The sequence below is a fragment of the Bos grunniens genome, chromosome 2, assembly GCF_055505025.1.
Source record: "Bos grunniens cultivar Pamir isolate PY7600 chromosome 2, Bosgru_T2T1.0, whole genome shotgun sequence".
Lineage (NCBI taxonomy): Eukaryota > Metazoa > Chordata > Mammalia > Artiodactyla > Bovidae > Bos > Bos grunniens.
The window spans coordinates 9886957-9940622 of NC_141166.1; the positions used below are offsets into that span (position 1 = coordinate 9886957).

General features: G+C 45.9%; 1 protein-coding gene and 1 non-coding gene across 3 annotated transcripts; one reads left to right on the plus strand and one right to left on the minus strand.

Annotated features, from left to right (window-relative positions):
- Positions 1–6801: 6801 nt before the first annotated feature.
- PAFAH2 (platelet activating factor acetylhydrolase 2) lies at positions 6802–42204 on the minus strand. Of its 2 annotated transcripts, XM_086328992.1 has the most exons (12): positions 42168–42204; positions 36019–36160; positions 34937–35090; positions 34014–34110; positions 33571–33736; positions 26369–26437; positions 25861–26002; positions 24833–24946; positions 20664–20755; positions 18166–18336; positions 16241–16395; positions 6802–8006 (listed from the first exon to the last, which is right to left on the minus strand). In XM_086328992.1, the coding sequence occupies exons 6-12, from the start codon at positions 26413–26415 to the stop codon at positions 7912–7914; spliced, it is 816 nt and encodes a 271-aa protein (XP_086185118.1). In that variant the 5' UTR covers positions 26416–26437; positions 33571–33736; positions 34014–34110; positions 34937–35090; positions 36019–36160; positions 42168–42204; the 3' UTR covers positions 6802–7911. The 2 variants fall into 2 exon arrangements, with proteins under 2 accessions (XP_086185118.1, XP_086185107.1); XM_086328981.1 differs by lacking the exon at positions 33571–33736.
- TRNAE-UUC (transfer RNA glutamic acid (anticodon UUC)) lies at positions 21111–21182 on the plus strand. Its single transcript has one exon. It is a non-coding gene; the product is annotated as a tRNA-Glu (tRNA).
- Positions 42205–53666: the final 11462 nt, after the last annotated feature.

Sequence of the window (53666 nt, forward strand, 5' to 3'; positions counted from 1 at the left end):
TGTTAAACCATAGCCAGGGTTTTCAAAACTCTTGTGTATCAGAAATAACCCTGAAGTTACTTTCTCTAACATACACACACACACACCCCCCGGTTCCCACCTTAGACCTTCTGAATCAGCTTCTCTGGGTCTCTGGACCAGGGCATCTGTATTTTTATATAGTTCCAAGTGATGCTGATGTGCACCTACAGCTGAAAAATGAAGCTACAAAGTGAGGGTGAGAGACTTAAAAAAAAAATTTTTTTCTGCCAGCTGGTTGGCTCCATTGTTTACAGAGCACAGTACTAATAAATTTGTTCCCTGAGCTGTGAACTTTATATGAGGTGGATGGATGGATGGATGGATGGATAGAACCCAGCTACTGCTACTGCTAGAAAAGCAATTCAAGATGTATTGTTAGGACTCAGCTAGGTCTTCAACAGAAATGACTCTTGGTATGACCCAACTGCTTAAAGACATTTACTGGAGATCAAATTTTGGGGTATTTTAGCTTCCATAGGGTAAAGAACTGCTTTCTTTTTGTTAGATAGGAATGAACAGATATTAAGAGCACAGACTTTGGAAGCCAAGGCTTTAGGTTCCTGGCTCTTGCACTTAACTTACAGGCTGGGTGGGTTGGGTTTGTGGCTGGGTTAGCAAATTTTTCTGAACTTCATTTTCCTGATCTGTTGCATGGGATGACATGCACTTCATTATAGGAATCCTGTTAGGATTAAATGATACAATGTATGGAAAACACTTAGCACAATATCCGGCACAAAACAAGTGCTCCTTAAAAAGTAGCACACTTCGGCAAAAACGAAATATGGCCCTTTTATTATTAATGGCAACATATACTTGTCTAGTGCTTTATAAGTTACAGAGTGCTCTTACGCCAAAACCCTCTCACCCCCCAAATCCTGAGGTGGGCAAGGCAGACACTAGTGACCCCATTTTACAGAAAAAGAAAGGCTCTGAAGGGTTCCCTGGCTCTAGATCATATGGCAAAAAAACGTGTCAGTGTCTGAATTCAGACTTGGGTGTGATTCCATGAAAATGAATAATTATACATGCACACTTGGCAGGCTGAGCATCTAGGGACCATCTGGCTCCGCACGCTGAGGAGGGCTGCATTTCTGAGCAGCTTCTTTTTTTAGATGAAAGCAAGATGGAAAAATAAGCTGTCAAACTACTTTCCCTCATTTTCCACATCAGTGAGATGAGTGCTCAGTTTTGCCCTCTTTTCTAACTCTCAAATGCTACATGTCCGTGTATCTCAGTTCACTCCACCTGTCTTTGGCTACTCTGTCACTGACTCTGCCCTGGGCCCCACAGCTGGGACCTGGGAAACCCCTCTCCTCCTCAAAAAAGGAAGCAGGGGCAGCTGGAGACATCTGAGGGTGGGCGCGCACCAGCTGTTCCCGTCTGGATGGGGAACAAGAAGCCTGCTGATGGGGGGATTCTGAGGGGAGACAGTGATTCCTGCTCCCCGTGTCAATCAACAGGCAGATGCTTTTCCATCCAACAGATGGGTCCTGCTCCGGGAATAATGTAGTAAAGTGTAATACTAACTGTGGCCCAGAATCTGTGTCTTCTGGGGAGCAGGAGGCCAAGAGATCAGATGTTAACCGAATCTAATCAAGAAGGCTCTTGCAGGCAAAGTGGACTCGAAATGAGCCTCAAGGAAGAGCGGGCGTTTGGATATACAGATGGGAGACTGGGAAGGCCCTGCAAGCAAGAAGACATTGTGAGAAAGGGCACACGTGTTTGTTTGGGGGATGGGTAGGCATATTAAGGGAACTGAGGAAAAAGAAGGCACAGCAAGAGGCAGAGAACCGAAGAGGTGGGGCAAGAATAGTGAGGGGAGGAGACGCAATGCTACAGAGAAAAAGGAGTCCCAAAGATTCTTGGCAACTCAAGTGATGGAGACTCGACCACCAGCCCATATTCCAACTGACAGGGAAACTGAAGTCATGAAAGGAAAGCATGCACAGCGGTCAGAGTGAGGGAGAGAGGGGGACAAGAACCTGGGGTGCTGAGCAATCAGTTTCGTCATCTTTCTGTCAGACCACCCCAGGCTGGTGTTGTTACACAAGTGGGGTTTCAGGCAGATCTGGCCGCAGAATGCAAAGGGAGAGAGAGGTTTGAGTCCGGGAGACTGTAAAAGTGATTCCAGGGTGAGTTGATGGAAGGACTAGACTCAAGTGAAGTGGGGAAGATGTGCTGGGTGTGAGGATCATGGCAAAGGGAGGAACAAGAGGCCCTGGCAGGAACCAGACCTGGCGGTAAGGGTGAGAGCTGTGGACAGGTCATTCGCAGGACATCCTCAGGCCTGGGAGTTTCTCCTGAGGAGGTCACAGGACACTTTAACTCCCTGACCTCAGTCTCAAAGCCAGCAGACAAAAATTCACCAACTAGCCTCTACAACCAGCTCCCTATCCCCAGGTCCTTTTCCCTTTCCCACCCTTTACACAGACCTTCTTTCTGAGTCTCCCAGACCTTCGGTTTTCACCTGCTGCTTAGGTGTCTGTGCTTGGATGATCAGGTATGAAACTAAAACTCAAACCAGAACCTAAGAGTGTAAACTCTCCCTAGTGGTAAAGAAAACTGCAAAACTAGAACTGTGGTATGAATTTTTATTTTTGAGGTGAGGAGCAGGGAGATCAGAGCGGAGAGAATGGAAAAACTCTCTTCTAGCTCCACCCTCCCATGACTGTGGGGCTGTTAGCAGGGAGCTCACTGAAACTGAAGAAGCTGGAATGAGAATTAGACCAAGACCATCTTGGGCCATTCAGCACAAGGACAGATTCTCCCTAAACTTACAGGTATGTAAGAAGGACCAAATAAATAATAGTTATGATAGCTAACTTAAAAAAATCATTTCTTTGGCTGTGCAGGGTCTTAGCTGTGCCATGCACTCTTAGTGTGGCATGTGGGATCTAGTTCCCTGACCAGGGATCAAACCTGGGGCCCCTGCACTGGGAGCGTGGAGTCTTAGCCACTGGACCATCAGGGAAGTCCTCATGGCTAATGTTATTAAGCCCTTAATACAGACATTGTGCTAAGCACTTAACATACATTATTTAACTATCACGACAACCCTAAGATATAAATACTATTGGAATTCTCATTTTACAAATGAGGAAGTTGAAGCTCGTAAAAGTTAACAAATTAGCATAAAGTCACAGGACTAATAGTGTTGGTGCCATCTGATTTCAAACCATGTTCTTCGACCCTGAACTGCTTTCCTCATCTGTCAGATCAACAGAGCACCTGGCCCACAGTTCTTGGCAAAGCTCAGTTCTCTCCCAAATCTGCTTCTCAGTAACACTAAAGATGTCATTAAATCTCAATGCAAGTCACATAGAAATTGCTGGGGAGTTTCACCTTCTTGATTCAATCTCATTAAATTACATTCCTTATAACCTGAGAGTTTAAGGAGAAGGTGGGTGTGTGTGTCTGTGCTGAGTTATGTCTGACTCTATTCGGCCCCACAGACTGTAGCCTGCCAAGCTCCTCTGTCCATGGAATTTTCCGGGCATGAATATTGGAATGGATTGCCATTTCCTACTCCAGAGGATCTTCCTGACCCAGGGAATCAAATCTGTGTCTCCTGCATTGGCAGGCAGATTCTTTACCACTGCCCTATCTGGGAAGTCCTTTTAAAGAGAAGGGTTATTTATGAGGCAAAACCAAGGTTACCTATTAGGCCATAGGGCCTGGTGATTAAAAGTTTGGATTCTGATGCCTGAATTCCAGTTTTGTCAAATTCTTTCTGTGAGAGCTGGATCAAATAATTTCTCTAAGACCCTGTTTCCTCATACATAAACTGATGCTAACACCATCTGACCTCATGGGCTTACTGTGAACAGCAGATGAGATGCTGCATGGAAAGCCCTGGTCACAGTCTGGGACACACAGTAAGGGCCCAGTGAGTGCTGGCTATCATGATGGTGATCGTCAGCATCGGTGCCATCAGTTTCCATGCAGCTACGGCCAGCGACACTTGGCTTTTGCATCCTGCTGTGATGGGACAGAAAGCGAGCTTCCTACGAGGCTAGGTCCCAAGTACAGAGTAGGGCCTTTCCTGTCCCTCTGTCACTTTGCAGGCCCAGGGATAAGTGGTGACCCAGAAGGAAAAGGGGACAAAGGTTCCCACAAGGCCAAGACACAGAGTTGGAGTCCATCAATTGATGTTACAAGAGCCCAGTGGTCTTCTTGAAGGAGGGCAAGCAGGACACACACTGGAAAAGGGCTTGGGGACCGTTGAGAGCGTAACAAGAACCTGGCCAATCTTAGTCTGACACGTCCAGGAATTGGGAGGGATGGGGCATCTCGTTCCATCCAGTATTTACTTACTGTCCTTCTAGATACACCCCTCTGCACACGGCAATGTCACGATATACCTTACCACTAGGATGCCTCCACAGGTGCGGTCCAACGACGGGATGGGGAACAAGAGTATGCAGAAGAAACCCAGGACATCTTTGCTTTTGGAAAGGATTCACTAGAATGGGATTTATGAGCACATACCAGTTACTTTGCAGGATTTCTTTACCTTATCTAAAACGCCATTTAACTGGTGCCCTTCAATTTGCTGGAAGCTAACAAAAAACCGGGACAAAAGACCAAAGACCTGTGGTACCCACTCCGAGCAGTTAAAGGAATGATTACAAAGTCGAAGCACTAACGGCCGTGCATTCTAGTTGCAGGGGTGTCCCTAAAGCACTCTCTCAGTGACTACTTGGTTTTACTTTGTTGTTATTGCTGTCCAGTCGCTAAATCATGTCTGACTTTGGGACCCCAGGGACGGTAGCACGCCAGGCTCCTCTGTCCTCCACTCTTTCAGGGAGCTTGCTCAAACTCATGTCCATGGAATCATGCCACTCAACCACCTCATCCTCTGTCACCCCTTCTCCTCCTGCCTTCAATCTTTCCCAACATCAGGATCTTTTCCAATGAGTCGGCTCTTCACATCAGGCGGCCAAAGTATTAGAGCTTCAGCAACAGTCATTCCAATGAATAGTCAGGGTTGATTTCCTTTGACTGACTGGTTTGATCTTCCTGCAGTCCAAGGGACTCTCAAGTCTTCCCCACCACCACAGTTCAAAAGCATCAATTCTTCAGCACGCAGCCTTCTTTATGCACCGACTCACACTTACTTTAGATGGTTGACAAGCAATGAAAAGAACTAAGAGGTTGGCAGCTGGAAAGGTGCAAACAGCTCTCCACACCCTCACAGACCAGAGGGCGCCATTGCGCTGATAATAGGTCTGGACACAGGTGGTTTGTTCTCTGGGGACTGAGTGGAATGTTAGCCACAGCCGGATGACTAGCTTTGACCCATGAACTGTGAATGGAAATGCTGATGGTCACTCGTGGGCAGCTTTAAGGACGTAGTGCTTCTCCACTCTCTTCCGCTCCACCACAGCCAATGGGGACACCTCCAGAGACAGGCAGCTCGGCCGGCCTGGGTCCCCAGGTGAGGATAAAAATGATAAAAAGGACACCAAGGAGAGCCTTGAGCCAATACACAGGACGAGTAGCGTGGGCAAGAAGTAAACTTTTATCCCTTTGGGGTCTGTTTGTTCCTACGAAACCATCTAGTCTATCCTGATGGAAACATCCTAAGAGGTCAGATCACAGTAAGAAGTATGTGCGTTATCTTTTTGGCAAATTACTGTTCAAAATAGTCAATACGACATTTTGTGACTTAAAGGATCATTTTCAGTGGGGAAGATTCCTCTAGTCCAGTGACACTGGATCAATGAGTCATTGTCAGAACACAAACTGAATGGAGGAGATGGGGCCAGGTTCTAAACAACTTCCTTCTTTAGGAAGTTTCAGGTCTTCACAAGATATACCCATCGTTATTATGGGTCTAAGGTGGACGCTGGGTCTCACACTGACTTCTCAGCATCTGCGCCGCCATCCCCTGGCACAGGGATGACTTCTGCTGGTTCTGTGAGTGCGGATGGGCTCTGGCCCCTGTCTAGGGCTTGGAAGGCACTTGCATTCGCTCTCACAGAAGGAAATCCACAATGTATGCCTGAGTAACACAGCAAGCCAAAAACCTCAGAATGTACAGTGTTACTAAGCAGACATGGAACATTTACAAAATGGACCTCACACTGGGTCAACACGCAAGTCTCAGGATAAAAAAACCATGTGGGTCATTTTCTCTGGCCAAAAGCAGTTCAGGTAGAAAACAGCTATAGGGTAACGACAAAAATCTCCCAAGTTTGGAAAGTAGGAAACATACTTTAAATAACACATGGGTTACACACCCTTTCACTTAATCCTAAGTATGCATAATGCAGATCCTCATTTTAGAAATGCAGGAACTGAGACTAAAAAGACACTGTAATTTGCTCAAATGTATGCAGAGAGCAGTGGTGGAGCCTGGCGATAGGAAACCAGGTTATAGAAATCTAGAGCCTGGGGCTTTCACGACGTCCTCCTTACGCTACATCTCACTGGAATCCAGAGGCTTCCCAGGTAGGTCCACAGCCTCCCTGGACGTGGTGCTTCACCTCTGAGAAAGAACAGCTACTGACAGACGGGAGACACTGTCCCAGCTCGCTCTGGTGACGCTGACCTTGGACCTGTCGTAGAGAGTTGCACTTCCCTCTTTCTCTTGCCTCCTCTGGGGTCTCCCACTTGGACTGAAGTGAGAGGTCTAGAGTAGCAGAGAGGGGTGTCTGAGGTTGATACTCCCAGAGAGCTTTGAACTAGATCCCTAGGAAGACTTCCTTTCCTTTTAAAGATCGTTTTCCACACTGGCATACGCGGTAAGCAATCAAAGAAAGACAGAAGGAAAAGTTACTTCCAGATGGCTCCCCATCTTGCTGTAATGAAGATTAAATATAGAAAATACTCCAACAGATCATTAGGCAAACATGAGTATTAATATCATTCACATTACAAATGGGACAAAACGGAAATTCAGTCTACAGCTTGACTTCACTCTGAGGCGAGGACTTCAGAGCCAGAAGACAGACCACTAGAGCACCCTGATTCTGAGCAAGTTGGAGGCTCACAGTACCTGAGGTAAGAGGCGAAACCGAAATGTTTCTAGACTTCTCTCTAGAGATGGCTTCCTGCATTAGAACTGACCAAACTCTCTCCCTTTCATGGTGAGGGCCTGCTCAAATGGCTACTTAGCACTGTTATTCTACTTTCTCCATCTACCTACTTATGTTGTTTCCTGTCAAGCGAGATTTTCAGCAAAACTCTAAGACATCCAGAGCTTATGGGGTACCCCTTGTCCCTCAGCCTCTCTCCCCGTGCTCTCATGACAATGCTATCTGCCCCTTCTATAGGCTAACAAGTATACCTTCTCCTGACAAAATGCCCCAGGACTATGCTTCATGCGATGAGAAGGCTTGAAAATAAACAGAAAAATCTGATGGTGGTCCAGATCCTAGAAAGCCACCCAAAGTGCTCAGAACTCACCAAGCAGCCCTGGGGAGGAGGGAAAGGCAGAGAAGGAGGAAGAGAGTGCTAAGTTGGGCTAGAGGCCTGGATGGTGGGAATTTTCCCTCCATCCTTTGGCTTCATTTCTTCCACTGCAGAAGCCATACTGGCCCAAGGTGAGGGTGTTGGCTGGCTGGGTTTATAGGGCTCATAGTGCCCAGCTTAGGGCTTAGGTCTTCCCCAGCCCCATCCCACTGCTTGTTCCCCATACCATTAAGGCTCAGTCCTCAGAATGCCCGTTTGCCCATCAGTAAGTGACCCAAGTTCCAACATGAGTTTAAGATCGACAAGTCTGAGATTCAAGTACCCCGTTACCAATCAGCAGTGTGATTATATCCTCTCAATCAACACAGAAGGGTCATGGCAATCACTTCCTGATAGGAGGCCAAGGGTATCCCTGGGCAGGCCCCACACGGGAACTCAGCTCAGGGACCTTCCACAGATGACCAGTTGTGCCTACAGGCTGGACAGATGGTGTGGGGCCCCTGGGGTTAGTGATGGGCCAATGCCTTCAATGAAGTTGTTCCACTGGTCATAGTCCTCTTTCAGGTCTGAATGGGGAAAAAAAAACACAGAAAGGTTAGGTAAACTTGTAAAGGTAGATCAAAGAGTAGCTACCATGGATTTAGTGGGTCATCCCAGAGACAGGAGCATCTGGGATACTACAGTGACTGGTTATAGTGGTTGCGATGGTGGAAGCCATAATGATAACTACTGTTCTTTCGGCGCTTTTTTACACGTGCTTCTTAAACAACTTGCTTAACCCATAACAACTCAGTAACGACAATAATAACAGAAGGGAGCATTGACTGAAGGGCAATTCATTCCAGGAACTTTGCTAAACATGCATTGTTTCATTTAATTTTCATAATATCACTATGTGTCAAGTACTGCATACATGCTAAGTTGCTTCAGTCATGTCCAACTCTTTGCGACCCCATGGACTGTAGCCTACAGGCTCCTCTGTCCATGGGATTCTCCAGGCAAGAATACTAGAGTGGGCTGCCATGCCCTCCTCCACGGGATCTTCCCAACCCAGGAAAGGAACTTGCGTCTCTTAAGTCTCCTGCATTGTAGGCAGGTCCTTTACCACTAGCGCCACCTGGGGAGCCCTGTGTCTTGACCCAATTTTACAGCTGAGGAAACAGGCTCAGCAAAGCCACCAGATTCATCCTATGTCAATAAAACTGGTTAAGTGGCAGAGACAGAATTCAAACCCGGGTGAGAACAGGTGAGAAAGGGGAAAAACCACTTGCAGCCTCATGGATGTTGTTGAGCAAGAGACCCTCCACAAGCCAGCCAGTGAATATGAAGCCATGGCCACCTCAGCGAAGGGCAGAAAGAACAGGACAGGAACATCATGAAGCAGCATAAAGTAGGTATGACTCCAGAGAGGGCCCTGGGACCATAGGCAGACGGAGCTAATGACACGGTGAGAACAGTCAGGCAGGGCCCAAGGCCCAGGCTGAGGGAGCAGGACACAGCTGAGCAGGCAAATGGTGTTTCTGTTCAAAACAAACAAAAACCTGGGACATGGGCAGCAACCACTCTCCTTCATCTTCAGATCCCCAAGGCCCTGCCAAGGCCCTGGCAGGGAATAGGTCCTCGATGAACAGTGCGCCATATCATCACTTAACAAAATGCAGAGCACACTGCTGTGTGCCACAGTTTGTTCCTGATGCCAGAAATACAGCCACAGACAAATAGAAACCCTCATCCTCACAGAGTTCACATTCTAGGAGGCAGAGACAACAATAAACAAAAGAACCTACATAGGATATGAAAAGGTGAGCAGTGCTGTGGCAAAAAAGCGAGCCAGACAGAGGCAGTGCTGGTGGCTGGGGACCAGGGCTGAGGGGAGGAAGGGATGGTACAATGTTTTTAAAGAGGGTTGTCAACGTAAGCCTCCCTGGGAAGGTGAGATATGAGCGAAAAAGCGAAGGAGGTGAGAGTGAGCCACGAGATTACGCAGGAAGAACATTCGAGGCAGCAGGAACAGCAGGGTAAAGGCCTGAAGCGGGACTGTGCCTGGGATGTGGAGGCTTGTGGAGCGAGAGGGAAGCAGGCCCAGGGAAGAGCCGCAGGAGGGACGCTGGGCATTGACTTTGCCTCTCAGAGAAATAGAAGCCACTGTAGGATCCTGAGCAGTGGAGTGACAAGATATGGCTTCCTTTCTAAAAGGGGGCTTTCCTGGTGGCTCAGCTGGTAAAGAATCCGCCTATAACGCGGGTTCGTTCCCTGGGTGGGGAAGATCCCCTGGAGAAGGAAATGGCTACCCACTCCAGTGTTCTGGCCTGGAGAATTCCATGGCCTGTATAGTCCAGGGATTGCAAAGTGTTGGACACGACCAAGCGACTTTCGCTTTCTTTCTAAAAGGATCACTCTGAAGGCTTGATAAAGAAAGGAGTGTGGAGACTTCCCTGGTGGTCTAGTGGTTAAGAATCTTCCTTCCAGGCTTCCTTGGTGGCTCAGCGGTAAAGAATCCGCCTGCCAAGGTAGGAGGCATGGGTTTGATCCCTGATCTAGGAAAACCCCACATGCCGTGGAGCAACTAAGCCTGGGCACCACAACTACTGAGCCTGTGCTCCAAGAGCCCACGTACCGCAACTGCTGAAACCTGAGAGCCCTAGACTCCGGGCTCTGCAACAAGAGAAGCCACCGCAAAGAGAAGCCCATACAGTGCAACTAGACAGTAGCCTGCATAGCAAAGACCCAGCAGAGTCAAAGATAAATTGTAAACATTTTTTAAAATGTGTAGGACTTCCCTGGTGGTACAGTGAACAAGAATCCACCTGGCAAGGCAGGGGCATGGGTTCGATCCCTGGTCCAGGAAGATTCTACATGCCTCAGAACCACTAAGCCCGTGCGTGCACCACAGCTACTGAGGCCGTGCTCTAGAGCCCGCAACCACTGGGCTTGCAGGCCACAACTCCCAAAGCCCATGCACCTAGAGACCATGCTCTGCAGCGAGAGAAGCCACCACCGTGAGAAGCCCGAGTACTGCATGCACCTAGGGCCCATGCTCTGCGGCGAGAGAAGCCACCACCGTGAGAAGCCCAAGAACTGCATGCACCTAGGGCCCATGCTCTGCAGTGAGAGAAGCCACCGCCATGAGAAGCCTGAGAACTGCAACCAGAGGAGCCCCTGCTCACTGAACTAGAGAAAGCCTGCACACAGCAATGAAGACCAAGGTCAGCCCAGAATAAAATACATGATTTTTTTCAGGTGCAAAATCTCAAAGCACAAAATATTATTAGAGGGGGAAAAAAATTCCCACATTCCAATGCAGAGGACATGGGTTCGATTCCTGGTTAGGAACCAGGATCCCACATACCATGGGGCAACTAAGCCAGAGCACCATAGCTTGGAGGCCCATGCACTGCAGTGAAGACCCCACATACCACAGCTAAGACCCAATGCAGCCAAATAAATAAATAAGTTTAAAAAAGAAAGAAAGGACTGTGTGGGGACACAGGGGTGGCAACAGGAAGTGGGTAGCCTATCCCTTCTCCACCGGATCTTCCTGACCCAGGAATCAAACTGGGGTCTCCTGCATTGCAGGTGGATTTTTTACCAGCTGAGCTAACAGGGAAGCCCTTAAAAAAGAAAGGACTGTGTGGGGAGGCAGGGGAGGCAATAGGGAGACCGGTTAGGAAACTCTTAAGTGACAGACAAGTTGGACAGGATGGTAGCTGTGGGGGTGGTGACAAATGATGACTTTCTATTTGTATTCTGAAGGTAGGGCCAATAGGATTTTCTGAGGGACTAGATGGGAGGTGTAAGAGAAGAGGCAAGAATGGGACTTTGGCTTGAGTAACTCGAAGGAAGGAGTTACTATTAACTGAGAAAGGAAAGACTGCAGTTGAAAGCTGTTATTATGTGTGATTCCCCTTAGAAGGCCAAGTAGAGATGTTGAATTAATAAATCTGATGTTCATGGGCAAGACTGAACTGGAGACAAACTGGAGAGTTTTCAGCATGGAGATGGCATTTAAAGCCAGAAGACCAGACAGCATTGGGGGATACAGGTAGAGAAGAGGTCCAAGCACTGAGCCTGGAGGCAGCAAGGCAGACGGAGGAGGAGCAGACACTGAGGTGGGAGAAAATTTGCAGTGAGGCGTCCTGGAAGTAAAGACAGGGCTTCACAGAAGAGGGCCTCATCAACTCTCCTAGAAGCTGCTGAGAGTTCCAGTGACATGAGGCACGAGAGGTGGCCGCTGGATTTAGTACTGTGAAGGTTTCACGGAGGAGTGGGATGCAAAAGCCTGAGAGAGAAAGTGAAGAGAAGGATCAGAGAAAGTGAAGACACTCACGTGAGGAGTTCTGCTATCATGAGGGTCAGGGAAACAGGGTGGTAACTGGGGGCCAAAGTGTGGGGTCAAGACAGAATTTTTAAAAGAGAAATTTCAGCATGAAATGAGCCCGCAGACAGGGAAAAATTGATGATCTAATGTAAAGAGAAAGAAAATTGTTGACAACAGCTCTCTTGAGCAGACCAGAGGGTGAAATCCAGTGCACAAGTGGAGGGGTTGGCCTAGTAAGACGACTGAGTAGGAATCTCTAGGAACCAGATGGAAGGCTGAGTCTCTGCAAGAAGGTAGGGAGATGCGGTATTGGGATTCGAAGATGGACTGATGGCTTCCATTTTCTGAGTGAAGTGGAAGACAGAGTTAATCAGCTGAGAGACCAGATAGGGGAGGAAGGTAACAGAGGTTTCAAGGGAAAGACGAAGGTGTGAAATTGTCTTCCAGGAGCGAGGCAGGGAGGATAAGCAGGTGGAAACAGGAGCTGCATGACACATCAAATCTTGTTAACAGAAGGTAACACAACCCCTGTGTCAGCAGAACGCTGCTCTCAGAGATAATTTTTAGGATCAAAGGTAATTTTAAGTTTTCTATTTTATTTTTTTAATTTAAGCTTAATCGCTTCACAATTTTGCATTGGTTTCTGCTGTACAACAACGTGAATCGGCTCTAAGTATACACATATTCCCTCCCTCTTGAGACTCCCTCCCACCCACCACCCCTCTGGTTTATCACAGAGCACTGAGCTGAGCTCCCAGGATCAGAGAGATTTTTTAGGAATGGTGAGAGGTTCAGCTGAGCCACTTACAACCTATTTTAGTTTCCCACACGACACGTACTGGATGGCCATCATAACAGCAGTGGCCTTTCAGAGAAAGGCTTTTCTCTCTTTGCAAAGCTAAGTACCCCAAGCTGAGAGCCTTCGCCTTTTTCTACCGTCTTACCTCTTATCAAGTGGATACTGCAAGAGCCTCCTACCTGGGCTTTTTCCCTCTCAACCTGTCCCATCTCGCCTATCCTCCATGATGTAGTCAGACTACAAACACAAGTCTAATGATGACAATCCCCTGCTTATCCAAGAAAGGCATTCACAGTCCATGGAATAAAATTCAAACTTATTTCAGGCATACATGGGTTTCTGGATCTGGCTTCTGCCCACTTCTCTACCTTTATTTTCCAACAATTTCACTATCCTGAATGCCAGATACATGAAACACAGCTTCGCAAAACTGACCAGGCCCACACCAGCCTTTGTGCCTTCTGTCTAGAAGACTCTTGCCTGCTGAGCCTTCCTCATCTCTGACATTAAAGACAAGTATCATTTTGTCTAGACAGGCTCCTCTTCTGGCTGTCCTTTCCCTCCCATCAGGGTTAGGATCTGTCTTCTGGGTCTCCTGAAGACTGAGAGTATCCTGGGAGCCACTGGCAAAACAGTGCAGCCATGAAGCACCGGGGCTTTCCAATCAGACAGTCTAGCGGGCATTCTGGCTTTGTTGTTGCTTAGTCGCTAAGTCGTGTCCGACTCTTTTGCGACCCCATGGCCCAGCCTCCTCTGTCCATGGGATTTTCCAAGCAAGAATCCTTAAGTGGGTTGCCATTTCTTTCTCCAGGGGAATCTTCCTGGCCCAGGGATCAAACCCACACCCCCTGAATTGGCAAGCAGATTCTTTACCGCTGAGCCACCTGGAAAGTCCCAATTCTTGCTTTCCACTTACTAACCAGATAACCTTGACAAATTACTTAAATTCTCTAAGCTTTATTATCCTCATCTGTAAAACGAAGTTAATAACACAAGCACTCATTGGAAAGGGCCATCTTCAGGATTATACATGCTGAAGTAACTAAAGTAGTTTAGCAGAAGGACTGGCATCAAGCCTGTCCTCAACAATCTTCCTCAGTCTAAGACTCTCCTAATCATCAGATGGTCTCCAGTAATGAGTATCTTAGTTCAGAGGACATGGCTACTCAATGGAATCCAATCATGCCATGGAGAGGGCCCCTGTCATCTTTAATTTTTTTTTTTTTAATTTTTATTGGTTTCATCATGAGTCACATGGGATCTGTTTCCAGACCAGAGATTGAAACCATGCCCCCTGCACTGGAAGCACAGCATCTTAAGCTCTGGACCACCAGGGAAATCCCTCCTCTGTCATCTTTAGCTCTTCCCTAATGATACAGTTTTCAGTCTGTCTGCCCTCTGATGGAGAAAGATCATTTCCAGTAGTCATGTATGGATGTGAGAATTGGACTATAAAGAAAGCTGAGTGCCAAAGAATTGATGTTTTTGAATTGTGGTGTTGGAGAAGACTCTTGAGAGTCCCTTGGACTGCAAGGAGATCCAACCAGTCCATCCTAAAGGAGATCAGTCCTGGGTGTTCATTGGAAGGACTGATGTTGAAGCTGAAACTTCAATACTTTGGCCACCTGATGAGAAGAGCTGACTCATTTGAAAAGACCCTGATGCTGAGAAAAATTGAAGGCAGGAGGAGAAGGGGACTACAGACGATGAGATGGTTAGATGGCATCACTGACCCAATGGACATGAGTTTGGGTAAACTCCAGGAGTTGGTGATGGACACAGAGGCCTAGTGTGCTGTAGTCCATGGGGTCGCAAAGAGTCAGACACGACTGAGTGACTGAACTGAACTGAACTGAATGATACGGTGCCTAAGAGGAAACAGGGAAAGTGAGTAGCAGACCATGTAGTCAGGGCCCATTAAAGTCTTGAGACAGATCCATTATTCTCTTGCCAGGTGATAAGAATGATGCTCTAAGGTCTCTGCTGCTGCTGCTGCTGCTGCTAAGTCGCTTCAGTAGTATCCGACTCTGTGCGACCTCATAGAAAGCAGCCCACCAGGCTCCCCCGTCCCTGGGATTCTCCAGGCAAGAACACTGGAGTGGGTTGCCATTTCCTTCTCCAATGCATGAAAGTAAAAAGTGAAAGTGAAGTCGCTCAGTCGTGTCCAACTCTTAGCGACCCCATGGACTGCAGCCCACCAGGCTCCTCCGTCCATGGGATTTTCCAGGCAAGAGTACTGGAGTGGGGTGCCATTGCCTTCTCTACTAACCCTAAAGGCTCTAAACTCATGCTAGTATAATGGCTCACGATGAGCAAGATGAAACAAACAGGCAGAAACACTGAAACACAAATTTAGATTTAAAAAGTCAGTACATTCAAAACAGGACAGATTCAGAGACTTCCCTGGTGGTCCAGTGGCTCAGACTCCACACTCCCAAAGCAGGGGGCCTGGGTTCGATCCTTGGTCGGGGAACTAGATACCACATGCTGCAACTAAGAGTTCGCATGCTGCAACTAAGGTTCAGCCAAAGAAAGAAATAACAAAATAAGATAGAGGCATTTTTAAAGGAAACTCAATCCAAATCCAATTTTTTTAGTATTTGGTGGAAAGGTTAATACACTCAGGCCATCCAGCTGGAAGTCTAGCGTCCAGAACACAGAGGCAACAGTCCCACGGTACCAGGCACTGGCCAGACCATACCTGGCATGTTGTATTCAAGTCAGGGCAGCACACATTCAAAGGCACACCAACGAACAGCCCACTCAAAGGGGGAAATTTCACAGGGAACGGATGGAGGCACGAGGAACATTTCGCTTAATGAACAGAGAGGACACCAGAGGTGACTTCAAATATCTAAAGAGTTGTCATGTGCAAGGGGTCTGAGGCTTCTCAGGGTGATACCCAGGGCAAGTGGGGTGGATTTACAAAGACTCAGGTCTTGGTCTTAGGTTAGAGTTAGGTCAAGCCTTAGTATCCCAGGCCAGCATGGCTCCCTTCTGAAGGACGCTGCCCTCTGCACAGCACCTGCTGAGGGGTCAGCCTGGCACAGTAAGGTAGCCTCCTCCATTCTGACTGGATCAAAAAGAGACATCTGATCGAAAGAGCTCCGGGCCCAGGCTGGGCAGGGGCCTACAGTATGTTTTGGCGGGTAAAGATGCTGGTACCACCAAGCTGTCTCTCTTGGGAATCTGGTCTAAGAAATTTCTGAAAATGTGGTGGTGACCAGCAGGAGCTGAAGATGAAAGGGATACCATGAGGGAGAGAACAAGATGCAAGTGGTTCAAGCCGACCAAAGTGATGAGGAAGTAGAAACTACAAATAAGTAGATGTTATCAGCAAGAGGAAAAGCACAGCGGAAAGTACAGAGGAAACTGGAGTAAAGAGAAACAGAAATACCACGGGAGGAAGAGACAGAGAGACTGAGCCCAAGAGACAGAAGTCAGTCCTACAAGCTACCTCCGTTCCTATAAATTTTCCCTTCCCATCTGGCCAGCGGTACTCTCATAAACAAACTCCCCTTTTTCCTCAAGGTAAATTAGTGAATCTCTAGTCCTTGTAACCAAAAAGCAGCTAACTAGAATATCAGTTCTTCAAACTATTAAAAGTCTCTAGGGACGGAGCAGGCTGACCCTTGAAGCAGTGTACTCCCCAGCTGCCCCATAAGCTCCAGTTCTCTGCTTACCAAGATGCTTCTGCAGGAAGGCCAACATGGCCCGCACCACGGTCTCCTGACCTTCATAGGGGTCCAAGCTTCCACGGGTGTGACTGGAGAAGAATTTACTAATCCAGTTACCAGCCACGAAAACAAAGTCGGTTAGACTCCGATGAACAGAACCACTAGAGGAAAAGAAAAATGAATATCTAGTAGGGGTCTAGAAGCCAAGGCACACAAATATTTAAGCACCCACAATGTGCAAGGTGCTTTACATGCATTATCTCACTTAATTCTCACAACAATCTAGTAAGGGAAGTATTTTCCTCTTTGAAACAACCAAAGGAGAGAAATGGTCTACCCAAGTTCACACAGTTAGTAAGAGACAGAGCTAAGGTTTGAAAGCAGGTGAGCCTGGCTGCAAAGCTGCCTCAACTCTGAGACCACAAGGCCTGGCTGTGCAGGGAGAAGGCAGAGTCAGCTGAAGAGGGGTCAGGGCACGGAGGTGAGGCCTGGAGGCCCTGCCACTCCCATGTTATTATGAACTATCACCCCTTGGCTCTTACCCCATGACTTCTGAACATTCACAAAACATATCAGCTCTTTCTTTAGCTCAGAACTGCACCACAAAGCAAACCAGAAAAAAAATAATAACTTGCCTTTAAATAATCAGGAAAGTTAGGGCAAGTGCTTATAAAAGAGGGTTTCTGGACTACAATTTGTCATTTGACATCAAATGTACTTAATTTGAAGGTGAAATTCTCACAAGGTTCATTTTGAGCTAAATTACTCAGAACTAATTTACTAGTCAATTCAATGAGGGAAGGAAGATCTAAATGCCAAACTCTGTTTGATATGCTGAAGAAAAGCTGACTTTAAAATGTATTATTTAAGGCACATGGGAAAGTATAAAGAAAAATATAATGGATACTTTGAGTATCCAGCACTCAGTTTAAGAAATAATACGTTGCCAAGAGTTAAATCTACAGTCCCTGCATACCTTTTTCCAACTGCTCTCACCCCCGCTTCCCTCTAGAGGTCACAATTATCCTGAATCTCAATGACTTGGGGAAACTCTCCAGCAGTTTTCTGCTGCCATGAAATCAAAATGAAAGGGGAGAGGCTGGCCCCATGGAAGACAGCATGGGCCAATGTGGGCAAGGGAAGAAGCCATGGTTTACTGAGCAGGCCTCTAGCAGTCCGGCCCTCGGATCTGACATTTCAACCACCTGAATGAGTACAGAGGTCCATGACACGTAGTTACTTGTTGTTTTGCTGATTCGGGCTCCTTGAAGCACATGTGTTATTTGGCTCAAGTACAGGGCAGGATCAAGTCGGAGATTTATCAGTGAGACTTTAGCCCTTCAACTGTAGCTGTAGGCCACTTCTTAGGTAAAGTTCATTTCTTAAAGTCACTCAAAATCTTCTGTCTGTGAAAAATGGCTCCTAAAATCAAACCACCTGATGGTGCTAATGATGGACGTGAAAAGAATGTGGTTTTTCTAAGGCAGAAAATAGATGGTTTATGGAAGATACCTGAATTTAGGTTTTCACGAAGGTCTCTAAAAATCTGTCTTGTGAATGTCACAGGTCTGCTATCTCCCCACTCTCCAAAAGACTCAATAAAATTCCCAAAGGAGATTAGAGATTCCTGGAGTCCACCCAGACCCACACCTCTTCCTCTGCAATGCACAATCCCACGATTTCCTTTTCCAGAAAGCAAAAGGTAAATCCTGCCATAAAGTCATACCGACTAGTGAAGAAATCACTGCAGGTAGAGCTAAGTGGAGAAGGACAGATATGAAATTTGAAAGGCATGAAGATTCTGAGATACAGGAGGTATTTAGACATTCTATCCATGGGTAGAACTTCCAGATAATTTAGAGGGAGCCACACAGCTGAGAAGAAAATGGAGCAGACCCTGGAGATTAGGCATGACCTTGGGGCTTACTCACAGGACAGTTATGATCCTGGATTGGTGGTGCTGGTCACAAATCTTCTTCATCAAGTTGACAGTCTCCACTGTCTGGAACTTCTCAGCATTGATAAAGAAGATAGGGCCTCGGGCCGTGGGGTAGAAGTCATGCTCCAGAGGAAACATCCAAGCGTCCAAAGCCACAGCACACCTGGAACAAGACCAGATACGTGGGACTGCCATGGAGAAACCCAAGCAAGGACAGTTAGGGTAGTGAGGGGAGAGTGCAGTTCTCCCTTTAGTGAGGCAAAGGCTCAGAAAGCCAGGAAGGGGAACCAGGGCCCACATCCTTCGGTGAGGATCTTTTTTAGAGATCACTTTTCAGTTCAGTTCAGTAGCTCAGTCGTGTCTGATTCTTTGCGACTAAATTATCTGGACTGCAGCACGCCAGGCTTCCCTGTCCATCACCAACTCCTGGGGCTTACTCAAACTCATGTCCATTGAGCCAGCGATGCCATCCAACCATCTCATCCTCTGTCGGCCCCTTCTCCTCCGCCTTCAATCTTTCCCAGCATCAGGGTCTTTTCAAATGAGTCAGTTCTTCGAATCAGGTGGCCAAAGTATTGGAGTTTCAGCTTCAGCATCAGTCTTTCCAATGAATATTCAGGACTGATTCCCTTTAGGATGGCTTAGTTAGATCTCCTTGCTGTCCAAGGGATACTCAAGAGTCTTCTCCAACACCACAGTTCAAAAGCATCAATTCTTCAGCACTCAGCTTTCTTTATAAGCCACCAAAAATCCTTCTAGATTTTTAAATTCTCTGAAAGCAAGGATCTGATCTCCTTCTTCTCTTGGGTCTACTTTCAGGCAGCAGACTTGCGTCACACAGAATGACACTTCATTCATTACTCATTCATTCCACTTATCCGGTACCTACTCTGTGCTTAAGCCTTGTGTTGTGGATCCAGAGATTAATGACACAGTTCTGGGAGCTCTGGGAGCAGTGTAGACAGAACACATAAGGCAGCAAAATATAGCTTAGTGCCCTGATAATACAAGCTGCTAAGTCAGCCCAGAGCATACACGGTAGGGTGGTCAGGGAAAGCCGCCCTAGGGCCGCAACTCCAAGTCATGGCCAGTTTGTCAAGCAGCAATCTCTGTCACCAAGGGCAAAACTAAGGTCCTAAGGTTAGCATCCTACCCCCCCACCCCCGATCTCTTCCATCTCAATAAAGGACGATCATCTTCCCTTCAAATGATGGGCACACAAATGAAAAACCTCGATTCCTCTCTTTCCTTTTCTCATACATCACTAAGTCTGGAAAATTCTAAAACCGATCCTGACTCCATCACTTCTCTCCAGCCCACTTCCTCCATCCTAATGCAAATCCCTCATCTCCCACCTTGACTCTAAAATCACCTCCCTCTAACCAGACTCCTTGTTTCCAGTCTTGTCCTACAGCCAACTCTTCACACGTATGCGTGCGTGCTAAGTTGATTCAGTTGTGTCAGACTCTTTGAGACCCCATGGACTGCAGCCTGCCAGGCTCCTCTGTCCATGGTATTCTCCAGGCAAGAATACTGGAGTGGGTTGCCATGCCCTCCTCCATAGGATCTTCCCAACTCAGGAATCGAACCTGCATCTCCTGCATAATAGGCTCTTTCTTTACTGCTGAACCACTAGAGAAACCCCCATTCTTCACAGAGTGGTTTTTAAATGTAAATAAGATTTTTCTATACTTAAAAATTTTCAGTGGTTTCCCATCACACTTAGAATAAAATCTAACTTCCTTACTCTGGCCAAAAGGCCCTGTGATCTGGCCGGTTTATCTCCCTAATCACATAGTTCCCCATCCTGCGCGACTCCCCCCATACGCCCCGCCCCTGTCCCCTCTGTGCTCCTCCTACACTAACACAGCAAACTTCTTTCTACCTCAGGGCCTTTAGCTGTTCCTTCTGCCTAGACTGATCTTCTAGACCTTTACGTAGGTTGACTTCTTTTCCTTAAAGTCTCAGCTTTCGTCACTTTCTCAAGGAAGCCTCCGGAAAAGGCAATGGCACCCCACTCCAGTACTCTTGCCTGGAAAATCCCATGGATGGAGGAGCCTGGTAGGCTGCAGTCCACGGGGTCCCTAAGAGTCGGACACGACTGAGCAACTTCACTTTCACTTTTCACTTTCATGCATTGGAGGAGGAAATGGCAACCCACTCCAGTGTTCTTGCCTGGAGAATCCCAAGGATGGGGGAGCCTGGCAGGCTGCTGTCTATGGGGTCACACAGAGTCGGACACGACTGAAGCAACACAGCAGCAGCAGCAGCAGCAGCAGCAAGGAAGCCTCCAGATACTCTAGCTTATCAGCCTGTTTTCTTCTCTTCCTTGCACTTGCCTGCTGGGGATCTGATTACTTGTTACTTTGTTTACCTTGCTTTCTTCTTCACCACTGAACCCCCACCTCCCAAAACAGTGCAGGGTACATAATACTTGCTGAATGGTCGCATGGCATGTGGAGCTAACAGCAGCATCACTGGGAAACTCACCTAAATTGCGTCTCCTTGGCCAAGGCCAGAATAGCTGTGGCCCCTCCAAATGAATGTCCCATTACAGCCACACGGCTCATGTCAATGCCGCCCTGAAGGAAGCCAAGTCAGAAAGGCAGGGGTGCTCTTTTAGTGACTCTTCGGGGCAAGAGGAAGAAACAGGGAGGCGATGACACAGAAGCACAATACAGTGGGCGAGCCCTCCAAAACCACGTTATTAAGCACCTCTTGCCCACTGGAGAGCAGCCACTCAGGCCATCCATGGACTGAGCAGCCTCCTGTAGGCAGGAATTCTGAAAACCACGTCTTTCACCTTTATGTTTATAATCTTACCACCTGTAATATCTGGACCAGGTAGATACTCAAATATCTATTAATAAATGAATAAACTGAAGTTATGTGACCAGTCAGTAGAAGAACACATTAAGGATGAGAACTCTCAGGAATTCCCTGATAGTCCAGTGGTTAGGACTCAGCACTTTCACTGCAGGGGCCTGGGTTCAACCCCCAGTCAGGGACCTAAGATCTTGGAAGCCACAGAGCACAGCCAAGAAAAAAAGAATAAGAATTCTCTTCATCTAGATCCTTGCCTTACAACAGGAGGGATGATATTTGCCCCAAATCAAGGGCAGAATGGGGTGCTCCTGCTGCCCCTCTACTTCGCTCTGAAGGAAGGACTGCTTGTACCGAAAGCATCTCAGGTTCTACTTCCTCTGATATCTGTCCTGACTTTTACCCAGCAGAGTGAGTCTGCTCACTCTAACAAGCTCTGCACTCATCTATTTCTGGTTGCCCCCAGAAGCCTTCAGGACATGGTTATATAAACAGCCACTGCAGCTGCCTGCTAAAGGGCTCAGGAAATCTCTCTAGGATTCACTGTCCAGCCTCTGCCCTGAACCTGTGCCTTCCTTTGCTCTCAGTAAAATCTAGCCCAAGATTTTGTATCTAAATTCTCCCCTTCATGGGACTTTCTTGGAGATCCAGTAGTTAAGACTTTGCCTTCCAGTGGTTAAGACTTTGCCTTCCAATGCCTGGGGTGCAGAATCCTGGTGGGGGAGCTAAGATTCCCACATGCTTCCAGGTCAGAAAACCAAAACATAAAACAGAAACAATGTTGTAACAAATTCAACAGAGACTTTGAAAGTGATCCACATTTAAAAAAATTTTTTTTTTCTCCCCACTTCGCTAAATTCCTTCAGATTGGTCCAGGCCTCTTCAGCTTTTTTAATGGTAATATATTCACATAACTCTAAAATCAGGAGCATACAGAAGTCTTCCCCTTCCACACAGTTGCCCACTCCCTACCCAGACAGGTGAGTTTCTTGTGTCTTTGCAGAGCTTACTTATGGTATACAGGTAAACATGAATACATACGTTCTCGCTTTTACATAAGTGATACTGTACCTTACTTTTTTACACAAATATGACTACATCAAGAGCTTCCTTATCCTGTTTTACAGCCACATTTGATTTCACCATGCTACAGACCACTAGTGATCACCAAAACTGTTCTTCTTCCTGGACACACAGCTAGACTCTATTTCCCAGCAGTTAGATGTGGCCTTGTGATTGAAGTGAGTGGTAGTGGTTTTGTGATAGAATGTGAAAGTGATTATCTCCATTTCCAGTCCTGGATACTATAAACACTCTTCCATACCAACCTCCACACCCTTTCCCATTCCTGGCTTAATGTATATGGTGAAGGTAGGTTTCATAAGTGGAAGAGAGTAGAGCAATTAGAGGAAGGTAGCCTGGTTCCCTGAGTCAGTCCTTGCACAGAAGCACCCATTTTAGACTTCATGTGGGAAAGAAATAAATCTCTCCTCGCTAAGCCACTGAGATTTGGGGCTTACATGTCATAGCAATTGCTTCCAAGTGGCTCAGTGGTAAAGAATCCGCCTGCCAGTGCAGGAGTTGTAGGAAACTCGGGTTTGATCTCTGGGACAGGAAGATTCCCTGGAGGTGGAAATGTCAACCCACTCCAGTATTCTTGCCTGAAAAAAATCTCATGGACAGAGGAGCCTGGCAGGATACAGTCCATGGGGTCGCAAAGACTTGGACACAACTGAGCGACTGGGCACGGACGTTACAGCAATTAGCATTATCCAAAATAATACATCCATTGTTCCATAATCTATTAAGCCAGTTGTGCTCACTTATGGGTGAACATTTAGGATACTATCAATCTGCTGTTACAACAAACAACACTGGGATGAGTAACCTTGTACATACATCATGTCGCAAGTATGCAGGGATATGTAAAATCAATTCTCAGCACTGGAAATGGCTGGGTCCAACACAGCGTGCATCTGTGCTGTTGACAGCTATTGCCAAACTGCCCTGCAAGGGACAAGCTGCACTCACACCAGTAACAGAGCGGCACTTATTTCCCCACAGCTTTGCCAACAGGGTAAGTCATCAATTTTTGGATCTTGCCCAATCTGACAGGTGAAAATTTACTTAGCTTTTTAAAAAAAACATTTATTTTATTTACTGGGCTGCACCGGGTCTTAGTTGCAACATGCAGGACGTTCTAGTTGGGGCATGTGACTCTCAGTTGCGACACCTGGGATCTAGTTTCTGGACCAGGGATCGAATCTGGGCCCCTTGCATTGGGAGCACGGAGCCGCAGTCACTGAGCCATTAGGGAATCCCCTTCTTAGCTTTTTTTTTTTTTAATTCTCTATTTCCTCAAAAGGCTGCCTCTGGAACTAATCCAGCTATACGTAGCCTGCCATCCCCCGATGCCTGTTTCAGGCCCACAGGCCTGAACTGCAGTGCCTGGGGCCCGCTTCTCCAGTGGGAATTGACAACACATGCTGGGAAAGTTCTCTGGATTTCAGATCCTGCCTGATGCTGATGCTTCTTCCTGGAAGACTTTACCAGAACCTTTAAAAGATATTGTCTAAAGAGACTCTGGGGCACAGAGGACAGGTTTTGGAGTCAAAAAGCCCCAGCATAAAGTTTGACTCTACCACTTACTTAGCTATGCAACCTGGGGCAGTTACTTGGACTATTGGATCCTTGGTTTCTTCCTATGTAAAGAGATAACAATGTGTATGTATGTATGAAAATAGCTCTTATCATAGAAAGTACTCATAAAGGACTCACTGTTATTTTATATATATATACATACCATTTTATAAATTTACCATTCTCATTCATACAATGGAATGTTACATGGCTATTAAAAAAAAAATCACACCACAGGAAAATATTAACTGGCATAAAAAGACATTCATACTGTTTTGCTAAATGAAAAAAAGGCCACAAAATAGCTTACATTAAATAATAACATTATTGTTTTTTAAAATGCATTTTTAAAAGACCTAGAAGGACAAACATCAAAAAATTCTGTTTCGTTTTCTTTCATGCTTTTATGTGCTTTCTTGGTTCTCTAAATAAAGGCTGAGCTACTTTTCAGATTATGGAGAAAAGGATAGGATGGGGGAGGAAAATATACTTTTATAGGCACCAAATTTCTTTTTTTTTTTTTTTATAGGCACCAAATTTCATAACGGGGACAGTTTCTCTCCTCCCAGGGGTTCTTAGGATTCCCTTAAAAGAAGGAACAAGCCCGAAGTAGACAACAGAGCTTGTCTGCAGCTCCACAGCCCTTCCTTTGTGAATGAACCATCTCTCCCTCATCCATGTGGCCCTGAGGGACTGTCAGTCCTGGTGCTCAGGTTCCCCTAATGCAGAAGTGGGTATATATCCTAGGCAGGCCAACCAGAATACCCTATCCCTCTGACACAGAGATTGGCTCAGAATGTGAATATGACCCAAATAGAGCCATGGCCTTTCCAGACATTGGAAGCTAAAAATTCTCTTTTCCTTTTAAATCTATAGCTGAGTTGAAATGCAGGTTCCGAATGCCAGCAACCACCCTTCTATGCCTGATGGAGAAAGTCTGGTGAGAATAAAGCCCATATACACAGAATGGAGCTGAGCCAGGAGAAGGGAGACAGTGCCAAGAGCTTTGATGACAATGCTGGAGACCCTTGCTCTAGCTACACTGGCCTAAAGCCAATCTGCCTCTGGTCTTCCTACTTATTTGAGCCAATAAATTATCTTTTGGTTGAAGCTAGTGAGTTAGGTTTCTGTTATTTGTAACCAAGAAAATCTTGGTGAATAAAATATGTTCCCGGTCATACCAAGTGCTGCCATACCTTCAAGGTCATCAGATCCAATCCGCCAGGCAAGATGTTGAGAACGGTCTGCCCAGCAGTGACCTCTTGTAGGATCTTCAACACCCTCACACACTCGCTCACCCTCTGATGCACCTGCAACGGAGACAGTCCTGGTGGGAGTGGAATACCACGCAACCACCCAGTGGGAATCTCCGTCTCCCTCAGAGCCAAGGAAGAGCGCAGGGATGCTGTGCCCACCCCCATCTCAGCAAGCACTGTGGGCCCCACATCCTGAGAAAGCCTCAGCTCCCTCACAGCCACTCACGTCAGTCCCACCTCACAGCGCAATGGAGTCAACCCAGCTGTTCACTCTACCCACCTACCCATGGCAAACAGAGGTATAATATGGGTATACTGTGTGGCATATGAAAGCATCTCGAAAACAAAAGGACATAAAAGTGTTCCTATTATCAACCCTGTACTGGATTCTGCTTGCCCATTTATAGCATATGTCTACTGCTTTTGTCTGCTAGTACTCAATCCACCCCTACTTCTATTAACCTTGACTTCTGAGGATTACCCCTCACCAAAAATATCTAGCAATGCATTTCTGATGGGAACTTCATATTTTGGTACTTCTCCGCAGCCTGAGTCTCTATCCAGGATTTTTTATATTACATCTTGGGGAAGAAACCGGGGACAACCCCCAAACAGCCCTCTTCTCTTAGATGGTGAGGGCGGACATGCGCAACCTCATACGGTAAGCCAGTTAGTAGATGAGACCAACCAGCAAGGGGACAGAAATGACGGTGATTCCAGTGGTCCTGTCCTTCCTACAGTCTGCTATGTAAACCAACCAATTCTCCTTTTTGTGGAACAAGCTTGAGTTGGGTTTCTGTCACTTGCAATTGTTAAGAGTTTTGATTAAGAGCTCATTTCTCAGCTGTGACAAGCTCAGGACCACTCTGAGCGAGATTTCAAAAGAAGTGAGTTCAAACTCTTCTTAGTGAGTGTCTTATACAGAAGACAGGCTTAGTAACTCTCCCTCCCTATTGGCATAAGCCTACCTGGTAGTTCCGAACATAGAATTCCTTCTCCCCTTCCTCAATTTGACGGTGGGGGATCCATTCCTCCTCCAGGGCCTCATTGTCAGGCTGGTTCTCCTCTGGGGTCTGCTTGCAGAAACAGGTGGCCGCAGCTGACCCATCCCTGCAATACACATGCCCCCAGGGACTTATTTTCCCCTTTACCAAATCCTCCTTAAAATCAGCCAAGCCATTCTAGCTTATCCTCTAGCTAAATGGGGAAAAGACAGGGGGCATACTTAGGAGAGTAGAAAAACATGGGGATTTGGGGGACTGACCTGGGTTTGAACCCCAATTTAGCTGTGTCACTTTCAGCAAAGTTAGTCAGTATCTTTGAACACTGGCGTCCTCACATTTTAAAACGAATACAATCCCTACCTTGCCTAACACTAGGACTGGAAATAATATATCCAGAGGAAACTAGCCTATACCCAAGCCCAGGATGGCAGACACCTGACCCATGATGGTTCGTTTAGACTGTCATCCTCACCTGTGCTCTGGTACAGCAACCACAAAGCCACGAGAAGCCAGCTCCATGCAGAAGGCTGAATACACTGTCCTAGAGATCCAGGAAGGAACCGAGAGAAGTGATCAAAGAATGGCCTGCCCTTAGCCTCCCGTCCAACCATGCTCTGCTAGTAGCCATCACAAAAGATGGAATGGAGGAAGCTTCATTTGCAGCAGCCCTTCTTCAGGAGCTTTCCCCAGCCAGCATACCCCAACTCTCACCAAAAATCCAAGTGTTCTCCTCCAGGGAGCATGTGCAGATTGATCCACGATGTTTTGCAACCCCAAACACTGACTCATCTTCCCCATCCCAACCCCAATACAATTTGGCTACTCCACACAGTTGCTTTTTTATTGTCTATATATTGTGCGTGCTGCGTGCCAAGTCGCTTCAGTTGCGTCTTACTCTTTGCAACACTATGTACCACACCCTGCCAGGCTCCTCTATCCACGGGGTTCTCCAGGCAAGAGTACAGGAGTGGGTTGCCATGCCCTCTGTATACCGTACATCTCCCAAATTAGTTGGTGAGCTCCCTGAGGATAAGCACTCTGGCTACTTTTTAACATGCAAATATGCATCTGTGATTTAGCATGTGAGTTCCTTTGGTCTGTCCTCCAACATTCAAAAAAAATATGGCAGACACTGCTAATTGCCTACTCCAAACACCTATTTTTCCCTTCCTCCTTAATAACAGAATCTAATTTTCAGCTGAAGACACTCTCATAGATCAAAATGACACTTCCCAGCCTCTCTGTAGCCAGGTTTGTCTATGTGACTAAGTTCTAGTCCAGCAACAGGAATGTAATGCTACTCTAAGCGATTTAAAATTTTCTAGTAGATATATTTTAAATAGTGAAAAGAAACAGAATTTTTTGGATATTTTGATGTTTGTCCTTCCAGTTCTTTTAAAAATGCATTAAAAAATAATGTTATTATTTAATATAAACTATTTTGTGGCCTTTTTTTTCATTTAGCAAAACAGTATGAATGTCTTCTTATGCCAGTTCATATTTTCCTGTGGTGTGATTTTTTTTTAAAAGCCATGTAACATTCCATTGTATGAACGAGAATGGTAAATTTATAAAATGGTGTATATATATATATATATATATATATATATATATATATACACACATAAAATAACAGTGAGTCCTTTATGAGTACTTTCTATGATAAGAGCTCTTTTCACAATAGGCCAAGTATCTGCCCCAGGTTACACAACTAAGTAAGTGGTAGAGTCAAACTTTACGCTGGGGCTTTTTGACTCCAAAACCTGTGCTCTGTGCCCCAGAGTCTCTTTAGACAATATCTTTTAAAGGCTCTGGTAAAGTCTTCCAGGAAGAAGCATCAGCCTGGATGGTTAATAACCCAATATAGCTAAAACATTATCATTTCAACATATAATCAAGATTTTTAAATTAACAAAATATTTTATTGCACTATCTTTTTTTTTTTCATATGAAGTCTTTGAAACCCAGTGTGTGTTTTATGCTTATAGCATATCTCAGTTTGGACCAGTCATACTTCAAATATTCAATAGACACATGTGGCCAGAAGTTACCAAAATGGACAGGGCAGCTCTAGTCAATGGTATGTAAGCAGCTGTGTTATATAGAACTTTCAGGGGAGTTTTCCCTTCCTACAGCATGGACTGTGGATGTATTGGCTAGAGCTAAGCAACCTCCCTGGGTCATGAGATATTCTTAGAAGCAGAAGCCACACACACAGAGCAAGATTATAAAAGAAGTCTGGTTTTTTACTTTATAGAACTACCATATTAGCTCTGTCTAGTTTTACTTTATCTGAGCAAAAAATAAACTTTATATTATTTAGGTCACTATTGTTTGAGTTTTTCTATTAAATACAACTTGCCTGTACCCTAACTGATTCAGGAAGGTCAGTTACTTAAATTTCTTTTCACCTTCTCTCACTTCTCTTGGGGAGGCAATGAACAGGATTTAAGAGCTAGAGATTTCTGATCCCTCCCCAGTTCAGACTGTAATCTTGAGCAAGTCCGCCTTTCAGAGTTGGTTTGCTCATCTGTAAAATATTCTTCCACCCACCTACCTCACAAGACCAAACATGTAATGTTAGACAGGGGCACATTACAAATGGTTTGGTAATATTTAAAAATACACACGTCTCCCTGGGATGGAAAGTCACAAGTCTGTGACCCATGAGAAGGATTTCAGATCCTGAATTAACCACAGATACAATGAGAGGAAACCATGTCTCTTTACCTCCCTGCCTTTTTTTCTTGGAATTTCACTACAGTTAATGAAGAGTATTTATAATTGATTCACCCAAGTCTATTTAGATGTGAAGCCTCAAGACAGAGTCTTAGACCAAAAAGACCACGCTAAAGTCATGCGCTCACCTGTTCTCTGTGAGCTTAGGAAAGAGTATTTCTCAGCTCCTTTTCTCCACTAGACTACAATCTGAAAGCAGGGGCTCTATCTTATTCACTACTGAACACCCAGCCACAGCATAGGCCCTCACACACGGCAGGTACTAAATTTACTGAATAAGAAAGCAACATTGAAAACCATCTTGCCGTCCTTCTCATCTCTACATCTGCTCTCCACTTCCTGCCATGGACTATAATTATGTACATCTAGATGCAGTCTCCTCTAGTGGATGAAAATTCCTTGATTTGTTTTATTTCTATATGTCCCACCTTTTTTTCATGCCAAGAAACTGGCACAGAGCAGGTGCTCAACAGAAATCTGCTGAATGTATGGAAGCTAGCAAAACATAAATATTTATTGGGAAACTACTGTTTTCCAGGTACTGCCCTAGACATCGGGAAAGATAGAAGACAGACATGGTCTCTGCCTTCATGGAGCTTACAATCTAGTAAAAAAGACATATGTTAAAGAATAATCACATAAATAATTAATTCATTACAATTATGTTAAGTACTGAGAAGTACAGATTGTCTTATGAAAGCATGGCAGGGTGGGTGTCCCTAAGAAGGTGACACCAAAACTAAGACCCTGAAGGTAATTTGGAATTAGCCAGGCAAAAGACTAAAGGTGGGGAGAAGAGAGGAACAGAACAGGAAATATTCCAAGCAAAGGGAACAGCCACAGAGCACAGCACAGATGAAACCCTAGGGCAGACATTTGCAGCATCATGGACGGACTGAGTGAAGTAAGGAGAGGTTGTTGCTGAGCCGTGAACGACACCAGGATTCTTGGCCTCTGGAGGAGAAGAGTTCAATCCGGGGCCAGTGACGAGGCCTGATCGCTCAAAGCTTTTGTGTAATAAAGTTTTATTAAAGTATAAAAGAGATAGAGAAAGCTTCGGACACAGACATTAGAAGGGGGCAGAAAGAGTGCCCCCCTGCTAGTCTTTAGCCGGAAGTTATATAGCTACTAGCAGTCTGCTAATTAGAGAAAGGAAATGTCTCAAAACTCAGAGAATGGCACCAGGCCCCTCACCGACAACATGCATTTTGAGATAACATCACCACAGGGTGAGTTGTCGGGGCCATAACATGATTGACAGGAATCTTGAAGAAAGGCAGGTTTCCAAGCAAATACAGCCTCATGAACATAACTTAAGAGAATATTTGCATGAGTAAAACAAACTGGTTCTGAGTCTTAGGTGGTACCAACTAGAAGACAGAGTCTAGAGTAAATACATAGTCATTAACATAGCTTAAGACAAACATTTCCACAAGAAAAAAGCATGGGTTAGCTCAAGGTTTGAAAAAAGTTAAGTTCTGTGAGAGATGGACTATAAAGAAAGTTGAGCGCTGAAGAACTGATGCTTTTGAACTGTGGTGTTGGAAAGGACTCTTGAGAGTCCCTTGGACTGCAAGGAGATCCAACCAGTCCATTCTAAACGAGATCAGTCCTGAATATTCATTGGAAGGACTGATGCTGAAGCTGAAACTCCAATACTTTGGCCACCTCATGTGAAGAGTTGACTCATTAGAAAAGACCCTGATGCTAGAAAGATTGAAGGCAGAGGAGACGGGGACGACAGAAGATGAGATGGTTGGATGGCATCACCGACTCAATGGACATGAGTTTGAATAAACTCCAGGAGTCGGCGATGGACAGGGAGGCCTGGCATGCTGCAGTCCATGGGGTTACAAAGAGTTGGACATGACTGAGTGACTGAACTGAACTGAAGTTCTGGTGTAACCAGGTGTCCTCATGGCAACACAGAATTTTAACAGATACTGAAGGAGAAAACAGACATAGCTGGATTCCATCTTAGGCCAGGCTGTGAACATTAGGCTACACACACAGTCACCCTCCCAATGGACTCTGAACTTTGTGCCTGGTGTCTATAGAAATGGCATACCAATGGAAAACCAGACCCCCGGATAAAAGAGCCTCAGGACTCGTACTTGGACTCTTGTTGCCTAAAAGAATATGCTAATTATCTCTGTAACCGAACAAAGTGGTAAATTCTATTATGTTTACAGGGATATGACCACAGGCTTATTGATAAATATCCACTGTTTATCAAGTCTTGTGACACATGAATCATGGGTTAACTTTGATCCTACCTCTCTTTACCTTGTCCAGACTAATTTCAAGGAATTTGGGGAGGTGGGTTTGAGCAAGTACACTTAGGGTTTATAAGGTTTTCACAAAAACTGGTCGGGGTCCTTGGCTAAGAGGAGACTCTGCCTTGGGCCCGCTGGTGTAATACACTGCACTCCACTATCTGCATTGTCCTTCTGAGTGAGTTTGTTTCCCGGAAAGTGTGGCTACAACAATACCTCTTTTTAAATTTGTATAGAGAAGGGGAAAAAATCTAACACTTGTAGTTTCCTCCTGTCGCTTAAGAGAGAGATAAATGTCTGACACTTGCTGCCTATTTCCTCCATTTGGAGACCCATGGCCTTCCTGCCTGTTACCCTCTCAGTAAGACAAATAAATACTGTTAATTATATGTGGAATCTTAAAGCCAAAAAAAAAAAAAAAAAAGATACAAATGAACTTATTTACAAAACAGACTCACAGACGTCAAAAACAAAGTTATGGTTACCAGGGGGAAAGGGACAGTTAGGGAGTTTGGGATGGACATGTACACACTGCTATATCTAAAATGGGTAAGCAACAAGGACCTACGGCATAGTACAGGGAAATCTGCTCAATGTAATGTAACAACCTAAATGAGAAAAGAATTTGAAAAAGAATAGATACATGTATATGTACAACTGAATTGTTTTGTTATAAACCTCAAACTAATGCTATATTGTTAATCAACTGTACTCTAATATAAAAAATAGAATTTTTATAATTAAAAATTTATAATTTATTTTATTTATAGCATCTATTTTATTAAATACTTTATATTTATTTTATTAAATAAAAATATTATAATCTAATTTCTAAAATAGAGCATGTCTCAAGGACAAAAAAATAAAAAAAACTCCAGTATCTTCAAACAAAGAAAAAAACTCAAAAACACTGAGGCAGAAACTAACATAGTACCTTTAGGGCTGTTTGTCTGGAAACCTGGAGGTGGGCAAGTTGCAAGGAACTAGGCTGGAAACTTTGCCCTGTACCTGCCTTCAGATAAGATCATGACAAGAGCTGAATGAAGTTCAAAGGGCTCCCAAATATAAAAAGGAATGCATCTGAGTTGGTTCCAATGAGGTAGATGAACCTAGAGCCTATTATACAAAGTGAAGTAAGTCAGAAAGAGAAAGACAAATATCATATACTAACATATATATTGGAGAAGGCAATGGCACCCCACTCCAGTACTGTTGCCTGGAAAATCCCACGGACGGAGGAGCCTGGTAGGCTGCAGTCCATGGGGTCGCTAAGAGTCGGACACGACTGAGCGACTTCACTTTCACTTTTCCCTTTCCTGCATTGGAGAAGGAAATGGCAACCCACTCCAGGGTTGTTGCCTGGAGAATCCCAGGGACGGGGGAGCCTGGTGGGCTGCCGTCTATGGGGTCGCACAGAGTCGGACACGACTGAAGCGACTTAGAGCATATATATGGAATCTAGCAGGCGGGTACTGATGAACCTGTCTACAGGGCAACGATGGAGACGCAGACGTGGAGAACAGACTTTGGGACACAGTGGGGGAGGGGCGTGGGATGGTTTGAGAAAGTAGCACTGAAACATATACAAGACCACAAGCAAAAGAGATAGCCAGTGGGAATTTGCTGAATGACACAGGAACCCAAAGCTCATGCTCTGACAACCTAGAGGGGTGGGGTAGGGAGGGAGTTGGGAGGGAGGCTTAAGAGGGAGGGGACATTTGTATACCTACGGCTGATTCATGTTGATGTATGGCGAAAGCCAACAAAATATTTTAAAGCAACTATCCTTCAATTAAAAATAATTTTTTAAATAAATAAAAAGAACTTACTGATGTTCCTCAGAGCAGGAATATGCCAAAGCAAACAATAATAATAATAAAATAAAATAGACCTCCCTGGCTACAGTGTAAACAATCGTTCCAGTGGAAGTGGGATGTGTAAAGGCAAAAATAGATGACTTTGTGTAACACTCTTGGACATAAACTAGACTTATATGTTGATGAATGAACATACAGTGCGAATATTCACAAGCTTAAACAGGAACCACGTGCACAGTAGTTAATACGTAACTACATAACTACATAACACACCAAGGTGCAGAAATAAGAATTCATGGGGAGAATTCTGAATGGATATTGACTTGTAAGGGCTTCCCTGAGATCTCAGTTGGGAAAGAATCCACCTGCAATTCCACCTGCAATGCAGGAGACCCTGGTTCAATTCCTGAGTCGGAAAGATCCGCTGGAGAAGGAATAGACTACCAACACCAGTATTCTTGGGCTTCCCTTGTAGCTCAGCTGGTAGAGAATCCATCCACAATGGGAGACCTGGGTTCGAACCCTGGGTTGGGAAGATCCCCTGGAGAAGGGAAAGGCTATCCACTCCAGTATTTTGGCCTGGAGAATTCCATGGACTGTATAGTCTATAGGGTCACAAAGAGTCGGTCACGACTGAGTGACTTTCACTTTCACAGTTTCACTGACTCGTAAAACAGGCCAGCATTCCCTGAAGTTGATGACGAAGGGGCTCTTACAGTTCATCGCCCCACAATCCTCCATGTAGAGAGATGGAGAGGAGTATGGGCTTAAGTGCACACCTACTCGGTGTCTCATCTGAGTCCATTTGACAGATGAGGAAATACAGGCTCAGAGATGCCTACCATGGTCCTAGCTCACACAGCACAGTGGTGAGGCTGAGATTAACAGCTGAGGCTGCAAGGTCCACGGAGCAGGGAGCCAGAATGTCTTCATCACTGCTGTCCCCGATGCATGTTGAATAACTGACTCTCTGAACATAAAGCTCAAGCTCCTTCTAGTACTTCTGGGCTGTTATAGAGGAAGAAGGCTAAAACAGTATTTATATAAATGCTAGAACACGAGAAGGGAAAGCTATGAAGGCCGCTGAAAGGCTCCACCAGGTGAAAGGGGCTTGAGGAAGGCCTTCTAAAGAAGGTGGACCCAGTGCTTTGGGATGAAGCGGATGATAGATAAGAGAGCTGACAGATGGAAATATGGGTTTCTTTGTCTTTTGAGAACATGCTGAGAGTCAGCAGCTGCAACCAGGCAAGGAATGTGACAAGATCTGGGGGAGAGCAACTCTTACCTGAAGGCTCCCATGCCATGAGAGAAGATGATCAAGGGGTATCCAGAGTCCTTTGTTTTAAAGGGGCCATTCCAGCTAACAGGCAGGCGACAAGATCCTAGCAGAGACATGGGATAAGAATCTCCAGCTGCCCCCAAGGGCAGCCTGAGCACAAGCATGGTGGGGACCCAGTGGCCCTCCTCTCAAGAGATCCACCTTTCACCCGAGCAGCCCAGGACAATCAATCATTTATTCTTTCCCTGTTTCTCCCCTTGGGAGCATGAACACAACAGAAAGTGGGAAAAGAAATCCAAAGGGGAAGTACTGAACAACCTACGGGGTAAATCCCTGAGATGCTAAGGCAGTCGGTAGAGTTCCTAATGGTGAGGTCTTTGGGGGAAGTGGATGACTCAGTGTGATCTGACCCAGAAGAGGGAGGAGCTAGAGGGGCAACTGCAGGAGATGGTATGCTCCTTGGCAGTCAAGAGTGCTTCTTTAATCTACGCTATAGCTGACACAGAGTAGAAATAATGCATGCTGGATACATAAGTAATAGTTGCCACCTATGGAACATATTCTACATCCCAAGCACAGCACTAGAGTGCATCTTTTATATACGTCTGACATTACAATCCTGCAAAGGTAGATGTTCAGACACATTAAGTAACTGGCCCAAGCCCCACAGCTAGTAAATGATAAGGACTGGATTCGAATCCAGGGCAGTCTAACTCTATAACTAAAGCTCTTCAAAAACAAACAAACAAACAAATAAATAAAGTTCTTATGTTTGTAATTCTCTCCACTCTCCATACCACACTGACTAACAGATGCCCCACTACAAAAGGGCTGGACAACACAAACTACAAGGTACTGTGTCTGCCTGGAGATCCCCAAGGGACATAACTACAGCTGGGAGAGCACCCAGGGGTGACGCCAGCTCTTACCCACACCCAGGTTGAACAGTAACCCCCCCCAGCGCTTATTAAACTTTAGGTATTCGGCCAGGCCAGCGCAGTACTCATAGCGGGGAATCCACAGGGGCTGCTCCGAGGTCTCCTCTGCCTCTTGGCACGGGTAGAACAGTCGAAAGAAGCTGCCCTGTAAGAGAAAAAAGACAGCAGCTGCTCGGAGCAAGAAGCCCAAGCATGGCTACATTTCCCAACAGACACGTTCAGCAGTTGTTTGGGGGTACCAGCCAAGTACTGAAACAGGGAAACTTTACCTTCAATTCACATACCTGAATTTTGCCTTCAGAAAAACCAAAAAGAAGCAATTTTATGTTCGGCATTCACGTAAGGCTTATGTTATTTCAAACAGCCAACTGTATTTTGAATTACATTGGAGGAGTACTAAAATATTTCCAGTGCTTGGGCTATCAAAAGATTTCAATTTGGCTGGAAGCCCAGGTCTGGAGGAGCCCCAGAAGCGAAGCCGTAGCTCTCTTGTTGAATGGGGTGACATTGGTGGCACCCAGGGCAACCCTGGAGCCTGGCCCCTGGGAAGCAGCAGCAGCACATTCACTCTACATGGGGGTATGTGCCTCTCACAAGGGAGAGGGGAGAGTTCAAGGGCCAGCAGAGAATGACCTAGGAACTGAAGGAGGGAAAGTCCCAGACTAAAGTAGGAGGGGGAACAGACGAGAGCAGAAGAGGAGAAAAAGGAGACTGTTTTCCTACTCGGGGCCAGGGCGTCAAAGGTCAATGGCACATAGCCCACCGCTCTTCCTCTCATACACTCAGATTAGGGCGAGATCCAAAACCTTCCCAGGATCAGGCACCTGCTCTCAAGACATCAGATAGCTACCTTTGAACTTAGAGGCCCCAGTTCCTCCAAGTTGGGAAAAAGAACCCATCATCTCTTGTCTGTTGAGATGTCTCTAATTGAAAAGAGGAGAAAAGTTCAGGGGAAAGAGACCTGGGTGCTCGGCAATCAAATCCAAACCAGCTCTAACTCAGGTTTCCCCTAGCTGGAATGACATCATCAGACGTGCAGACAGAAGCAGTGGAGACATGCTGGAGACACTTACCTGGAGGCTCTGACCCTCCATCACATCCCCACAGCCTACGAGGTGGGGTCCCGTGACGGGTGGGAAGCTCACAGACTGGTTGACCCCCATCTCATAACCAGCTGAACTGAACGACGACTTGGACAGTGGCTGAACTTGACGGCTGCAGGGTGGAACACAGAACCGCCTCTTGCTGGTTTCCTCTCAGCTTCCTGTTGCTTATTCGTATCATCAGCCACCCCTCTCTTACCCCTCCTATTACCCCTCCTCCCTGCCGGTGACGCAGCCAATCTTCCACATCATCCACCTTGCTACATTGCCTTTACTAAGGTTTGCTGTGCTGTGCTTAGTCACTCAGTCGTGTCCGCCTCTTTGCAATCCCATGGACTGTAGCCAGGCTCCTCTGTCCATGGGGATTCCCTAGTCAAGAATACTGGAGTGGGATCCTCCTGGGGGTCTTCCCAACCCAGGGATCAAACCCAGGTCTAGGGGGCTGCTTTTTCTGTTGCTATTGGTGGAGAGGTGAGAAGATCATGGAAAGGAAACAGAGCCTCTGTACTCCTCAAAACCCACTAACAAATGCTCATTTAGCACTGACTATGTGCCCAATACAGCAGCAATTGCTGCAGAGAACATGCCACAGACCTTGTCGTCAGCTTAGCAGCAGCAGCAGCAGCAGGAAGCTAAGAATAACAAACACAATCACTAACATCTATTATTTACTATGTGTCAGCTCTGACCTAAGATTTTTACATACTCTACGTCATTTCATCCTCTCAACAACCATCTGAGGAAGGTACTATTTAGACCCTGTTTTAAAACCAAGGAGACTAGGGCATGAAGAGGTTGAATAACTTTCCCAAGTCACACAGCTTCTAGGTGGCAAACTCAGGTCTAATCCAGACCTGAGCTCTTAACCCGCACTGATTCTGCTAGTGGGGAGACTCGATGACATACATTCAAAATCACTGACCTAAACTATAAACTATAAAAGGCACTTATCTGGGTCTTAAATATGAGGAAGATTTTAGAGGCAGGGGAGAGGGGAGCATTTTTATAAAGGACATAATGTAAGAGTAGAAAGGGCCAGAAATAGGTTAGAGTATAATGTGGGCAGGAGATCAAACAGGAGCCTTCCACGTGGCAGGCTTGCACACTCTGACTAGAAAGCATCCCTATAACTTGGTTGCTTCTTGTTTGTTTTTTTTAAAACAAGGATGTCCTTTTTTTTTTTTTGACTGTGCCAGGTCTCAGCTGCAGCGTGTGAGATGTAGTTCCCCTGACCAGGCCCCTGCATTGGGGAGTCTTAACCCCTGGACCACCAGGGAAGTCGAGGTTACTTTTTAAATCGGGACTAACGCCACTGCTCTCCCTCCCTCTTCAGTTACATCACCGCCAGCACCACAGCTTACTCTGTGCCAGGAACTACACCAAGGGCTTCACATACATATATTATTTAATGAAATCCTTACAATAATCCCCTGGGATATGAATTGCTAGCTCATCTTACAGATGAGGAAGCTGATGCTTAATAAAGTGAGGCAATTTACGCAAGAACAGTGGACAGAGCCAGAATTTGATCATGGGCAATGTGGCTGTGACAGTAGAGAATGTGGTCCAATTTCCTAACCTTCATCCTGTCCTTCCCTCCTACGAAGATCCCTTGTGATCTGGGTGGGGTTGACACCTCTCTAACCTCTAGAGTTGGACCTATCAGCCCTACATATCCCCATCAGTATCTGGAGAAGAGTGGGCTCATGACATACACTGGGCCAACCAGGGCAAAGCCCAGGACTTTGGTTTGATGGTCGAGTGTGGACAAGTTCTTTCTTGTTTTGAACTAGCATGATGTGTGGATGTGAAGCCTTGAACTGTCGCAGCCACTTTGTTACCTTATGAATGAAAGTACCCGTGGAGGATGCAGAGATGAGAGAATCATAGAGAAATGGAGTTATTTGTGAAGACATTAAGAATCTCCAGATTCGACTATACCTGAAACTTCGCCCACTCCTAGACCTCTAGTTACAAGAGCCAATAAATCCCTTTTTATTGTTTAAATCATCTGGGTTTAGATTTCTACTGCTTGAACCAAAAGCATCTAAACTGATCCACTGAGTCCTGGGCCACATTTTCAGTCATTGCATTACTCTGCTTTCTTTAAGATGCTCTGGGAAGGATTAGGTAGTTTGAGTCTAAACATGCCTGGGCAAGAAGAGACCTTAGGGATCACTTCTCCCCACAGTCATCCCCTGCACCACCACCGCAACTCAGCTCACTTCAGAAATGTGCTTTACTGATGAAGAGATCAAGGTTCTAAGAGGTTAAGTGAAATGCTCAAGGTTACCAGAATTATTATTACACATAGATCGCCTCACTGCCAACTTCCAATTGTCTGGCCTAATGGAAAACTCCAGACGAGCAATAATCTTAATGCCATACTACTTAACTTTGGAAGACAATAAGTGATATTCTTTCTACTATAGAATTGCTTCATCTTGTTTCTCTGAAGCAAATTTAAAAACCGAATTCTTTTTAAAAAGAGGCTAAGCTCCTGACGTAGTCAGTGGGCTATTTAGCCAAAGGAAAGTTGAACATGTGCTGCTTAGTCTCAGACCCTGACCTTTTCCGCTTGAGGGCAAAGGCACAGAGGATCCACAGCAGGAGAGGAGGAGGCACAGGATAGGTCACCCACAAGACAATGAAGCAGCTGAAGTTTCATTAATATTTGCTGATTGAGTGAAAAGGAGAAGCAATAGGATTTGGGCAACTAAGTGGATTTGGGGAGTTATGCAGGAAGGGAGAGCCAAAGATGAGTCAGATTTCAGGACTGGGTGACCAGAATGATATTAGCTTATAGCAAGAGATGCTAGTCTTAATCCAAAAACAGAACACTGCATGAGATAGGCATCAGGACAAGGGCACTCAAAAATGCCTGTAACAGAAGGGGAGCAGAACTCTCTGGTAATCCTGGAAAGTTTCTGGGAAGGCCATCAACTAAATTGAATTAGGAAATAAATAAAAACTAAAGAAGCTAACTGGACAGAGTGAGGCTAATGTGAAAATCTCTGCATTCTCTGGGCTCATATTGACTGATGCCCAAGTAGAACGGAGAGATGGGAAAATCCAGTCTAACTTGCAAATTTTTGCCTAAGAAACATCCACAGAGCATCCAGTGTCATATCTAATAAATGCCAAGGAATTCTCCAAGGAACTCAGTCCAGGTATCTCTACCTACTTTGGCTCACCTTATCTAAACAATTTGAGGTGATGTCTACCTAAAAGCCTCTCTACCCACCCAAACCTGCCCCATCCATCAAAGCCTAGTGAAATCTCTGGTACTCTGTGAAGCTTCCCAAGTCCTTCCAATCTTCCCTCTTCTCCACTCGAGTATGTCTGCATCACTCACTTGATAACCAATCACAGGCTGCCTCAGGACAGCTCTTGAATTAGTACCTACTCTAGCAGTGGAAACAGTGACCAATTTTATTTTCTTGGGCTCCAAAATCACTTCAGATGGTGACTGCAGTCATGGAATTAAAAGACACTTGCTCCTCAGAAGAAAGCTATGACAAACCTAGATAGTGTATTAAAAAGCAGAGGCATCACTTTGCCAACAGAGGTCCATATAGTCAAAGCTATGGTTTTCCTGGTAGTCATGTACGGATGTGCGAGTTGGACCATAAAAAAGGCTAAGCACCAAAGAATTGATGCTTTCAAATTGTGGAGCTGGAGAAGATTCTTGAGAGTCCCTTGGACTGCAAGAAGATTAAACTATTCAATCCTAAAGGAAATCCACCCTGAATATCCATTGGAAGGATTGATGCTGAAGCTCTAATACTTTGGCCACCTGATGTAAAAAGCTGATTCACTGGAAAAGACTCTGATGCTGGGAAAGATTTGAGGGCAGGAGAAGGGGGTGACAGAGGATGAGATGGTTGGATGGCATCACCGACTCAATGGACATGAGTTTGTGCAAACTCCAGGAAGTAGTGAAGGACAGGGAAGACTGGCATGTTTCAGTCCATGGGGTTGCAGAGTCAGACACGACTGAGCGACTGAGCAACAACAATGAGCAGTTTTCAATCAGTGACTTGCCTCCCAGAAGTGGTCCAAGTAGAATCTGGATCAGAGGTTCCTGAATCTATTATTTCACAATCACCTGGAAAACTTTTCAGAAACAAAGCTTTTAGGGCCCCCATTGCCAGAGATCAATTAGTTTATAAAGCTTCCCAAGCTTTCTGATCCCCAAGGTGCAAGAACCTCTGGTCCAGATGGTACCCAGGATTTTTCTTTTTTTCAGACGTGTGCATACAATAAACATTTACTGAGTGGATATGGTATTCTAGTCCACCATTTTCATATTAACGAAAAGATAATGATTATGATATCACTTGGTTTAATCCCCATGGCCACCTAGAAGCATGTTCCTGCCAGTTTCTGGCTTAATGTAGTAATTTGCAATCAATTGATCCAATGAATGCTATTTAATTTTTTACACACTTATGCCTTATCTCTTCAGATATGCTACAGAGGTAGAATGTGTTTTACATTTCTTTGGAGGATAAACCATCTATCCTCATGCTTTCCCCACACTGAGGGACCCCATAAATGCTTCTTTTATTTGGCTTTGATTTACACCCTCTCAATTCTTTAATCGATGTCTTTTTGATCTAAAGATTAGACTACATGGTATAGTGGGAAAAGAAAGGCTTTGGTGACTGAATTCCACCTCTACCATTTAACTGGCTGTTTAACCTTGAGCAAGTTCCTTCAATTCTAAGCCTCTTATAATTTTTCCACATGATAGAAATAACAGTCACTCATGAAATTGCTGATGAGGATTAAATGAAAGTATGTAAAACACCTAACATATAGAGGGCACAAAAACCATAACTAGCTACATGATCTCTTAGCCTAAGTTCCTTGTGAGTAAAATGAGGACACTTCATAAGTGAAATTTAGTAACAAATGTGATATTGCCTAGGGTCTGGGACATTTTAAGTGCTCATAAAAATGTTAGGAATTAATTAACAATGTTATGTCTCTCTTTCATTATACCCAGCCAAGCTTTTTTCTTTTGCGGGGGTGGGGGAGTGATTTGTGGTTTTCTGAATTAAATCCTTGGACAAAATGGTTTCTTTCCTTCCAGTCTTATCAGGTCTGAGACACCTATTCCAAAATCAGTCCCGGGTCTCCTGCATTGCAGGCAGATTCTTTATCGTCTGACAGGGAAGCCCTTATATAGGCCCAGAAGAGCCCAAAGGGAACAGAGAGGGCTTACATTGCAGCTGTCCATCTCCTGCTGGGGCCCTGATTCCAGTGAGCAGGGACCACCCTTCTGCCAGCTGTGTGGACTTTTCATCCCTGGCTATTTCAGGACATAGTCCAAGATAAGCACTTCTCTGGGGCTTCCTTTCAGACAAAGCTCTCATTAGTCTGTGGTCTCTGGGGAAGTGAGGAAATATCATCCTGTTCTTAGAGAATGGAGACACCAAGCACTCAAGGGGCAGGTTTGAGCAACAAAGGGGCAGAGCTATAAAAGGAGCCAAGATGAGAGTATTTCAGAGCATTAATAATTACAGTAAAAATAATCTCTCTCGCTTGTGGAGGCTTTACAGTTTACAAAGTACTTTCACACATATTAGCTTATTGGCTCCAGAACATAGCCTCAAGCTAAGACTGAGAGCAACTGTTATCTCCACTTTGTAGATGAAGAGAGTGAGTCCCAGAGACGGGGTATGATCTGCCCAAGGTCACACAGCAAAGGATTTGCAGAGCTGCGATAATAAAACCCAGCTCTGCTGAATTCCAGTTCTGAGCAACTCCGTGGATTGGGAAGAAGGAATGGTGACCCTTGTTCCATTAGCATGAAAACCAAGAAAGTGAGAGTAAGAGTGAAGCACATAAAAGGTGCGGAGCACAAAGAAGCCCGAGTTTCAGAGGGGGTATGCTGAGAGCTCACGGTGGGGCTCCAGGGGCGCCGAGTGATAATGAAGATGACTGGGAGAATAAAGGGTGCGGGTGGATACTGGAGGTGTCTCAGGAAACAGAAAAGGTGAAAGACTAATGGGGAGCTCCTGGGATTGAGACGAGGCGCCCCCAAACAGGGCTGGAATGTGACAAAATCCGCAGACACCTCAGTTCAGAATAGAGGTTTTCTCCAAACTTACCGAGTCACGTTGACCCTCAGAAACAGCCCAGACGGTCAACTCGACGGAAGCAAGAAACTGCCCTGGAGCTGGTGGCCCCTTGGTAATTGTAGTTTCCAGCACTCGACATTAGCGCTTAAAAGCATTTCCCACCTCTGTCCAGAACTATAATTCCCGAGGTGCACCGCGAAGATTGCCCATACGATCCGAAGACTACAATTCCCAGAGTTCTACACGGCCCCTCTTCGTTCGGGATGAAGTACGATTCCTCCCCCTGGTGGTCGAGGAGCCGCCACCAGGACGACAAAGCCCGAGCGGAGGGTTACTGTTTATAGTCCCGGTTAGTAACCCTCCGCCTCACCGTTCCTCAAATAATTCCTGGGTGTGCCTGGAGATAGACAGGGATTAGCTTTATTCACAGGGGAGCTAAGGAGGCGATCTGAGCTTGTTTTGTGCCCTTTACGAACCTGTACCTGTTGACACGTGTGATATTCAATTGTCCTTCAGAAACTCCTGGCCAAGAACTGAGATGAAACAGAGATTCCTCCCTGTCCCTCTGCTCTAGCCCCTCCTCCATCTACTCTCACTTTGCCGGCCCTGTGCTGGTTCTCAGAGACACCCTGGTGAAGAAGTTAGTGTTGCTAACCTCAGAAGAATTCACAGTCTAGCGGAGGATCCCAACAAACGAAGAATTACACAGCGATAGTTGCTCTAATGGGGAAAGCGCAAGGGGTTATGGGAGCCTTCTTGAAAGGGCGAAGCTGCCCAGGCTTGGGGTAAATAGGACGGTGTCTTCAAGGCTTCATAAAGATCTTAGAGAAATGTTAAAATTGAGAACTGAAGGAAGAGGACTTGGCCAGGAATACAGAGAGTATGAAGAATATTTAACACTCTGGCTGGAGCACACAATGTGAGGAATGGAATCGCGAGGCACGCCTGATGGGGGGAGCGGGGCCAGGTCCTCAGGAGTCTGGTAAACTTCCTAAGAACATTGGATCATCCAGGCAACTTAGAAACTTTCAAAGGCTTCCTACTCTTTGCTGAATGAGGTCCCAGCTTCTTAGCTCGACATTCTAGGTCCTCCGCAACCTGCCCCAAACCACCACTTACTCCGAAGTATTGCTCATGGTTTTTTGTTTTGTTTTGTTTTGTTTTTCCTGACAGGAATCGCCCTTCTTCTGCCTTGCCCCCAGCTACGTTCATCCAGTCTCAAGATGTTGTAGGTTCTCATTGTTTCCTCCACACTTTTATTCACGCTCTTCTCTCCACCACTCTGCCCTGCTTTGTGGCTGTCTAATCCAGTTCTTCCTTAATAATTCCTCTTGATCCTCCCTCTCCAAAGCCTCCTTGATTCCCCTCCAGTCCAAACGACCTCTGCCCCCTCTCAGTTGCTGGGATATTTGTGGGCACCTCTCATTTGGGGGCTTACCTCACACTGCCCTGTGCCATCTCTTCAGTGGGAGGTCTTAACTCTCCAGTAAACTGTGAGTTCTTTGAGGTCAGGCGATGAGTCCTACAGCTGATCCCTCCTCCCTCCCAACCACATACCCTCAAATTGCCAGTGTCCAGATTCCATGCTTCAGGCTTCTTTAGACCATCCTCTCCTCCTGACATACTGTCACCACCACCATCCTTCCAGGAACCAAAATAAAGTCACCAGGGGAGAGTGATTGTAGCACCACACTGTGGTAATCAAGCCCAGATTTAATTAAAGCTGTGGTTGGTGGCGGTGATGGCGGAACATGAAAAGCTTAGTACACGTCAGAGATGGTTCTCTTTAGCTAATTAATTAGTGCTCTGCAGCTGGCACAGAACATATGACTAATCAGAGTCCCTAGTTAGGACAGGGGCCACTGCAGTTGGTTTCTCTGTCTCCCACTCCCAGACTAGGCCATGCTGGGGACATCTGCTGGCCAACTAAGTTTTAAACTTCCCAGGAAGAGGAATGTCACAGCCTCCTTTGTCAATGTTAGGAAGATCTACCTTGGGCCCAAACTCCTGTTGCAAAATAAAATACTTGAGTTCAAATGCATTTCCTTCCAGTCTAGTCTTTTTGGAGATAAACAACCCAAATGCTTTAAGTTTTTAACAAGTGGTTAATTTCCCAGGCTTTCACTATAGATCCCATCTTCCAGTTGTCCAAGGATCTCCTCTGGTTGACTACCATCCCACTCCAGCCTTTACCTTGTTGCTGAATTACTTTATTCATTTTTAAAAACTTGTTTGTTTATTTGGCTGTTCCAGGTCTTAGTTGCAGCACTCGGGATCTTTGATCTTCATTGCAGCGTGCTGATTCTTTGGTTGTGGCATATTTAGTTGCAGTGTGCAAACTCTTAGTTGAGGCATGTGGGATCTAGTTCCCTGACCAGGGATTGAACCCAGGCCCCCTGCATTGGGAGCTCGTACTCTTTACCACTGGACCACCAGGGAAGTCCCTAAGTTACTTTAAGTTGGCATCTGAGTGACCAGTTTTGGATTTTCTCTTCTCCTCCCTACCTGCTGAAGTTGATGGACAATGCTTTTCAAAATCAAACTATAACATGTATACAATAAAGTGTGTGAAGTGCACTAACTGTACAGCTCAACCTTTAAACAAAAATTGAATGTAACCATCACCCAGTTTGATATGTAAAACATTCTCAATACCCCCAAAATGTTGTCTCTGTCCCTTCCCAGTTTACAATCACTCATCCCCTCAAGAGCCATCACTTTTTGTCTCTATCATCTCTGGACCCATTTGGAGTCTGGATGAATCCTCTTTTCACGTCTTGTTAACAGGGAGAGTGTATACGTTTACTAAAGATCAACATGACTTAGCAACTGAACAACAACAAACAAGTAGAGTGTATATGCTTAATAAAGATCAAGAACAGTAACTGTCCTTCTCTATTATTGTTGCCATAATAACAATAGGATCCATTACTGTTACTGTAGTAACAAAATTAAGTGCTGAAAATAGGGCAGCAGTATTGTCACCCTGCTTATGTAACTTATGTGAAGAGTACATCATGAGAAACCCTGGGCTGGAAGAAGCACAAGCTGGAATCAAGATTGCCAGGAGAAATATCAATAACCTCAGATATGCAGATGACACCACTCTTATGGCAGAAAGTGAAGAGGAACTAAAAGGCCTCTTGATGAAAGCAAAGAGGAGAGTGAAAAAGTTGGCTTAAAGCTCAACATTCAGAAAACTAAGCTCATGGCATCCGGTCCCATCTCTTCATGGCAAATAGATAGGGAAACAGTGTCAGACTTTATTTTTGGGGGCTCTAAAATCACTGCAGATGGTGACAGCAGCCATGAAATTAAAAGGCACTTACTCCTTGGAAGGAAAGTTATGACCAACCTAGACAGCATATTAAAAAGCAGAGACATTACTTTGTCAACAAAGGTCTGTCTAGTCAAGGCTATGGTTTTTCCAGTAGTCATTTAGGGATGTGAGAGTTGGACTCTAAAGAAAGCTGAGCACCGTAGAATTGATGCTTTTGAACTGTGGTGTTGGAGAAGACCCTTGAGAGTCCCTTGGACTGCAAGGAGATCCAACCAGTCCATCCTAAAGGAGATCAGTTCTGGGTATTCATTGGAAGGACTGATGTTGAAGCTGAAACTCCAATACTTTGGCCACCTGATGCGAAGAGTTGACTCATTGGAAAAGACCCTGATGCTGGGAAGGATTGGGAGCAGGAGGAGAAGGGGACGACAGAGGATAGATGGTTGGATGGCATCACTGACTCGATGGACATGAGTTTGGGTAAACTCCGGGAGTTGGTGATGGACAGGGAGGCCTGGCGTGCTGTGGTTCATGGGGTAGCAAAGAGTCGGACACGACTGAGCGACTGAACTGAACTGAAATAGATTAATTCCCTACCCACATGGTACTTTCATTCTATTGAGGGGAGACAGATAATAAACAGATAGCCAAGGTAATTGCATACTCTTTAAATTTTATGTATTTATTTTTGGCAGTGCTGCATCTTGATTGCTGTGTGTGGGCTTTCTCTAGTTGTGGTGAGCAGGGGCTACTCCCCGGTTACGGTGTGCAGGTTTTTCACTGTGGTGGCTTCTCTTGTTGAGAAACACTAGCTCCAGGCTCTCAGTCTTCAGTGTTTTCTGTCTGAGGGCTCGGTAGTTGTGGAGCATAGGCTTAGGGGCCCTGCAGCATATGGGATCTTCCTGGACCAGGGGTTGAACTGGTGCTCCCTTCATTGCAAGGTGGATTCTTAACCACTGGACGACCAGGGAAGCCCTATTGCACACTCTTAAATGTTCTAAAGGAAATAAGATGCTTTGATGAGGAATAAAAGGAGTGGCTATTCTCAATAGGATGATCAGGGAAGGATTCTCTGAGGACCTGGCCTCAGAACTGAGCCTAACCATACCTTCCATTTCTTTTACCTACTACGTGTCAGACATGTCATTAGGAACTTTCAAATCCTTTAGGTCGTTTAGTCTTCCTGGGAAGTATGTCATAGTTTATTTTTCAGACAAGAAAACAGAGGCTCAAAGAGGTAGTCGCAGACAACATTGATCCCTCTGTCCTATCCCCTCATCCCTTCTGAGCCCCCATGCCAGTGTGGTGGTCTCCAGCAACTGGGAGCTCCTCCACTCTAAGTCCCTTTTCTCTCTGCTTCCTTGATTGGGGGCTTTCTTAGGCATCTATGAACGAGGAAGGGAGAGGCACATGGCCCCCACCTCAAGGGCAACCTTCAGCCATCACAGAAGCTGATGACTCCCCATCCTTAGATAGGATGATTCTGAGATGCAGTTCACACTGTCTGTTAGAATTTTCAGGGAGCTGAACCCGGCTGCTCACAGCAGTAAGGTGCATATGTATGCTCCCCATCTTATTTTCTCCCCTCCTTGCCTCACTTTCCCCATGCTATCCCTTCTGCTTCTTGAAATCACCTTCCAGAGCACCCAAATCTCAGGGTCTGCTTTTGGGGGAACTCAAGCCACCCCTGCTCCAGCACAGCAAAGTAATTGGGTACATAACATTCTCTAATTGTGCCATGTGCTTTCACCCTCCATGACTTTGCAAGTGCTATCTCCTCTGCCAAAACATGTGTTGAATCCATTGTGATCCATCTAACATCCACTTCACTCCATCCCTGCCACCCTACACCAGATCATCTCCAGCTTCCAGTGTTCAGAACTGATAAGAATTGTGTTTGTGCCAAGTGCTTGGCGCACCCTATCTCATTCAGTTGGCATGGAGATTCTGAGGCGTCAGTAGTACCATTCCTGGTTTGCAGGTCAGGAAACTGAGATTCACAGGAGACTTGCCAAAGTTTTGCAGTTAATAACTGGCAAAGCCAGGGACCTAAATGCAGGTCTACTTATTAACTCTGGGCTAGAGGGAAAGGGCGGAGAAGGCAATGGCACCCCACTCCAGTACTCTTGCCTGGAAAATCCTATGGATGGAGGAGCCTGGTAGGCTGGAGTCCATGGCGTCGCTGAGGGTCAGACACGACTGAGCGACTTCACTTTCCCTTTTCATTTTCATGCATTGGAGAAGGAAATGGCAACCCACTCCAGTGTTCTTGCCTGGAGAATCCCAAGGATGGAGGAGCCTGGTGGGCTGCCGTCTATGGGGTTGCACAGAGTCGGACACGACTGAAGTGACTTAGCAGCAGCAGCAGAGGGAAAGGGTAGGAATCGGGGTCTCTGAAGTTGTTTCAGCATTCCCTGCCCATCAGATTCACTCCTCCTTCTCATCCACAGTGACAAGCTGGTCCGTGGACAGGCATGCACTCAGCCACCCACATGTGTTTGTTTGTGCTCTTTCCATTTGCTGGTGCTATGTCTTTCCCATTTGCTCTTTGTCCAGTCTTTCAAACTGAGCAGAGATGTCAATTTCTCTGGGAAATCCTTCCTGGCTGAATCCCCCTGTGTTGGGGGCCAGAGTGAGGTACTCCGCCCGTGGCAAAAGTCATGAGTAAGGAGGCTCCGACTTCTACTTTACTACTTTGTGCTCTCACCTACACCTCTGACTTTACAGGGGACTGTCCCCCACCACCTCTTTCGGAGAAGGAGTTAACTTAGAGCTCCAGTTAATAAAAACTCCTGGACGTGACAAGAGTGTTTTAACCTACAAACTCCTCTGAAGATTCTCTAGCCTGTCGGCCACATGTGATTGCTCACAGCCTCCCAACCGTGAGAGGCACGAGATGCTTTAAACCTTCTAAAAACAGGTTCCTTAGAAAAGTTAGAAAACTATTAGTATAAGTATAATGGGCTGATTAGAAATTGTATTGGTGAAGGGTTTTTCATTTGTTGAGCCAATGTTTGTTGCTAAGTCTCCACATCCCCTGCCCTTACACACATTAATGAATATATAGAAGAAATAAGTATTAACCTTTGATATTAATCATGTTAGACCTTAGGCTAAGTAAATTCTTTCCTTAACTAAAACCCACTATACCCTCACCCTATAGGAATGTAACTTTATTTGGGTGGCGTCTGTTTTAAGAATAATCACCCCTGGAGAAATAAGTGTTGACTGACCGCTGTCACAAGGAGAGGGTCGTAAATTGTCAGCAGGCCCCCCTGGCTAGAAGATGATGTAACACCCCTAAGACCTCTGTATACATTTGTGTGAAGCACCTGACTTTAATAAAAGTCAGGACTGCTGTCCCCGCGTGACTTTTGTATAACATCTCAGTGTATAAAAACAGACTCTGGAAAATAAAGAATTGGGATCAGTTCCTCGAAATACTGGTCTCCCCATGTCTTTCTCCCTCTCAAACTCTGGTTGAGTCTCCATCTGGAGCGTGGAACCCACCAAGCTTACTAATTTTGCCGGGGCTTCTAAGATCCGACCGGGGAGGCCTCAGTGTCTCCTCTCCTTCGGGAGAACGGAAGGACGCCTGCGGCCTACGTAAGTGGTGCAAGCTTCTTGTCTTGAAGTTTTATTGGTCTCCCGCGTAAACCAAGCTACTCAGCCTCTTTTCTCCACTGAATTTTCCTACTGAGCTATCCCCATTCTATTACTCTTTACATCTTTAATTAATATCTAATTGAAGCTACTGTATCCTGATCCTCGCCGACGCCGTCCCCGCTTCGAACTCCCTGGATCAGCCGAGGCTGGACCCCGGCACCCCTGGGTTTCCCTGACACTCACTGGCATCCCCATGACAGCACACATCACAAGGCAGTGAGGTGCCCTGTGTGCCCGTCTCCTCTGAACACAGCCTTGGGCTCTGGAGGGCATGGATGCCATGTTATTCATCTCTGTGGGTCTGGCACTGTACCTGGCACAGTGGGTGTTGGTAAAAAGATTGAATGAAAAACTTCCCTGGCAGTCCAATGGTTAAGACTCCGCTCTTCCAATGCAGGGGAACAGGTTCTATCACTGGTCAGGGGACTAAGATCTCACATGCCCTGAGGCATGGCGCATATATATATATATATGTATATGTATATATATATATATGTATATAGGTATATAAAGAGTGAATGAGTAAGAGGCACCCAGTAGAGATTGCAAACATGAATGCCTTCAGGGTCCAAGCAAGTCAGGTAAATCGGTGCAAGACAATAGGAAGCAGGAGGGGCTACAGCAAAGTGGACAGCCAGCGGCTCCCCTGAAGTATTCATATTCAATTAAAGAACATGGGTGGGTGAAATTCAGCCTTTGTTCAAAATGATAGTAATAATAATAGTTATAGTAAACATACTCTGCACCAGGAGATAAGGTGCATGGTTCAGAGTGTGGGTTCTGAAAACTGGCTGCGGGATTTAAATCCCAGCTCTCCTACCTGTTAGCTGTGAGACTTTGGTCAAGTCGCTTAATCTCTCTGAGCTACAGTTTCCTCTCTTGCACATGGAAATAATTATACCTACCTTACAGAGTTGTTGTGAGGATTCAAAGAGTAAGTACATGGAAAGTATAGAAAATGGTGCCCAGCACATGGAAAATGCTTGGGACGACAGGCTATTGCCATTCCTTGACAGCGAGTGCTCAGAGAAGGCCTCCCTGCGGAGGTGACATGTAAACTGAGCCCTGCGTGTCGATAAGGAGCCACCCATGATGAGCTCTGGGAGAAGAACATTCCAGGCAGAGGGAACAGACGGGTGAAAGGTCCTACGGCAGAAATGGCTGTGCTGGGTCTGGAGCACAGTGGCCAGAGAGGGGGGCTGGAGACAAGGTCTTGAGAGCAGACAGAGCCCAGATCACAGAGGGTCTTCTAAGCTGTGAAAAGAATATTCTTGTGTGATGGAAGCCACTGGGGCAAGTTTGTTTCAAAACATAGGTTTTATTATTATTTAGGTGCTGTGAGGCTGACAGACCAGGAAACAACTATCATTGAGAAAACAGTTTGGGACTTCCTTGGCAGTCCAGTGGTTAAGACTCCAAGCTTCTACCACAGAGGCCACAGGTTCCATCTCTGATCTGGGAACTAAGATCCCACATGCCAGGCAATGCAGCCAAAAAACAAGAAAAAAGAGTTTGTTATACACACAGACAGCAAGAGGAGCGGGCACACCATGCCACAGAGGGGCCACGTGGGAAAGCACCAGGGTCAGTCAGGAGGAAGAGGGAGGGAGGGGAGAGTACAGGCAAGGGCCTTTATTGTGGTTTCCATGGGAGGAGGTGGTGAGAGAGCAGGCAGGCTGAGAATTGGCTGGTATGGATAATTTCAGTGGACTCTGAGGCATGGGGACTGTCTCCAGTTGTTTCTGGTCCCTGACCCTGGAGTGCATAGGGCAGTGGAATCGTGGTACTGAGTGTGAAAGCCCAACAGAGGATGTGATGGATTCAGTTCAGTTCAGTCACTCAGTCGTGTCTGACTCTTTGCGACCCCATGGACTGCAGCACGCCAGGCTTCCCTGTCCATCACTAACTCCCGGACCTTGCTCAAACTCATGTCCATCAAGTCCATGATGCCATCCAACCATCTCATCCTCTGTCGTCCCCTTCTCCTCCCACCTTCAATCTTTTCCAGCATCAGGGTCTTTTCAAATGAGTTGGTTCTTCGCATCAGGTGGCCAAAGTATTGAAGCTTCAGCTTCAGCATCAGTCCTTTCAATGAATATTCAGGACTGATTTCCTTTAGGATGGACTGGTTGGATCTCCTTGCAGTCCAAGGAACTCTCAAGAGTCTTCTCCAATACCACAGTTCAAAAGCATCAATTCTTTGGTGCTCAGCTTTCTTTACAGTCCAACTTTCACTTCCATACATGACTACTGGAAAAACCATAGCCTTGACTAGACAGACCTTTGTTGGCAGTGGTTGGTTTTGCCTAGATTGGTTGGGTTTTTTTTTTTGCATTGGCTTTGTCTGAATTGGTTGGTTTGCATTTGAAAAACAGGCTCAGGGATGAGCTGTTTACTATCTGTAGGAACTAGCTACCCTAGAAGGGGGAGTCCCTCCCGGGTCAGCAAGGCCCTGATGTCAAACATCAAAACACAGCAACTAAAAACACAGGGTTAATATGGAATTGCAGCCGAGGTGGCATGGGGTTTACATTTTATCAAATCCCCCTGGCTGCTGTGAGGACACAGTGAGCAAGAGAAAAACAGAGCCCAGAGCCCAGTGCAATGATCCAGGTGTGAGATAATGGTGGCCTGGACTGCAGAGGATGCAGGGGACGTGGGAGCTGGCTAGCATCAGGGTCTGGATGAGGCGGGGCCACAGGACCTGATGGACATCCAATGAGGACACCTTTGGATTACAAGAGGAGACCTAAAACCCATCTTGTTCTTATTTCTGGGGTTCACACCTGTGTTTCCTTCCCCAGTTATGAACTGTACTATCTCACTTTTTTGATGTTGATGGTGTAGCAAAGGGATTCTAGGAAATAATTAGAGATTGAAATAAGATGTTCAACATAGTGCCTGACACATAGTAGGTACTCAACAAATCAGTAGCCTTTTGTCCCATGAGGGAGAGTAGAAAGCCCAGCAGATCTGAAGTCAAAGAGATTGTGGTTTGGCCCCAGTTCTACCGCCCACTGGCTGAATGGTCCTGGACAAGTGATTTCACCTCTGCATTTCCTGTCCCTAATCCGGAAGCAGAAGTAAGAGTCCCTCACCCTTTTGGTGCTTGTAAGAATTAAATGAAGTGATGTACAATATGTCAGGGTCTCCATCAATAACAGTAATAATGATTGCATCTTTAGGAATGTCAGTCTAAGCCAGACTCCGGAGGTAGGGCCCAGAGTCCAGAAAAAGGGGACTGAACCCCTTTCAACTCCATCTCAGAGCACCTCTAGGCTTGATCCCTGCCCCCAGCTCCCACCCCTCTGCTGAACATCTCCTCAAAGAGCCAACAGAAGGCTGTGTTTACTCTGCCAAGCAGCATCCCTGGGGAGGGAGGTGAGGACAAATAAATTTTCCTGCCTCAGCTCTGGAAAGCAGGCTGTTAGTTACCTGTGGTTCCAGGCAGCCTGCCTGCTAGGTAAACACTTGCTAAGCTTGCCCCAGTGCTTAACCCCTTGGCACCCAGGGCTGAGGTGGAGATGTCCAGGCGTGGACAGCTCTGGGAGACTCCAGGAACTAGAGGAGGCTGGGCGTGGCTTCTGGAGCCTACAGAGAAGGTCTAATTCAGGTGAAATATTCAGGAGGATGGCACAGAATGACTTCAGAACTAGGGTTTAAATTGGCTTTACTTGGTCTGTCCAGATCGGCCATCCCCCAGTCCCCACTCTCAACTCCTGTCCCAGGAATGCAGGCTCCAAAGGAGCAGCAGGAGCTGAGAGCTCAGCCTATGGTTTTCAGCAGGTGTTCTGGTTTGTGAGGGGCTGGACCAGAGATGCCCGCTCACCTCAATCTCCTCTGGCTTTCTCCAGATAACAGAAAACCGCCATGCAGGAAACAGAGGACTGCCTCCCTGGGGAGAGGAGCCAGACCCTGGGCCACAACTGGGTGGGCCAGTTAGAAGGCAGTCTTGGGCTGACTATCATTATTCACGTATGTGCATCCCTGTAAAGTTTGCCAAGCATTTTCCCACGTGTTGTCTAATTTAAGGAGCCCCATAATGAATCTGTGAAGCAGAAATTAGCCCCCACCCTGTGATGTAGTGATTCAAAACCAGGCTCTATTACTCACTAGCTGTGATGCCTTGGAGCAATCACTTCACCTCTCTGAACCTCACTAACCTCACCTGTAGAATGGGGCTGAGAGCTGCCCTGGAAGTTTTGCTGCAAGGCTTAAATGAAACCATGGATCCAGAGAGCTCAACAGCAGCTGGCACGTGGTCAGCAAATCTGTAAGCCCTTCCTTCAGATTCCTCATTTTATAGAAGAGGAAAATGAGGCTCAGTGAACTGTCAACTCATAATCTTCAAAATGTTTTTAAAAAAATTATTCGAATGTATAGTGAGAGGCTTCCCTGGTGGTTCAGTGGTAAAGAATCCACCTGCCAATGCAGGAGACTTGGTTTATATCCTGATGGGGAAGATCCCACATGCCGTGGAGCAGCTAAGGCTGTGTGCCACAAGTGTTGAGCCTGTGCTGAAGAGCCCAGGAGCCACGACTACTGAAGCCCTCGCGCCCTAGAGCCCTGCTTCTCCACAACAA

Excerpts from the sequence above, each read along its gene's own strand:
- PAFAH2 (XM_086328981.1), bottom strand. The coding sequence starts at position 36,108 with ATGGGGGTCAACCAGTCTGTGAGCTTCCCACCCGTCACGGGACCCCAC. Across the intron at positions 24,947-25,860 it reads TCTATGTTCGGAACTACCAG|GTGCATCAGAGGGTGAGCGA; the intron begins GTAGGCTTATGC and ends TCTCCGTTGCAG. Across the intron at positions 20,756-24,832 it reads TGGATCTGATGACCTTGAAG|GGCGGCATTGACATGAGCCG; the intron begins GTATGGCAGCAC and ends GGCTTCCTTCAG.